Below are 72,089 nucleotides of genomic sequence, written 5' to 3'. Positions count from 1 at the left end.
AAAAGACATGCTGTGGAAGAGAGACAGAGGTTAATAACAGATATGATTCAATACAGAGAGGTCTGTTAATACATAGTGAGCGAGAAAGGTGACTGGAAAGGAAAAACTCAATGCATCATGGGAATCCCCCGGCAGCCTACGTCTATTGCAGCATAACTAAGGGAGGATTCAGGGTCACCTGGTCCAGCCCTAACTATATGCTTTAGCAAAAAGGAAAGTTTTAAGCCTAATCTTAAAAGTAGAGATAGTGTCTGTCTCCCGAATCCAAATGTTAAATTTTACAAATCATTACACACTGCTCTAGCCTACGTATACACCCTTTAAAAGTTAAAAGTATCTCTGGTGACATCGGCAATACAGGCCTTTATTTACTTGGTATTGGATCAACACCAAAATTTTTAGAATCACAAAGCACCAGTAGAAGCTACACATAAAAGTGAATGAGAGGGAAACTGGTTTAACAGTGAAGCTGCAAGGAGCAGAGGTAGTGAAGTTGGATCATTTTAAATATCTGGGGTTAACCATCCAAAGCAATGAACAGAACACAAGAGATGTGAAGAAGACAGTGCAGACAGGGTGGAGTGGATGTAAACGAGTGTCAGGGGTGATTTGTGACAGAAGAACAACAGCAAAACTGAAAGGGAAGATTTAGAAAATGGTAGTGAGACTTGGTGTGGTGGGTCAGCTAACCATGGGTCAGGGATGGTTTGGAGGCAGTAGCATTAACAAAAAGACAGACGGCTTAATTGGAGGTGCCACGTGTAAAAAATGTCATTGGGAATGACCAGAATTGACAAGACTACAGGATCTTGTCCATTCTGGTACATCAGAGCAATAGCTCAGGTTGAGCAGTTTGGAGAGAAAATTGGAGAGGCAAAGAGATGGTTTGAACATGTGCAGAGGAGGCATATGGATGGATAATGCATTTAATGGACAAAGGATGTTAAAGACGGAGAAGGAAGGAAGGAATGACCACAGAGAAGATTCATTTATGTGCAGGTTGGTGACAGACTGTTGGTGTTGCAGAGCTGTGTGACTACATGTGTGTTCATTACAGATATGATATAAATCAATTTGATTAAAAGTCTGAAAAACTACAAATCCATCAGTTCTCTTTAAAATTCTCTTAATTGTCTGCAATTATTTTATATTGCAGCTTCCCTGCAATGCAAGAAAAACGCTTTCAAATATGCATAATAAATACCTAGAATATACATATGCAAATACATAAAACCAACACTCTACAACAGAACAAAACCCCCTTTTGGATTTTTTGTGTTGCACTTGAAAGCCTTGGTCACAGTTGTTTGCTGGCATTATTGCATATGTAGCACAAGTTTGGGGAAGAATATTTAAAGGAATAATATAAATGTGATTTACTTAGCTTTGAGGGACACACTGCAGTGATTTTTATAATGTTGAAAATAATAACATGTTTTATTTTGGTAGTGGGATTTGTAATACTGTAATTGTGTTATAGTGTGTTATTATTTGTAATACCTGTCTTATTCTTGAAAATAAAAGAGACAAATGTTGTCAGAACAATTGCATAATTTTCTCAGATGGGTGGCTCAGAGTGGAGAGCATAGCACTAAAACTTTGTTATGTAACTCTTCACTAAGCCCTCATCGTATGTGTTTAAAGGTGAGTGCTACAGCACAAGCCAGTGCAAAGTCACAGAGAAAGGAAAAAATGTTTTCACTGTTTTAAGTAATCATGGCCCCAATGGTTACATTTGTGTTATGGGTACATAAATTGTAATTTTCCTCCTTAAGCAGTCATGACATTGCAGTAATCTGTACATATCACAATTTATAGTATTTGTAACTTCAACACACCTGCCTTATTTACTATTACAATACAGTTCCAATAGTGGAGAGTAGGTTTGTAGTGGCAACCATACCATCGAAGCAACGTTTAAAGTAATATGTATTCTCTTAAATGCTCCCATTGATATCATATGCTACTGGGAAGCAAACAAATGAAATGCTTGTAAAACTGATTTCTGAAAAATAATTGTTTTCTCACATCCATGCATTGATGTACATCCAGGATGAATGTGGGGAATCCAGGATAGTTTGTGATGTGTTATCAAGGAATTTTATTTCAGATACTCTGTCTAATTCAATGATATTTATTTTCGGTTTCCTATTGGTAGACTGTTCTCAAATATTATGAATTTTGTTTTACTCAGGTTCAATGTTTATTTATTATAGTCAAACCTTCAGATTATTTAATCTATTTTCTAGGGATGCACCGATACCACTTTTTTGGAAACGAGTACGAGTACGAGTACGAGTACTTGCATTTCGGGGCCTGGGGGCGGGCACTCGGCGCCTGTGATTAACCCCTTACATGCCGCTCAAACATAGACAGGTCTCAGACCGTGGTATCGGTCCCCGGTATCGGGGGACTTTTAACGAGTACGAGTACTTTAGAAAATGTAGTATCGAGGCCGATACCCGATACCGGTATTGGTATCGGTGCATCCCTACCATTTTCTAGTTCATTCAGAAGTTGTTCCGAGTTATTTCCACAGCACAGTAAGTTGTTATAATCTGCAAATAATATTATTTTCTAAGACTTTGAAATTGCACATATGTCATTAATGTAGCCTACAATATGAAAAGCAGTGGCCCCAAAACTGATCCTTGGGGAACCCCACACGCAACGGGTTTCAGTTTTGATCAGTTGTTTACAGTTTTTAAGGTACAGGTATCTGGAGCAAGTAGGGTATCTTGCCCAGGCGTACTTTAGTGTGTTGACTCGAGCAGGCAGGTATGAAACCACCAAACCTTCCACTTACACTTCTACCTCCTGAGCCACAGCTACCCCAAGTACACATGCACACACAGCACTATAAAAAGTATTTGCCCCCATCCTGATTGTTTTTTCACACTTAGACAATTATACAAATTACTTTTTCACACAGGGAAACAAAATCATGATATAAAACCAGCATTTTATGATCACATGGCTTATTTTTCACTAATGTTGAAATTTGTTTGATGATCTGAAACACGTAAGTGTGACAAATATGTGCTAGGATAAGAAATCAGGAAGGGACAACTATGTTTTCATAGCACTGTACAAACAAACACACACACACACACACACACACACACATGTAGGGTTAATAGGCTGCCAGTGCTGTCTGCATGTGCTTGTGGGCATGGTGGTTGAGGTGTGAATGTGTGTCAGATGGTCTGGCAATGTAGTGGTGCCCACAACTACAGGGAGCAACCCACACACACACACACACATACATGCATACACACATTTGTAAGCAAACACACACACCTTGTCACAGCCACACAGAATCCTGTTTGCTCAATCTGCAAGATATGCTTCCATGAATATAAACATACACACATGCTAGGGTTGGAGTCACAAGCCTGTTTACCTGCCTGCTACTCCTGTTCACCTACCACTGTAGTTTGTTTAGGGTTGAATTTATCTACAATGGAAAGTGTCAGCTGTAGGTACTTGTTAATGAATGGAAGTTAAATATTTTGTTCCTGTTTCTCTTGCACAAATTCTTCCATTAGTAGTTTTGGTATTGCGTGACGATCGGAGTACTCTCCCTACTAGTCAAGAATTCAAAAAAAATATTTGGGTTCAAAAATTACTTGATGCTATTGGATAGACGATATAAAGGCTTTATTCCAAAGATACTCACATCATCTGCTGTTTTTGTTGTTGCTGTTTTCTGTTTGTTTTTTTTCTCTGCAGCATATACACTTTAAAAACACGTCAGAGCTCAATGTGAAAACAATCATGCTCTATATCTGTACTGATATGGACTGTGTAAAGTGTTAGGAATGAAATGGAATGAAATGAAGCAACACTGAAAAATTAGAAAGATCAAAAAGGGCAAATTTCGAGGCCCCAAACCACAGCTCAATTCATGTCCAAGCCATTCACCTTTGTCAAAATCGCTGTCAAACCTAAGATGAGGATGTGGGCCCAGCTATTGAAATAGTACTCAGTAGTTCGTATGGCCCCCACATGCTTGTATGTGTGCCTGACTATGCTCCTAATGAGACCACAATGTTGTCCACGATGATTGCCTCCCAGATCTGGACCAGGGCAACACTGTGCTCCTAGACAATCTGAGGTGCAACCTGGCAGTGTTGGGTGGACCAAAACATAATGTCCCAGAAGTATTCTATTGGATTTAGGTCAGGTGAGTGCAGATTTGGTAAAGGAATCGATGCCACTGATACAAAGGTATCAATTCCTTCATCCTCTGGGAGCTGCCTGAATACTGACATGAGGTCAGGCCTTCTCAGTGGATCAACCCAATATCTAATATTACAATAAACAACAATCTACAACAAATAACAGTGTAACACGTGCCGCTGGTGCCTAACAGGTGTGTTCACCTGTCACAGAATGAGGAGTTATTATACAGCTTTAAAGAAAAATGGTAGGAATGATTTTCTGAAGATTTATTTTATGGCGTTGAGGTTCAAGAACAAGAGAGAAAGAGTTTGGCTGCCTCAGAAGTGTGGAGTGGAGCGGTTGTCTATGATGGAGAGCAGTTTGTTCATTGACTTCCTGTACCTCACTGACTCAAACACCTCAAAATTCTGACCATTAACGCTGGCATCTCTGACTCTCATGCTGCCACCCTAGCAGACAACAGCTATATGTATATATGTATCTATCTATCTATCTATCTATCTATCTATCTATATTACAACCCTCGACCTTCCAATCATGGGGCAACAACTCTACCTACTGAACTATCCCTATTGAATGGACTGCAGGTGTGTGAGTGAAAGGCAGGAAAAGTAAGGGAGGGTTTCACATCACATTTTTTTGTTGGGAAAAGTACTTTTTACATTATACATGCTTCCCTTAGACAATATTATTAAAAAACACTGCATACATTTTTATAAAGCGAAATGAAGTAATCGGTTAAAGTTCAAGTATGTCTTAAAGACAAGTAGGCCTGGATGAACTGTAATGTTCTACATTCAGATGTTTCTGTTGCTTTTATATTTGGCCCTACAAATCTTAAAAGTATTGTGACTAACCAGGTAATTACTTTGGATTGAATTAACTTGGCCTCCAGTAACAATGAAGAATCTTAGAGTCATTTTTGACCAGGACATATCCATCAACATGTACATTAAACAAATACTTGGGAGTGATTTCTTTCATCTTCACAAAAGAAACATCCTCTCGGAGAGATACTGTTCTTATATTTATTACTTTGAAGGTAGCTAAACTCTTGTAACTCTCTATTATTGTTTTAAAAGCTCTCTGAAAAGCCTTCATATGACCCCAAATCCAACAATTAGGGTACTGACAGAGACAAGGAAGAAGTATAATGGGAGGCTCTTGTGCAGTCTGCTCACAGTTTGGGTTGTATGATTGGGCCTTGGACGTCCCTTTCTGATAAATCTTGCATGTATAGTTAGGCTTCACTATCAAAGCTCAGGCTGCTGATTGACTTTCCATAATGCACTGAGCCTTTCTCTTCACTTCCTTATTATCAGTTCATGTGTTTATGTGACCCAACTGCATACCATTAACCTTCTTGCTATTGTACGCTTTGCTATGTGCTCTCGTTTTTTTCTCTTCTCTTTGTTTAAAAAAGCATATTCAATATTAAAAAGGCTCAAGGACAAAATACTACTGAGGAGTTTCTATCAGTTTGCTTGTTTATGACTCTGGAAGAGTTTTTGTTTCTACACCAAAAACCTTTATCATTGATTTTTTAAGATTCTGTCAGCTTCATCTTACATCTCTAGTTGAAAAAGCTGAGAAGGTAGAGTGGGTCATCTACTAATCAGAAGACTGGTGTTTTGATCTGGGCTTATCAAGTCTGTGTCCTCGGGCATGATACTCAACCTCAAGTTGCCCCTGATGCATCCATTGGAGTTGCACACACGAGTCTTTAAAAGGCGTAGAATTAAGATGGACATCACTGAATACCATCTTTTTCTGAAAAAATAGAGTTACATGGTAGTGTGGGGGTTAGCACTACTCAAAGCCAGGGTTGGGGTTTTCTGTATATGTTTCCCTGTGTTTGCACGTGTTCTCTCTGGGTACTTTGGCTTCCTGTAGGATCCTAGAAAGTTGTATGAGTTAGAATGTTAGACTGGCAACTTGTCCAGGTTGCATTCTGCCTCTAGTCCTACGACAGCTGAGACAGACTCCAGCCTCCCTGTAACTTGGAATTAGATAAATGGAAGAAAAAGGATGATAAGCATAGCTATCTCTAGGGATGAGATGCCATGATGGCACCGGTTCCGTCATAAACGGTAGTAACCAGACCGTAAAGCAGCGCACATTTCGGTGCTTTTTTTTCCCTGAGCTGTGACACACTTTAGATTCTAGCCAATCATTTTACGTTTCCGAGGATAGTAGGCGGGTCCAGGTAAGTACGTTCTTTTAGAGCAGAGCTACAGATTAAAAATGCCCAAGGCGAAGCGGTCAAAGTCTGGCTGTACTTCACAGCAAAAGATGCAAACTCAGCAGCTGCAACAAGTGCTTTAAGCTGATACTGTGATACTGTCAAAGGAGGTAACACCTCAAATCTGATGAAACACCTGGCGACGCATAGCGTTTTTTTTAAAAGCTGAGAAATGCGCCGTATTTGATAGCTTGCTGCGAGACCTCACACCGAGCACATCTACTGCGGGTGTGGTGCCTGTTATCGGACCGGAGTTAGCAACATCCCCCAAAAACCCGAAGAGGAGAGTCCTGGCCCCTAGCCCTGCCAGTGTAGCAGAAATGATGAGGATGATGATGCAGCAGCAGCCGTTCTTCTCTGCGTGAGTAGCTTAATGTTGTTCGTGTGTAATTTACATTGAGTAGGCTAACCACGTTATTACATTAATGCATGTAAGGTGAACTAGCAAACACCATCATAGCTACATGCAGCTGTCTTCTTGTTTGATGGCAGATACTCCCTTCACCCTGGACAAAAAGGCTAAAATGACCAAAGAAAAAGTGGAAAACAGCTAAACATGAGAGGTTTTTGGACAAAGTTTGTGTTTTTTCCATTGTTTAAGCTGCTTCCAGCCAAGAGTGATACCATATATGCCCCATAGCTGCAGAAAAGGCTAACATTGTTATCTTTTTACAAAAAAACAGCTGAACATGAGAGGTTTTTGGACAAAGTTTGTGTTTTCCATTCTTTAAGCACCGGCACCGTTTCAAAAGTACCGGTTTGGCACCGGTATCGGATAAAACCTAAACGATACCCATCCCTAGTTATCTCTTTATGCCCACTCTGACATGTTTTCTTAGGTGAGATCATGCTGATTAATTTTTGAGTTTTTTATTTCCCACAAATGATAGTGTGCTCAATTTAAAATCTTTGAGATCACACATGACTTGATTTGTGACTGGTTATGTTCTGAGCTCTTATGTTGTGTCCACCAGTTAATGTATGTTGCTCCACTGTCTCATTTTTATTCTCTCTCAGTCCCGGCGTCTTTCATTCTTTCTCGTGCCATCTCTCTGTTCCTCTCCTCCCCCTCTGTCTTTGCGCTCCCTCTCTCAGCGGTAAGCCCTCTAATCTCTCCTGTTGAATCGCCTGGCAGACACATACCCTCTGTCTGCGGAGCCAGTAGGGAAGCTTCCTGTGCAGGTGCACCACAGAGCATGCACGATAGGTGCAGAGAGCATAGCAGCTTTTGGGTTACAGAGCAGGCTGGGCTTCGCATGACGGGTATGTTAAGTGTGGGTATGGTAAGTAGAAATGACATGGCAGGTATCTTGGATAAGATAGGCATAGGAGACTCTGGGTATAGTGAGGATCGTAATAGTGGGGGGGGGGGGGGGGTGGTTATGAGTATATGTCAGGCAGAGAGCATGTGGAAACCTCAGCATGTATGTCAGCCATGGTGACCACACTGGGACTGGCAGATGGTGGGCACAGTGAATACAGATCATGGCAGACATTTTGTGTACAGTGAGCGTGGCAGGAATAGTAGCATTGTTAGTAGTCACAGTGCGACCCCATGCAGCGTGGCAGGACCAGGGGCCAAGGTTGTTGGTCGCATCTGGACTCAGGCCCAGGCTTTCTGAGATCCAAAGAGACATTTCCTTTTTCCTCATTTTGCTGAGTGGTTAGTAATTTTTGATAGTTGGTAGCTTTCCCCCACGTTACTGGCATCTCTTAATCAATGTTAATTGGCTTGGAATTAGCATATGTTAATTAATGATATTTACTTCAAATTAAAGGTATGAGTGGTCCCAGAGGGTTTCCTGTTCATCTAATTAGAACCAATTAGCTGCAATTAACACGTGTAAATGAGACAGCACTGAGTCCAAAACAAACAGTGTGTATGTACAGGCTGCTGCCCAGCTTCCCCTGTGTTGCTGAATATGCATGGGCCTGTGCTTGCTTTTGTGTCTTTTTTCTTGTGTAAAGTGCTGTTAGAAAGTATTTGACCTCTTCCTGATTACTTTTTTTTTTTTTTTGCATGTTTATCGCACTTATATGTCTCAGATCTTCAAACAAATTTTACTATCAGACAAAGAAAGCCCAAATAAATATAAAATGGTGTCCTCAAATGATAACTTCATTTATTAAGAGGTATCCAAAACTACATGTGTGAAAAGTAATTGCCCTCTAAACCAAATAACTGGTTGTGCTACTATTTGAAGCAAAAACTGCAATCAAGCATTTGCGATAACTGGCAATGAGTCTTTGACATTACTGTGACAGAAATTTGTTGCACATTTCTTAACATTAGGGAAACCTCCGGCAGACCCAGGCTCAGGGAGGGGCGGGGCCATCTGCTGCGACCGGTTGGGGTGAGAGAAGGAAGACAGGATAAAAGACATGCTGTGGAAGAGAGACAGAGATTAATAACAGATACGATTCAATACAGAGAGGTCTGTTAATACATAGTGAGTGAGAAAGGTGACTGGAAAGGAAAAACTCAATGCATCATGGGAATCCCCCGGCAGCCTACATCTATTGCAGCATAACTAAGGGAGGATTCAGGGTCACCTGGTCCAGCCCTAACTATATGCTTTAGCAAAAAGGAAAGTTTTAAGCCTAATCTTAAAAGTAGAGATAGTGTCTGTCTCCCGAATCCAAACTGGAAGCTGGTTCCACAGAAGAGGGGCCTGAAAACTGAAGGCTCTCCCTCCCATTCTACTTATAAATACTCTAGGAACAACAAGTAGGCCTGCAGAGCGGGAGCGAAGTGCTCTAATAGGGTAATATGGTACTACAAGGTCATTAAGATAAGATGGGGCCTGATTATTTAAGACCTTGTATGTGAGGAGCAGGATTTTGAATTCAAAACTACTACCGTTTATGTCAGAACCGGTGCCATCATGGCACCAGATACCGGTACCCATCCCTATTTAACATATTTGTGTAAGTTCAGCCACACTGGGTGATTTTTAAGCCTGAATGGCCTGTTTAAGGTTGTGCCAACTGGATTTGACTTGGCCACTTCAAAACCTTCATTTATTTATTTTTAGATTTCCTGGTGTGTTTCCAACTTTTTCTGCTATATAAGTACTTTTGAACTTCAGGGAAAGAACTGGAACCCTCCTTAAGGATGTTCTTGTAAAGAACAGAATTTATAACAAGTTGTCTACTTCCTGAAGCAGCAAAGCACCCCAAACCCTTACACTACCACCACAGTGTTTGACTGTCTGCATGCTCGCTTTTACGAAATGCTGTGTTAGTTTTACAACAGATGTAACTGCAAACATTTCAAATTCCATTTTTGCATCACCACTTCACAGAATATTTTCCCCAAATTTGGGGAGTGGGATTATCGAGAATGTTTTGGCAAATGTGACACAAGCTTTTATGTGCTCTCCCTCTCTCTCCCTCATCGATGCCATTTTCTTCTCAGTCTGTTTATTCTTTTTGAATCATGAATAATAACCCTAACTGAGGCTCACAGTTCTTTATTTGTTGTTCTAGATTCTTTTGCGACCTACGCAATGACTCACAAATATGTAGCTACATTATATCAGGTGTCTTATCGTATATTTTATAACACACCAGAAGTAACATCCCTTCCCAGCACAAACAAATAACCATTCAGGACCCTTTCACTCCCAGTTTCCCTGCTCACATCCTCAGTGCCTCTCCTATTTTTAGAGCTCTATTGCCAAACTAATTTGCTTTACAGACCTTTCTATCAAGTGAAGAAAATCCCGGAGGTGTATTAATTGAAATTCAGTCGACGGCACATCTTGTTTTGGTCTAAGAAACCACCAGCCGTGCTGAGTGTGGAGAGTAATCTCACACAGGGAAAATTGCCAGGAAATGAGAAGATGTAAACAAGGGAGAAGGTAGAAAATAAACAGAAGTCATTCAAGCATCTATTGCATCTCACAGTACTCTATTAAAAGTATACTGCCTTTTTATATATAATTTTGGCAAATACCATCTTGCTTGGCTAATAAAAAGGGCTAGATTTTTTAAAGCGAGAAATCACAAATGCAGTCTCTTTCTGTGGTCAAATTATGTCGCCAACTTTTTAAATCAGCTGTAAATACATATTCAGAGAATAAACTGGGATGCTTAAGTCAAGCTGCTATATTGTTCAAGTTGGTTAATGGGTGGGCCACAAGCTTAACGCCACAGACAACTAGCTTATAGGCTTATCCTAATTATTGTCTTTCATCAGTCGTTAAAGAATTTGTGACGTATAGAATACATATCTGGCTGGTGTTGTTGTTTCTAGGGAAATTATTTCACCTCTCAAACAGTCCCTGGCCTGATTGCAGTACAGGAACTTTACAGTTCTCATTGAGCCACTAATATAAACCCCTGTGCTCATACTCTCAGTGCCTGCCCACAATATGCAGCAATTTAGGTGTCATTATTTGGATCTAATGACACTCACGCATACAGGGATCCAGACACCAACCCTGAGATTGGTCATCAACCTCTTCTTCTACCTAAGCTATTGTCACGGTTGCATTTTTAGTGGGAGAAGTGTTTCATTACTCATCCAGAGTGCTTTCTTTAGTCTCACCTGACTGCAAGTTTCCCCAGCCTGAGATGCAAAGTCGCTATACAATGAGACCCAAAAGGTTCCCATTGTATAGCGACTAAAACTAGCACCACTGACTAACCCTTATAAAGTTTGTATCTGTCTTGTGTGAAACTTGTATGAAAAGCATACAAGAGTAAAAACAGATATAAGATCCCTTGAAAAATTATATAATGAAACTTGTATGTTTTGGATACTTACTAAAACAATATATGAAAGTAATGAGAAAGTGGCCACTTTCATGAGTTAAGTCATATAAGTTTTTACTATTTCTTTTGCATATGTGAACAGTGGGCTGTGAGCTCAAGTTCACGATTTATAATATGTAAATTGTGATTACCATGTGACCAGTGGCCATGACCACCATTCACAGAGAGAATGGCTACAATTACAGCAAGCTAAGATGGTGAAAAAAGTTCTCTGTGGTCTCCTCCACAGTTCAGAGATGGTTGTTCTCTTTTCACATAAATGTCCTCCTTGACTTCCTGTTCAAATCAGCCTTCCTTCCTCTCCAGAATGTGCACATCCCCATTGCTAAAACAGTGGCCACTGGCCTATTTTACACATGTTGGTATGGGATATTGTATTTGTTTTAAATGTTATATACCTATGTGGTATGTGACTTTTGTTGCCATGATGCCAGGTCTCTCTTGGAAATGAGATTTTTAATCTCAATGAGATTTTTTACCTGGATAAATAAAGGATTAATAAATACGGATTTAAATGAACTGTAGAGTCCTAGCTTGAAGAGTTAGCTCTTCTGGGATATGCTCTCCATTTAGCCAGAAGTTGCTTGGTTTTCCCAATCTATAATTCTCAGCATTACTCTGTTTAACCCAGTCCTTGGAAGGCTACACAATTTTGGGGTTTGAAAGCAACAAAGACCCATCGCTTTTAAAAAGTGCATCATAGCTGTTCCAATACTTTTGACATGTCACTTAAGCAGTGGTTGTTCTTTGTCTCTCCTGGATCACCTGGAACATTCTTTAGTCACCTTCCCAGCTTTGACAAATGTCCAGCTGGATAAGTATATTTACTCGGGGTGATGTTTTGGTGTCCTTCTGCCTCCCTGGTTGTCGTGTTTGCTCTGAACACACGGTGTTTATATATCTTACATAACCCATACAGACTTCGTAAAGTCTGGGTATAATCTGTGGGCTCCAGTCAGTAGTGATGTCCTGTTCTAACTGCTTCAGACAATCTGTCACCCTTTCCCTGTAACTACTACAAGTGTCTTGTTTCAGGGTATAATAGGTATTTTTGTCAATGAGCAGTGACAACGTTTTCTTATGATTGTCTGGTTTAGCAAAACCTACCGTGGTCTGCCAGAAGGATGGTGACGTTGTTCCCCTTACTGAGTGATGTGAGCGCCTTCCTCTCCTCAATGCTGATATTGTATATTAATGATCGTGAATCCAACATCAAAGCGCATTGTTAATCACTATTGCTATTTTCCGTTGTTATGCAACTGCTTTGTTTATGAGGTTAGTGAAATCTACGTTGACTTGAGACTGAAAAAGTTACCTTAATGAATGATGGCACATTTCTTCCTCTGAAACTCAGGTCGTCTGCTATAATCAGATGAACTGAGTCAACTTTCTGGGATTTCCTTACCTGGATGACTTGCCTGCCTCTAGACAAACTGTAAAGGTCAAGGTTTGAGTTAAAATAAAAATACAAGAAAATGGAAAATCTGTGGGGAAAAAGGTGTGTTTGTTTGTGTGTGTCAAATATTTTTGCTTTGTTCTGGTTCCCTTGAAAACACATCAGATCTCAATTGGGGTAAAAGAGTCATGCTGTATATCTATACTGATATTGACTCTGTAATGTGTTTGGTATGTGCTTGAATGCATATTTAACAGTGATGGGGTACAAAGATGATGTTCTGGGGGTTCTCCTCTAAGATTTGAAATAGGACATCACTGAGCTCCTGGACAGTCTGAGGTGCAACCTGGGAGCATTAGATGGACTCGGGGTGAACCTGATCTCATCAGGGTGCAAGGGCTGAACCTGCCAGTTCTGGTATTCAATGGCAATTGAATTAACTGTCTGTCCTATATTTACTATCTGCACAGTGCTGAGTAGAGGGCCTATTTGAGCACCTTCATGAAGTCTGTCTGATATCATCTTCACACCAGAGGCCTGCTGGAGGGCATTTTGTAGAGCTCTCCCAGTGCTCAACCTGTTCCTCCTTGTACAAAGGAGCAGATACTGGTCCTGCTGATGGGCTAAGGGCCTTCTATGGCCCTGTTCTCCTCTATCTCCTGGATTCTCCTCCATGCTTGTGTGAGAGAGAGAAAGGGAGACACAGTGAAGGAGTTGGACCTGCTCAACCTCTATAGATAGTTAGATAGCATTCACCAAGAACAACTCATATTAAGAGTATGTTAACTGTAACTCCAATGTCACATACTTTGCTGTTGCAGAGAGGAATGTGTTTTCAGTTGGAATTGAATGTGTCACAAATTTAAATTCATGTTTTTCTACAGGGATGAGTTCAGCCACTGTTTTCTCCTTCCTCACTTCGCTTGTATCTGGATTCCAGGTTTGTCTGGATGAGTAAAATCTACAAAGAACTTCAAAATAGCATTGTCTGCTGTCTGGGCTCAGCTCCTAAAGAGACCTGAAGCACTGGCTAGAGTGTTCTGGCAGACATAACACACATCCTTTCATTCCACCTGGGTATTATAACTTCTCCCCCATATCCATCCTTTTTGAAAAACCCCAGACTTCAATTATCCATCCAGCATTGGCAAGGTATCAATAAAGAACCCAGCAGTGACATCCGCAACTTTCAGTGCTGTTCTTTAATCATGAATAGATGCAGATTATATTTCTTTTTGTGTCCTTTCTTCTCCACCGTCAACCTCACCTAAACCCCCACCACTACCCATCGAGGTAAAAGAAGGTGTCTTGGTGAAATCCCTCCCAGCTCAGAGCAGTGCCTAATCTTGAGTCACTGGTTGTGTGGATGCAGTATTGACAGCTGCTTCTGTGTACGTGTGTGTGTGGCAGACTCCCCTCTTAGTCTCCAGGTTTAGAGGCAGGAGATGGCGAGGTGCTTCAGCATACTTACCACTCTAACAATCAGGGAGGTGGAGGGTGTGGGGGTAACATTGCAAAAGGTTTTGCTGCTCAAAATATAGCATCCACTGCCTTTGTTGGGTGATAAGGGAAGGTGGAGGGTGGGAGGGTGGAGGGATACGTGCACACAAGGAGTGATCTTGGGAGCTGAACAAATCTGAGAATGGCATTATGGGCTGGTAAACACAGATGCCATAAGAGGCTGCAGGATTTGCTGTTTTCCCATTTTCTTTCTGTTTTTTTCTTTTTCTCTTTTTTTTTGGGGGGGGGGGGAGCAAGGCACAATGATGAGATGTGCTAGTGGAGAGATGGAATAAGACAGATGAAATCTATGGAAAGGAAAGAAAAACAGGAAAGGAAAAGATTTGAGCAAAAAATATAAAGACTTGAGGTATAATTTCCACATTTTTTTATTTTATGAGGTCGGCCACTGTCACTGTCACTGCCCTGTCTCATAATGTAAATATATATATATATATGTGTCTGTGGTAGTCTAGTAACTACAGTTGTACTGAGAAATCATTATTGTTTAGTGCTGATTGACACAATATGAATTCATAGACTGACTGCAGTTGAAAAGCTTATTGACGGAAAGAATTCCAACTGGAAAACTCGTGAATCTGTGTTTTCCAGTAGTGTTGCACCTGAATAGTAAAAATATTACTTTCCAAAAGTAATATCTTCTTTACAGACTATATGATCTGAGATGATCAAAAATGTGAAGAGAATTATAACTGAGAAGAAAAGAGAGCCACCGTGCTTTGACCGTGCGCAAAGTAGAATGCAGCCATCATTACTTTACATATACATGTACATGCATGGACACGCTTGGTCCTTTGGGTGCCACCAAAATAGTTTCAATCAACTGAGACTGCAAGACATCAAAATTGTATTCTGTTGTTCTTACTCATTTCTCCTGCAAATAACCTTAAATATAAGAACTCACTGTTTACCTGTGTACAACACGTTGAGTTAACCTTTGCCTGTCTGATGAGTTTCTAATTAAATGAAAAAAAGAAAAGGACACACACACACAGACATTAGCCAATGGATATCTCATACCTGTCAACAAATACATTCAGAGACAGAATATTAACCGAGATGCATCCAATCAACACAGTGCTAAAAGGTGATTGATCTGTAGCACTCACACAACAAACAAACTACAAATGGATACAAAAAACATCAGCTACCAACTCCTTTCCCTACAGCTTTGACATGTCTGAAAAATACTATTTAAAATATATATATATATATATTATTTGCTTCATTTGTGCATTGCCGTGTTTTTGCTGTTTGTATACATTTTCAAGAAGCAGGAAAAAACCATCATCAGAAGTCATCAGGATCAACTGGCATGAGCTCGGTCCAGTTGCAGTCACGTCCTGCTCACATTATTGCATCCTTTGATTCTGGCAGAAAGAATCATTGAACAAAATGATCAGAAAGTTTGAAAAAGGTGATTCAGTTGTTTGATTGCTGTTTCTGTTTAAAAGGTACAAAGTGTGGATCTGAAGCTACGAGTTGATGTCTCTGTGCAGCGGCAGGCTTTAATTTGCTGGGAGTTGTCATCTTGCTTTGCTCTGTTCTGAACTCGGATTTCCTTTGAAGCCGGTCTTAGAATTAACTTCCTGTTCTTCTGCACAGATTCTCATCCACAGCAACTAACCGAGTCTTAAAGCACATACTTGTACACATAGGAAGGGATACAGGACAGCTGCAATCCTGCCAGTATTCAGTGTTTTGGCTTGAGGGAAAGGAGAACTTTCACCCTGCCATCGGCTGCTCAGTGGAGATAAAAGATTCCAAGTGTTTTTACCTGCGTTTGTCTCTGCCGCTCTGTATCTGGGAATTACACCAGGGAGCTGGTCGATAACGCCACTACAATCAGGCTTGCCACAGTGAGTAGCGTGTTCTCCTTTCAGAGCTGTCAAAGAGGAAAGACAATGCAGCACACCTGTAGTCTCCACTGAGAGCTTCCTCTGTTTTATTGTCAGCACAGCACGCTGGGATTGCGGCTGTGGCTCACCCCTCTGGATACTCCCTTATATTGTACAGAAAAGACTAGATAGAAAGACATGTACTGCATGCTTGCTCATGTATTGGATGCAATCATGCAAAATGGAAGTCGTGCTGCTGTAGCGAAGGACTGATTTCCAGTGTAATATTAAATAAAATAATCATTTAGACTGCATACGCGAGCTTTCTTTGGCAAACAGAATCTGTATATATGCAGCAGCTAACTTATTATTTTTCTCCCTAAAAATTTACTTTTTTCTTCCAACGAGAAGAAAACTGAACGAGATTTTGAAACGTGATTTCTGGTGTTTATTTTGAAACTGGAGAACAGAGATGTTCCTGATCATTCAGGAGTCCTCCTGGTAACAGTGTTGGAATTACAGACATTACAGACATTTCATGTGTGCAGATTTTTCCAAGGCTGAACTTAAGCCTAACGTTTTTGTACGTCATTAAAAGCGAAACCATATACACAAAAAGCTTAAAATAGTCACAAAGTTTCCCTATTATTTCATCCACTACATCAGCGGTTCTCAACCCCCGGGCCTCGGACCGGTACCGGTCCGTGAGAGTTGAGGCTCAGGTGTGAAATGTATAGTTTTCAGGGTTTTTATCGGTTTTCAGCGTTATTTTGTTATCGTTTTTATCGTTTACTCTGTTTTCCTTGGTCTTTTCACGTGTGTTATGAATAAATCTTCTTTTTTTCGGTACCGGTACTAGTTTTATTTTGTTGTATTTATCCGTGACACCTTAAAGGCTGGTCCATGAAAATATTGTCGGGCATAAACCAGTCCGTGGCGCAAAAAAAGTTGGAGACCGCTGCACTACATCACTGAAGGTAGACTGAATAAACACTCCTGTGTCAATTTCCCTTTTTTTCTTTTTTTAATTCGAAGCTCACTACTGTAGTCTCAAGTTGTCCTTTCATTGGCTAAAGCCTCACTGTCACTGTCAGTATCTCACATCATGTGTGTCATGAAACATGCGCAGGAAGTGATGGGTTAGGATCATCAGTATCTTTATTAACAAACATGTTACCAGAAACACAGAAAGGCAGAAAATGAAACAAGAGTTCTGCTGTGATTTAAAAGTCAGGAGTGTCTAACTGATCCACCTGGATTGTTTTCTGGTCGGTGGATCAGAAATAAGTGATATGAGTTTGCTGCTGATCAGTTTTGAACTGACAGTTTATGCAGTATTAAAGTTAAACCCAGAAGACAAGCCCTGACTCGAGGAAGGAGCAAATTCATATATATATATTATTTATTTAAGTAACCTTAACTTTAATAATCCTCTCAAACCAATTAAAACCTACAGATCTATAATGACATGGGACATGAAGGGCAGGGACAAGGATTTCTCCTAGGATTACAAAATTTAAACGGAGCAATGCGAAACAAAAATAAATTAAGCTCATCTAAATTGTCCCTCCGACCAGGGGATCGCATCACTCATCTGAAAGACAGAAAAAGGAGGAGGCCAAGGATGTCTTTCTCCACCCAGCTGTGACTGTGATGCACTTGTGTTATTTGCAAACTGAGAAACGATACAAAACAAAGAGAGTGGACATATTTCTGATTCTGTGTTGTTCAGGTATTTTGCTGGATGCAGCTCTCTTCTACACAAAATTAGTTTTTTCTTAAAAACAGACGAATCTTTTCCAGGTGTAAATATGTCTGCTGTGACTCTGTGGTTAAATGTCCTGTCCTCGTGTGCAGCACTGAGAGGCTTCAGTTGGATTATTTACCTTTTCATTTATTCAGTCAGTCAGTCAGACTCAGCTGTAGTTTCATTGCTGTAAAGGGATTCATTGTTTTGTGTCTCAGTATATAATCTGAGTGAATCACGGAGTCTTCAGTGGTCCATAAATTGCATCTCCTGGAATTTCCCCCTTTCCCCCAAAGAATAGGTGAGCTTAAAACACATTTCACGGTCCTCAACAGAAATGCAAACTACATGCAGGACAGCAAATGTGTGTAGAAGAACATGGTCAATATGACACATAAAGTATTTTATTGATGTTTGTTGCTACATGTTCCCAGTAAATACACAAATGTTGCCCTTGCCGTTCCTTAAAAACCTGCATTTTGAATAACAAACAGAGAACGCCAGTAAACAACATCTTTTTCTCTTTGTTGCTTCAAAACTATTGACGATTGCACGCAAGTTCTCTACTTAAATGAGTTTGCACTCATTCTGTCTGCAGATTCATTTTGTTTTCTCTTCCTGTGTTGCCTTCAAAACCTCCCTTTATTCCCCCTGTGCTGTCTTTTTATGCAACTTTTAAATTGATTTCATCTTTTCTTTCCAGCACTATAATCATCCCAAAAAGCTTGCAACTTGTGAACTTGGGGAACACTAAATCCCCTCCCCGTCCTCTTTCACAGACACACACATGCACATCTAGACACACACACACACTCGGTGGCGGGGATCTTAGGCATTCACGGGCTGATGATTCCAATAATCCAAGTTCAAATACAATTCCTGGATCACAGGATTTAAATGACATTATATAGAAATTAGATTTCACATCTAGAGCAACTGAACCTCCCTCGATCCCATCTCTTTCTAATTACACTACTTTCCCCCCTGAATCTTCACCAGACTCTTTCTTCTGCTCCTCTTTTTGTTCATTCTGCTTGAATACAGCCTGGGATATTCTTTAGCTGCACAATGCATCTATTACAATACAAAGTAACCCAGGAGCTGCTATATATTCCCAGTGATGGCTCCCCGGTGAATTTGGAGCTTGTGCGATTCATGGTGGGCTGTAGTGTTACAGAAAGCCAAGGCGAGCCTATCGAGTCGCCTACCTGTAACTGACACAGTGATATTTACAAGCGAAGGGACAGTTTGACTAATTTTATTTAAAATTGTCTTTGGAAAGCGTTTGAAACTGGAATCACAAATCTGCTGTCAATAGGTTCTTCTCTGAGATGAGTTGTAGATGACAATTTTCATTTCTGATGTTATGTTTGCACACATCGGGCCGTCTCATCAACATATGAATGACATCAAAGTTTGCTACATGTCTGTTTGTATATTTTATGTGTCTGTAGAGCCGGAAGGCCTCAAAAAGCTCTGCTCACTAAACTAGCTTGATAGATGGATACACATAGAGCATGGGATGTCTCCACGGTTTCTGGAGGAATTTAAAAACAATAAAAACATTTTTAAAAGGCATTAAAAATTTTATTTTACCTGTTTTTAAATGATAAACAGAAGAAATAAAATCATCGCAGTCAGACTCAGTGAGCGTTTCCTTACAGTGTATAAAAACCTTTACAGCTCATTTCACAGCGTTTGCACTTTTAAAGGTACATTTGATTGAACTCATTAACCAGACGTGAGTGTGAGGGCCCAAAACTTGACACCATATGAACAGAGTGAAGGTTACATTGTGATGGTTTACAGTGGTTTACCAAAACCAAAAGAAGTGCTGATTCTGAGATGATCAGGTGAGCACTAATTTTTCATGTAATCTACATTTAACTGCATTTTTCCAAATGTGTTCATGATCTTATGCATATCATAATGTAAAAGAAATGTTAACAGTATTGAAAGTTACTAACAGCAAGAAGCCATTTAAACCCACCGGTCATCTTCTGAGATCTCTACACTCGGGAATCAGGAATGAAAAGTCTTGAACAGTCAGACAATAAAGACTTTTGAAGGTTTACAGTAAGCCAGCGAGCCTGTACCTCAACCCAACAGAAAACCTGAAAATGGCTGTGTAGTAATTTCCCTCATCCAGGTTGGCTGAGTGTAATGGTTATGCCAAAAGGGATATAAATAAAATATAAATTTCCAAGCAAGAATGTGCATCTTAGGATGATTTCCAAAATGAGCTCCAGATGAGAGAAGAAAATGAGCTTTAACCCTCTGAGGCTCAAATTAAACTTTTTGTTGCTAATGGACAACCAAGTCCTGCAGTGGTACTTCTGAGTTAAAAAACTCATAAAATATGTATGTGGGGTAATCAGGTTGTTAGGTTGCAAATCTGCAACACCTGCCCAGAGAGGGTTAAAAGTATTTTAATCCACTGCCTATAGCATCAGAGCTCTAGTTTGTGTGTTATAAGACATATGAAATGTAAACATTCCCTATTGGAGGGATTGGAAATAAAAGATTTTTTGTTTTCCTGTTATTTGTTGTTGTTTGTTTAGTTTTTGTTTTTTCTCTAATAAGAACCGTTTGAAACAATCCAGTTCAAAGTTGTTTTAAAGATCTTTACCACACTACTCTTTCAAAGACCCAGTCCAAGCACTTAATGCATAAAATACCAAGACTTAATCAGGACTATGTAAAATCACAGTTTAAAAAACAAGATAAGGGGACTAATTTGTTCTGGGCACACTGATATATCACTCACTAACATACTCACACCAAGTGGTTTAACTATTTTTAGATCATGTTTCCACTGAAACAGGTTAAATTCTAGCCTGACTTTGATGACCAGAGATCAAAAATGAATTTAATGATACTATGCTACATATGGGTGTCATGGAGGGGCTAACATTGGGTTAGCATCTTTTGAAGGCTCTCCCGGTGTCTGTGTGGCCTTCCCTCCCACAGTCCAAAGACGTGCTTGTTAGGTTAATTGATGGTTCCAAACTGGGTGTAGGCGTAAGCGGAAATCTGTCTCTATGTGTTCGGCCTGCTGTTAACTGGTGACGAGTCCAGGGTAGACCCCACCTCTTGCCCCATGACAGCTCCAGCCCCACTGTGAGTCTGGATAAGCAGAAGAAAATGGATGGATGGACATATTATATGGAAGTATTTGGCAGAAATAAAGAGTTTTATCTCATGTTTATAGAAGTACATTCTGATCTATTTATATAATGCTAACATCAAGAAAAAAAATATATAATTATGTAAAGAAATAGTTGTGCTGGATTAAATTTTTATTGAGCTAATGAGGGAAAATTCTTAAATGAAATCACAAGAATACAAAGATATGTGCAAATGTTCCCTGTTACGACTTTTTCTGGTGTTTTCTGAAGCAGTTGAAGCAAAATTGAAATCTTCTATCAGAGCAGCATCGCAGATCGAACATATGCATTATGTTAAGTTCTTGGTGAACGTGTAAAAATGGCTGCATGTTTTAAATCTGTGCTTTGAATTTGCAGTTTACTGTGACGGTACAACTGTGAACTGTTTTAATGGTAATAATGGAGCATGTCACCAAGCTCACTGGATAGTTTCTCTTATATCTTCTGAATATCAATAAAACTGTAAATAATGTTTCTATTAATGAATTTTATGCAAAAATGAAGATTTTACATCCGGCAGCGTTTTTTCCTGAATTCCCATGTCCATGTAGCTGGCTTGGTGAGTGGAAAAAAACCTTGGAGAAATTACGTAAAAACAAAAAAGTTAACCTTTTTTTCTCTGGCTACATTTTTTTGTGCCTACGATGGCCTGAATAAATTGTCCCACGAATAGTTTACCTTTAGGAATTGTAACCAACCACTTGAGTGTTTGCTGTAACAGGAATGTGGAACTGTGTATGTCTGTGTGACCAGGCGAGATGGGTGTAGATAAAAGGATCCTGCCAAGTCCTGATTAGATCTGCTCCTACGTTTGTCTTCCAGTATCAAGAATTACATGATTTATTAGAGTGTGTTGGGGCTGTTGTCGGAGGGTGTGAACTTTCCCACACCTACACCCCACAAGGGAGCGCATTCCCGCAAACTCCATGCAAATGAAGTTACTAGCTCTCTCTCTCTCTCATGGGTCCCTGCAGATTAACTCTCTCCTCCCCAGCTGAGGCACCTCAGGGTGACTCAGATAATTTTCTCCATTAATGAGCTCCATGATTGCAAATAAGCAACAACGAAACAACAGATCGATGAACTGCCAAGCGTGAGATTAATTTGTTTAATACAAGGCAATTTATTATATGTGGTGGGTTTGAGTGGATGGTGGAGAATGCTACATTCTCTCTAAAATTCAAATAAGTGAATGTACAAACTACAAATGTTCTCATTTAAACAGTCATTTTAAATAAAGGGGCTTAGAATTGTAGATATACAGTATGAGCCTGGACTCATTGACATTATCACAACATAAATAAACTGGGCTGTTCAATAACAAAGACTGTCGATACACAAATTATTCTGTTTATTTGGTGAACTATGTCTGTTAAAATACTAAACAAAGTAAAGCAAAGAGCAGACGAGTTGTTCATTAGTATCTTAAAGTATAATCTAGCATATAATCTATCGTACTCACACACTGCTATTACTGTACGTAGTTTAATATAAAGTAGTTTATAGTTATCAGGAATATCCATAATGATATAGTTTTGAAACTCTTAACAGAACTGTGTTTTTTGTTTATTAATGTAAAGTAATAACTTCGTTTGTACTTCTTCAAGACATATTTTATACACTAAAAACTAAATGATGTTATGCTTCATCCACGTCAGAGTCCACTTGTTGGGTGCTCAGTGCCCCTTTTCCTGTTAAATTCCATTTCCATATTTCTCTTTTGACTTGTCCTGCAGGTATGTTGAAGTCTCCAGCCTGTTTTAGAAACAAACCATCACAGTGATTGCTAACTGTCCTTATAACTGGCTCATGTAGTTAAGTGTATGTCTTAATAGTGGATTAGTTCTAATGCACAACTTAACTTAGCTAATTTATAACTATCAATATACAACTAAAATACACAAGCTATATTTTGTGACGCTATAGCGTTAGACTGTAAAAAAAAAAAAAAAAGATGGAAATAGCGAGTAGGTCTGAAAATTGAACTGCAGATGTACCTTAAACGCTTTCCTGATGGCTTTGCAAACTCAACTGCAACATTCAGATAATGTTATATAATACAACACTTAATAACATTAAGTTATTAATGTTATTAATAACATTAAGTTATTAAGTTCACAGTTAGAAAAGAAGACAAATCAGTGTAATTCCATTGGCTACACTTTTGTTAACCAATGAGTATTAGAGGTGGGAATCACCATACATCCCACGATACGATATTATCACAATACTTAACGCACGATACGATATTATTGCAATTTTTAAAAATATTTTGCGATATTCAGATTCTGTACATAAAGGTGAACTTTATCAATATTCATTTTCTCTAATATCAAAGTCTCACACTCAGTCTTTCTCTCATTTCAGTTTTATTGTTGACAAACTGAACGGTTTGTATTACAGTCTAGTCCAACTTAACTGAATCAACCATCTGGTACAATTATAGTTATTCTGAACTATGCAGTTTATGAAAACTATGCAGCCCCTTCAGCAACTGAAGAATTTGAAAGTAAATTAAAACAAAATATAATTTTACATTAAATAAAAAAGTTTTAAACTTGATTAAAATAAAACATGTCTTAAATTAAAATAAGTAAACTGTCATGTTTATTACTGCTAAAAACAAGTTAAACACATTTGGACAGTGAAGGAATGTCAGGATTCTTGCTCAGAAAAAGGATCAACATGCTCTGAAGTCAGAGCACAAAAACCTTTTTTGTAACAAAATATCGATTTCTGCTGTCCCTGTATCGATACATTATTAGCAAACAAAATATCACCATGCTACACAGTATCCATTTTTTCCCCCACTCCTAATGAGTATGCACTGTCTCTTCAGGTCTACCTGTATGTCACGATCAACACAGCAACGAGGAAAGCTTGAGGCTTGAGGCTTCATGGCCAACGTTACAGTGGCTTGATGATAGTTCCTAAAAACTCATATCTTTGCAGAATTGGACTGTGAAATCCATCCAGGCGACAGTGGGAATGAAAAACTCCCTTTCAACAGGAAGAAACCTCCAGCAAAAAGCTTATCATCACCTCATAAGGCTGACTTTAAAGCACGACATCACTTGAAACTTGCAAAACAAATTTGCTATGAGCACGTTGTGTTTATGGTGATAGTGATGTTGTGGTTTCAGGTACCTTGTTTCTGTTTGAATGTGATGTGTAGGCTGCAAAGGTGGCAGCATTCATCTCTGATTTATTTGTAAATAAATACCAAAGTTAGCACCTATCCCCACACGCCCCACGAAGTTTCACGTTTGATATGGGTTCACCTGACACTATCAGCAAATAAATGAGTGCCCGATGACAAGGATTGTGTGCGATGTTCAATCGCTGGCAGACTTTCTATTCTTCCTCCTCACTCAGGGCTCAGCTGGACATTCTCAGAGGGGGTCAAGGTGAGTACTGTTCCTCAAAACTGTTGCTAACCATCAGTCTGCCAGCTGGGCTCATTTACAGCCCACCCTCCTCCACCATGCCACGTCCAACCTCACACCCTTCACCTTCAGTGCCACTCTTCTACTGTTCGCATGCTCTCGTTCTCGCTGCCTTCTCTGTATTCACCTCTATCTCTCTTTTTTCCATGGTTGGGTGTGAAAGCGCCAGCAGCACGCTCCAGTGGAGACAAATCAGACCTTCCCAACTGTGTCATCATAAAACATCCTTTAGGAAGGTTGCGACCTCCTCACCCTTTCAACTCATCTGTAGACACAGTGAGTCAGGAGAGGAGGGGTGCCTTCCATGCAGCGGCATAACTAGCCCATCCCCATTATCATAGAAGAAGAATCAGGAAGTGATGGGACTGGTGACAGAGTGCAACAAAATGCATTATATGATTAAACGCTCTCCAGTAAATGCAGCGCAGGAGAAATAAGTGTGGGGAAAATGCCAATAAATATAAGATGACTGTTAACAGTCACTTTGCTCCTGTATGCAGTAATTATGTTGGAGTAAATAAACCGAGTGCTACACAAACATAAAGCACCTTCAAGAATAAACGAGCACCTCAAAAGCATATTTTAGATGATCTACATTTTGCAGGCACTGTAAGGCCACTCTGGGGCAAAGGTGACATCACTGCTGCTGCATACAGTTCAAACTGACTCCGTTTATGTTAGTTGTGTTTTGTTTTCTCAGCAGTGGCATCAGCGATAGAGGGTGCTAAGTTAGCCTCATGTTGACATCACAATCTGTTTGCACTCTGTCAAATATGTCAAGCATAACATTATGCAATTTGAGGGGACACAGCTGATTGAAGCAGTATGTCTAATTTTTCATAAACATCTTTTGCACAACACTGAAATAAGAAAAAGGTCTGTAGACTGAAGTTAGTCTAGGTTTGCCCAAAGACTAAAGGAAGCAAATCATCTCTGAACACTTGGTGTTTGGGGTCGATTTATCCTGTAATCAGGACAACATGTTTGTAGTCTAACAGAGTGTTACATGGTGGGTTTGATATTTTAGAAACGGCAACACATCCGAAGAAATACTGCGACTGTGATTCTTGGCAGCATGGTGAGGTTGTCAATCCTGATACTACTGCTGTTTTTTCATACTACTGTGTGAAAAAACAGCTCAGTACTCAAATACGGCCATGGATATGAGGTAGATAAAGAGTTTGAAGTGTACAGAATAAAGCACTGTTTGAATGTGTGGTTAAAATGCGACTTGAACCTTGTGCTCACTGACTTGCAATCTGTAGCGCTTTGAGTGGCCTGTAAGACTAGAAAAGCAGTGTATAAAGGCAGGTACAGAACATTATAGCACTCTGAATATGTGGATGTGTGTATGTGCGCCTCAGCGACAAGTTTTCAAATATGTATGAGCTGTTTTTCAGTCAGTTTGGCCAAATTTGGGTATTTATGTGGTTTTCATGTAAAATAGGTGTACCTAACCTGCAGACACAAATAATGAGCTATGCCTAATACGCAGCCCCCCCTCCCAGTAAACAGTCTGTACATTATTGTAGTTGGCACATGTTTTTGTACTGAGAGACTAGCTGTTGCCTTTGGATTTCGCCTTGACGACTCGAGACTTAAGTAGAACATGTGAGATTACCATGTTTGACTTAAAAAATAAAGATTTCATTCTTGTAAAAATAAAAAGCTCAAAGCAGACTTAAAGAACTCTCTTTCTGTCTCTCTGTCATTATCTAAACAGCAGTTTCTCAGTGCTGTGCTAACAGCGTCTGATGTGACATCCTTCACAAAAACACCAGTTTGTAGAAGCCATCTTGATATTTAGCGGGTTCTTATTTTTCAAATATAAAAACATATTTACTGCATGATTTTGTTTAAGGTGTTGGGGAGTTTCTTTACTTTAGCTTCAGAGATATCGTGGTTTAGTACTTTATGTCCCAACAATTGCTTCTCAAGCTGCCCTTTAAGCGGCTATCTTAGTCGTACGCTGTATCGCTCCTGCAAAGATTACACTCCGACACTTGGAAAGCATATACCAGCAGTCACTTATACACTCATACAGCTTCAAGCTGATCCAGCATCAGACCTCCTATTGCTTTAACCTGATGGAGCCATCAGCCAGAAGCCAGACAGGGACCAGTTGTTCTCATGGTCTCTGCTGCAGAGCTCTGACACAGGGAGAGACAAACAATTTGGCCTTCCTCCCACAGTCACAGCTCTGGGAACTAGCAGGGAAGGCAACTATGGGTTTGTGTGTGTATGTGTGACAGAAAGACAGAAAGAAAGAGATGTATTTCAGTGTGGTAACAAAAGAGACAAGTCATATCCACGAACCTACATTTAAGTGTAGAAAATGTGACGTACCTGTATAGGGAGATCTATTTACAGCCAAATAGTTTGCTTCATGAATATCAAGGCGCTTTGCTTTAAACAATAAGGATAGGTATATTCTTTGCATGTAGACAGCCTCTCCTTTGTCTTTCCTAGAATTAAAGATGTGCAAATGCAGACTGTTTGGTCAGCTCTGAATTTTACCGCACGCCTGGTAAGACAGCAAGGCTTTTTGACACAGGGCTAGGACAGAGGGAAATAGGGTCGTGTGTTGAAATGGTTAATGTGAATCTTAATAGAGGCGGCAATGTCATTATCTCCAAATCCGCTGAGCCCTCTCGACCGGGGGTGGGGGGCGGGGGTGGGGGGGGGTCACACCATAGTCGGCCACTTTACATCCCGAGCGTGTCAGGCCGAGAGACCGGGGGCATGACTGCCAATCCCATCCGGAGGATTTGTGTCGTCTTCCACCAAATTCAGTGAGCGCATGCAGACTCATAAAGGTGGTTTGAATTAAGGAATTTGTCTGGGAGACATGGCCAAAGTCAACGAGCTAGTTTTGCCTTTCGGCTGCAAGAAGACAGGATGGAGGGAGCGGGGAGGGTGGGGTGGGGTAGAGGCCTGTTCAAGGCACTTGGATCTTACTGCGTCCAGTGAAAACAGGCCCAAGTAAAACGAAGCCCGCCTGCTTTTAAATGAGACGAACGTTGTCAGATTTACACACTGCCGTGGTTTCCACCAACCCCTGATAATCCTTTCCCAGAAATTTCCCAGAATAAATTGTCCTATTAAAATGAAATGTTGCCCATATAAGTTTAATAAATTGAAAACGCTTGTTTGAATCCTTGGTAATTTGGACAGAACCCCAAGCATGTAGCAAAGGCTGCAGCAAAATAAGATTATTTGCTATGTATTATAATGTATGCAGCAGTTTTAATGCGACCAAACAGTGTCATCAAGCCCCCCCCCCCTCCATGAAATGTGTGCTTATTTATATGCAGTTATTCAGGTATGCAGTAAATTCCAATTACTTCTTAAGATTTCTATTTAGCATGAGGGCGAAATATGACAGGGAAGCTCTGTGTTTTGAGCAGCATTGTAAATCTCGTTAACTCTTTGCAGCATATAGCTGCAATTCTGCATTCATGGCAGGGACTGCACAGTGCATATGATTTTAACAGCAGGCTAAAGTCCTGCATGGGTTTCTTTTTTATTTTATTTTGGTGGGTTTTTGTTTGTTTGTTTGTGGGTTTTGTTTTGGTCTTTTTGCTGTTGTTGTTGTTTTTTTTATAGTTAAATTATAATACAAGACCCCCGTCTTGTATTATAATTTAACTATTTGCATTTAGAAACTACATAGAAATGTTGATTTTCATGAAGTAATATTTGATCTATCACAGGATGCTTTGACTTCCCTGCAAAACAAAACTAATACGAAGGTCTTGAATAGACTTTTTAATGAATAACTGATTTTTGATACAATCGGTTAAAATAAACAATTATGATCTGGAAACTGCTTTTGTGTTTCTATTTTGCACTTTGGGAGATTTTGGGGACATTTTCCAAATGTGTGTGGAGGATGTCATCCTGATGTGTGCGATGTGTCCTGATTAGTAATACACAAAAGAGAACTTTATAATCTATGAATGTGCTTTTATTTTTTAAGTAATTTAAAAGCATTTCAATACTTTAAGCTTTTTCTTTCATCTATAAAAATATCTCAGAAAAACAAAAATAGATAGCAATATCATGCAATAAATTCTCCTTAAATAAATGTTTACTTTAATAAATCATGTATTCTTCGTATTATTTGTGCTTGCAGTTAAATAAATTATCTAATCTTTGGCAATGTACATTTAATTTAGTGCATTTAACGGCATACATGTCCTCTTCGGTGTGAGCCATTAAAGTAATTTGAAATAATAATTAAATAAACAAATGTATTTAAAATGTGTTTTACCCACAATACTATAGAGAAAAAATGGTTTAGTTTGAATAGGTGAGTGGGTGTCTGTGGGGATGTTTGCTTAGAGCAACATAAGGTCTGGGACCAGCTGTGGATTTTATTAAAAAGTCCAAGAATTCGCATCAGATTTCTCATGCTGCTAATTTTACTGTGTCGTGTGAGCTCTGATTGTACAGTAGTGAGGAGGGTGTGTGTGGAAGGCTTTGCCCCCAGGAAGACAAGGACCAGCCCTGGATCGCTGAGGAAAGGCCCTCGCCGGCAAACTCGTGCAAAAATCTAAGAGAACGTGTCTCTCTGCTGATCTGCGATTGGGCTTTTCTTCAGTGATGTCAACACGAGTTTTTGATGGAAGAGAAAAATTCAAAATGGAACCTGGATGTACTTTGTCTAACCACATTCATTTAATTTGAATCCGTAATTGCAATGACTTTCAGACAAATTGCATATAGATTCAATATTTAATGTGCAGATCTGCACATTTGCATTCTGAGAAGCGTCTCTCATTTATTGGTTTATTTTGCACTTAAATGCCTCGTGCTGTCTGATTTTATCATGATGGTGAATTTCTGGAGTAAGTCATTTATAAGTGTGTCTTTAACTTCTGCTTCTGTGTTGAGCTATGTTAGGAACTGCAGCATAAGTGGATGGCAGATGCTACTACCACCTCTGTGCTTAGTCCCCCGTGCTGGGCCCCCAGGGGCCCTAAATCCCTGCTGCCCTTCCCTGCAGCCCCCCTTCTGACATGTAGCATGCCGAGCCGAACGGCGCTTTGCCTATGCATTAGCCATCCATTTCCAGCGGCTGACACCTCTCCAACATAAAACCGTAAGGCGGAGGTAAAATATCTCTCTCCTGGCGAAAATAAAGCTTTGTCTGCCTGCTGATCTATTGGATATAAAAATAAAGCCGCGGCTTTGAAGCAAGCTTTACCTTATGCGCGCCTCTGGTTTTGGCGTACACAAAAGCTCCAATGAAAATGGATAGCGCGTGACTGACCGCCGTGCGTCCAACACAGAAGCATCACTCACTGCACTTCTTATTCCTCCTTCTCCTCCCCATGCCTCTCGAACAGCCCATTTTTTTTATTACATGGACGTTGTTGAGGGCTGAGCTGTTTGTTATCGATCAGTGAATGTCGATAATTATGCAGGGATTTAAAGTCCAATCGGATTTGGAAATTTGTACGCCTCCATATTAAAGAATAAACAGGAGCCGCTTGATTCCTGTTTGATTTTGATTTTTTTTTTTCACTGAGGGGTAAATTTAAAGGTACAAAAATACCCGACTGTTATTCCTCAATATGGGTGTGTATATCCTTTTCGATGAAGACGATTTGGTGGGAAAACAGCAGGGATTTTCCTACATTTCTCCTGCATTTGCACCTTCTATTCAGGCCTGTGGATACAAGCTATAGTTTTTTCCCTGTAAAAATAATTACTATAATAAAGGAGACCACGGAATTTTAACTTCTGTGTCATCACCGACATACAGGCTACGCAAAAGTAGCAAAACAGCAATCGCATTTACTTTTAAATGAGCGAAATTTTTGTTTAGTCCTAGGATTTTTCTCAGAATTCCATTTAAAGACAATTCTGCGTTTGTTTCTGATCTGTCAAAGTTCAAATTGCGTCATCCGCCATAGGGCATAAATCACGTGAGCCCGTTGTCACTTGCAGCAACTGAGAAAGAAAAAGTTTGGTCGTTAAAGAAAAATACATCATTAAAAAAATGAAATCACTCTTCAAAACTCATTCATGGCATTTATTGTTTTCCACTTCTTTGATGATTTGGGGATAAACCTGCTGTTGAAGTGTTTGGTATTAAAAAAATGTGTTTTTATTATTTACATCTGTGAGTTTTAAAGGAAAACGTGAGTTTTAGCCGTGAAAGAAAGAGAAAAAACCTTAATTTCAACATGTGAAAGCCTCTCTGCTATGCTTTATAGTTTAATGTAGATTTATCAGCAGCATCCGGTACTCCCTCACTCCATGCTTACGGGCATTTTTTTTTTTTTTTTTTTTTTTTTGTATTTCAGAGCGCAGAAATCTGCTGCCGTGGCTGCAACAGCGGCAGCAGCTATCTGGCGCTCTGCAGCCATGCAGCTCGTCCCCTGAGCATTGGCCAGCGGGCGATAATATCTCAAAGGGAGTGGTTATCGCCACACATTATATTATAATCATTAGTGATCCCAGCCCTTTCACCTCGACTGCAGAATAAGCGCAGAGTACCATTAATCTAAACTAGTGGAACTGCTTTAGAGCCTGCTTCCCAGTGGCTTCATGCAGAACCATTTCTCACAGAGTCTGACTGCAGAATTTTCATCTCAGAAAAAAGACAGTTGTAGGCTGTTATTATTATTGTTATTATTATTATTATTAGTAGTAGTAGTAGTATTTAATTGGCTGTGAAGGTGAAGTTAAACCCACCTGGTTTAGACATGGGAAGGAGTACTTGTCATCGTTTTCTTTTTTTTCTCCAGACCGTTTCTCTACAATTACATGACTGTTATTTTTCATGCGGGCTTTAAAATTCGATCACATATGACTTGAGGCATAGAAACATTACACTTCTAAAGAAAATGAATATTCCGAGCGTTTATGTATTTCTCATATACATTAGTTATAATCTTGCCTAACTACACTGACATAAAAAAAATCAATATGCTAATCTTTAATTCTTGTTCTATTTATCCAGGACTGTTGTCTGTCAAACGGAAATTACAAATAGAAAAAAATAAATAACGAAAAAATAACATTTGCAAATTAACCAGTTGTACTATAATAGATGTGATGCTGAGGTGTAGATGATGGATGTTATATTCTGACAACCATAAATTGGAATTATATAAATAATAACTGCAATACTGTAAACTCGCTCTTTACCCGGATTAAATTCGCCCCCTAGAGGACCGAGCCGGACTCTGGTGGCGGCCTTGTTTCTGGCTGACCCGGGTTCCAGACAGCGTTACTGTTCTGGACTCCCAAGACCCAGTTCACTGACTCCTAAGATCACACACAAAAACAGGGGATGTAGATGGGTTTGGATGTGGAATCGTGTGTGTGTGTGTGTGTGTGTGTGTGTGTGTGTGTGTGTGTGTGTGTGTGTGTGTGTGTGTGTGTGTGTGTGTGTGTGTTTGGGGAGGGGAGGGTGGGGTTCGGAGATGAGAAGGGACAGCTGTAGGGAGATGATCTATAAATCCCATTGGATTTCTCTCAGCACATGCCCGGGCCGGAGTTTAGAAGTCTGGAAAAATGTTTGCTTAGAGTTGCGCTATTGGCTCAATCTCAATAATCCACATCGAGTCAACCTCGGCATATGTTTCGGGGTGGGGGAGGGCGGGGGCAGGGAGACATGGCTTCTTCTTTCATGTTAGCCATTGGGCCTTTTCTGCTGTACGACCAGCGCGTGGTGGTTTGCGTGGATGGATGGATGGATGGATGAATTTTGGTCCTGGCAGTGTGTGATAATGCCAGAAGAATGACTGACAGACTGGGCAGGACAAGGACAGGGAGGTGCCCATCCCCTTCTCCTCCCATACAGACTCGGTTCTTGAACGTGACGCTAAAGTTGTGGGCGCTGAAACAATTTGCGCAACCAATAAACGGCTCTCACGCATTTTGGACACTGTTAAAATGCGTTTGTGGGCTTGTAAGCAAAATACATTATCTGGTTTTGGTGAAGGAATTTTGTTTTGTGTTTCCTTGCCTGTTTTTTTCTTCTTCTTCTTTTTTTTATAGCAGAAACACGTTTTACTATTTCAACAAAAACAAAAACTTCACTTGGACTCTATCATTACATTTATTTAACAGACATTTTTGTCTTAAGCTACTTGGCAAAAAATGTCTTATTTCTCGTGGACTTCCACTTCAAGTGCAATTTTCCAAAGATGAAAAACTACACAAATGATCTTAAGACAGACAGTTTGAACGGAAATGAAGTTTTTTTTATTATTATTATAAAATAAACGCATTCATACGGTATCAGTGCATCTAATTATAAATTATGCACGTCAGCGTCTGATTGCAAGTTATTTTGTATAATAATAATAATAATAATAATAATAATAATAATAATCCTGCAGAGAGCCAGCACACAGAAGAAGAGAGCAGCGAAATGTATCGAACCGTCCTCCCTGCTCCTCCCCGGTACACTCAGTTGATCAAAGCTCCAGTCGGGGGTGACATTTCTCTAGGTATTAACGGAGTCCACCGTCAATCTGCCCCCTTCTCGGCAGCCTGCCCCCGGCTGTAAGGAAGCATAACCAGACTTTCTCAGCCATGGCTACTCTGGAATCTTCCGGTGCCTCTGTCTTATATTTTACCCCTTTCCCACAATCCATCTAATCACCTGCTCGAGCTTCTGCATTTATCCTTTTTTTTCCCCCAAAGTCCTTCCTCTAGCCGTGCCCCTCATACATTGTTGTGGTGACATTGTGTCTCTAAACTGAGCCTGGAGGAGAGAGGGGAGACAAATAAACGTGTCATGATTAGAATTAATGATTGCATGCATCTTCACAGCCTCATTCATTACCTCAGATTAATTATCTCGCAGTGTACCAGTTCACTTGTCCGCACTTCATAAACCCCAAATCTCCTGGGCTGCTTTACAGCACTTATGGCCCTGATACAAGAACATCCCCTTTCTTAGCATGGCTAGCATGGCCTGTGGTGATCAGAATTACACTTAAAATGATTTAAGGTGAGCAAAATAAAAGTCTTCTTGGCGAGAAACAATAAAGTTAAATTACTGATTAATTTGGCTATTTGATTTTCACTCTGGCAACAGGCCTGCTGTCAGCAAATCCTTCTGAGAAAAAGGGTCAAAAAGGGAAGAAGAAGTTTTGTTTTCTTCGATTTGAGCGCAGTGGCTGTGCCACAAATTCCAATTTACAACTTGTGCCTGCATCAGAATGAAAATATGGGTGAGAATAAAAATCTATTGCTAGTACAGGATTACAGTGGTAAGGTTAAAACCATTTTTGCATTTAATAGTGTCTTTGCCCGGAGGGGAGTTGAGATATTTTTAAGCCTATAGCCTATGTTTTGATTTCCTTCTATTCGTGGATTAATCTGTCTCCATGAGATGAGCTGAATCTCTCTCTCCTTCTCTCTCTCTGGCTTATTTTAAATCAGGCAGAGATTATCCCTACTGACAGGCTATCAAAGCATCTTCAACACATGGAAATAACAACTTTTGTTGTTTACACGGTGCAAGTTTGTGTCGTGATAGCGCGTGCAGGGACTGCGAGATTTCTTTGGCTATTGTTGGATTTTGCAGGACGTTTTTAGTGGGGGAAAGACGAAGAAGAATGAACTCGGCTTTATAATCCAAAAGGACACGCAATACTTCCGTTGTTGATTTTGGAAAAGGGAGCGCTCAGTTGTCAGGCAGCTTATTGACCTCTCCGCCTCTCCCTGTCCTCCCTGATGGAAACAGAACATGAAAGATGCTTCGCAATAAGGAGGCAAGTGTGGAAACGGGTGAAACGAAACAAAGGAAAAGGAAAAGGAAATGAAACAAAAAAGAAAACGAGTGAAAAAGGTGCTGTGTGCGCGCGCGTATTTCCAAGCCTTATCTCTTTCTTCGAGCCAGTAACACATGTCCTGTTGAAGGGGCGCTCCCCAGACGCCGGCCCGGGAGGGAGGCAGCTGGACGTGAATGAGCGGGTGTTTTACATGAGAAGCAGCCCATATGTAAAAGGTGCTGGCGGGCTGTTGCTACAGAATGAATGGGTATCCCCGGGTCATCTGTTCTTCTCTAAAGTGCGCACTTACTTTAAGACGATTTTGTTTTAACAGCGACGACAAATGCGCCGTTTTCTTGCTGCAAATGAATTTATTAAATTATTGTCACACAACAGCCTCTGATTAATTACTCAATACTACTTTCAAATGCAAATATTGGCCAGATAGTGGGACGAAATCCATTAATTCAACGAGCATGCCCCCCTCCCCCAAAGCTAATTTAATTGAGCAAGAAAAAAAAAGTGTTAAATCCTCCAAGCTTGTAAATAATCAACAACACATAAAAGACGGCTAATAATCCAGCCGGCTTTTAGGCTCGTGGTGTTATTTACTAAAGGTGAACTTAAAGTGGATTGGACGTCCCTAATGAATCGTCCGTGATGTCTGGGTCGCGAGCTCCCGACTGGCGAAGAGAGCAAGCTGTCAACTTTAGAGCCTCTCCGTCTTTCACTTCCATGCTTCCTCTCAGTCACACCAAAGAGAAAGCGGCTGGTGTGTATGTGCTACTGCTAAGGACAGAAAAGCGTCACATCTCCTGAACCCAGTCATCGCTTAATAAGATCTCAGCAGTGTGCGGCTTCCCGCTGCGTAATCAAACATTTACCTAATGCATGGTGCGTTCAATTGCAAGGCTGGCAGCTAAGATTTTAACATACAGCTACTTTTTTTCTGTTTTAAAATGACGAAGCCTCCAGCTATTAAATAATAAAGCAATCACACATCAACAACTTTACAGCAATGAACAAGGGAACCACCGCCATGCAGTATGCGCTACCAGCCTCTTCATTCAGAAGACGCCACTATATAGTCTCTACCTGCTCAGATTTGTCCCTCATGTGTCTCCTCGTGGCCAAAAGACACTTTGCTCAGCAGCGGAAACGTTGTGTCTCCCTCCGCGCTGCTCGCCTCCGCCGCGGCTCCTTCCTCCAAACACATTCACTAACATATGACAGTTTGCAGGGAAATTCTTGACAATTGCTATCTTGAGTGTGTGGCATAAATAGCAGGCAGAGTCCTCGCTGGGTTATGATGGGGCGGCTTGATGGTTGCTTCCATGGCACAGCGCTGATTGGTCCGGCTGCGGCCTGACGTCAGGAGGCTGGAAATAAGGCTGGGTTGGAGCTTTAGGACCAAGACAGTGTACTAGAGATCGAGCGCATCCTTGCGTACGCACGGTACTGGAGACCGAGGGGCATCCCAGCACACTGATTACAACCGGAGCGACCGGCGAGTCCCAGCATCCTATCACAAACCAAACATCCAGGATCATCCAACAGAGAGGAAGGGAAACACTCTTTTTTCATCTTCTGGCTGTGTGATTTTGTTTCTCGCCGGGTTTTGAACAGTGGATAAGATGCCATGTTAAAGTACTCTGAATTATTTCTAGGCGTGCGTGTCTTCTTGTGTGACAGCTCTGCCCTAAAATCGTTTTATTAGAAGCCTCTGTCAGCACTGGCTGCCGTACGACGCTCTTCTCTTTGGCCGATGCGTCACCGGGACAACCAAACCGGCTCCCCTCTCCTCGCCTGAGCCGATCGGCAGCTTCCTGTGCTGAACACCTTGGTTGAATTTTGCCACGGATCCATAAAAGGACTGATTTATTTTTTTCAACCTTTTGACTTTTCCTCCAGTGAGGACGCGATCGCCAACCCTTCCTGGTTCTTTGCTTTTTGGGACGCTGAGTCTTTTTACGCATGCAGGGAGAAATCTGTGGTGACACCTGATCGACTGGCTTCTCTTGCGCACGTTTGACCCAGGAGCTCCAGGCGAATCGGGGAGGGAGAGAGCAGATACTCGGTCAATGCTCGGCCTGCGCTGTTGATTTGGTTTGTGTGTTTGCTTCGTTTGTGGGGGGTTGTTGCCCAGCCAAAGCCATGGTCCATTGCGCCGGCTGCGAGAGGCCTATCCTGGACCGCTTTCTGCTCAACGTGCTGGACAGAGCCTGGCACGTCAAGTGCGTGCAATGCTGCGAGTGCAAATGCAATTTGACAGAGAAATGTTTTTCTCGAGAAGGGAGACTATACTGCAAAAACGATTTCTTTAGGTAAGCTCGATGAAGATGGCAGAAACCCTTTGAAAAGTAATGTTTTTGTACTCCTTCGCTCTTTTACTTTTCTTTTGCATACGAATAAGACGCAGCAGGTAAGCAGGGACAAACCATGAAGGAAATTATATAAAGATATTTATATATTTTCAAAAGGAGGACCAAAGGTAGTTATGGCACACAGTGAGACGAGAAAACTATGTTAGAAACCCTACAAACATTACGTTAAACTGCAAACGACCTCAGTCTACCGCAAATTTAGTGGAAACACCTGTATCTTCCACGTTATTTACCATTTGAAAATATAGTCTATTAATTGTAGGTGACCACCAAAAAAAAGGAAAATATTTCTTCGTGGCTCAGACTGCTGTTACAGTTCAAATCTGCTCAATTATAAGTGAAGAAAACCTAAAAGATAACACAAACAAAAATGACAGAACATCCGGTAACAAAGAGAATTCCCCTTTTAAATTCTCTAAATAAACGAATAAAACGACCCGTCCCGTCTTTTGATTAGCAGTAAGTAATTGGAAGCTTGTTAACTTGGATTCTTATGCAAAAACAGCAACAAAAGAGGAGCAGCAACATTAAACGCGTGTGCGCTCACTCTCAGCAGGGGGAGGGTTTGTTAGGAAATCGAGGAAATCACACTTGAAGGGGTTTTTTTGTTGGTTTTTTTTTTTACAGCTTGTTGGCAGTCGTGGGAGCTTAGAGCATCAAACCGGCGCTAGAGAAACCGCTGCCCGGTGTGTTTGCTCAGTCTGGCTGAGGAGGACGTGATAAGTGGATTTGAATAGTAAACTAGTTGAAAAGATCAGGTCCGCAGACGATGCAATCACAGACGTGCAGTCAACAAGCACTGCATGCAACTCAGCAAACATTGTTTAACAGTGAAGTAGATGGCAGGGTGATCATTTATGAGCCAAAATCCAACCTAGTTTTTAAAGACACCTCAAATTGGTTTATTTACTGAAGCTCGACGCTTAAAATACGCGTTTGCAAAGACACACAAAAAACGTGTAAAATGTAAAATAGAGGTAAAAATGTAACAGATGAAATTTTTGTGCAAAGGTTCGCGTTTGTTTGTTTGCTGTTTCTTTAAAGAGGCAAAGCTACTGGTCAGCATTTTCTTTTACAAAAATAATTAAAAGTACAATTATAGCACAAATTATTATTATTATTATTATTATTATTATTATTATTATTATTATTATTATTATTATTATAGCATGTGATATAGAATTCTCCTAAAATTAAAAAAAAACTATCTCTGTATGAATCTTCATTATTTTGATCCGTTAAAATAATGATGGAATTAAAATGTCACATTTAACAATATTTATGACTCGATTTCATTCCTTAAATTACGTTGATATTTAATAGGATGGATTAATAATAAAATATGTATATCATACAAAGATATATATGAGAGAGAGCAAGACAGAAATAGATGATTTGTATCCTTAAGACACAATTGTGACTTCCGGATGTTTATTTTGAATGTTTATTTTTGTGTCCGTTATATAAGTCGGCCCCGTCACTTTGGTGTTTTTCCTTGCTAAATGTTTAGATCATTGTCTCTTTAAAGCAAATACATTACAATAGACAATAAATTAAAAATGCAGAATACCCTTAATAGCAGGAGTAACCACCTCCATCCCCCGCAGGCGGTTCGGCACCAAGTGTGGCGGTTGCTCGCAGGGCATCTCCCCTAACGACCTGGTCCGGAGGGCCCGGAGCAAAGTGTTTCACCTTAACTGCTTCACCTGCATGATGTGCAACAAGCAGCTCTCCACCGGCGAGGAGCTCTACATCATAGACGAGAACAAATTCGTTTGCAAAGACGATTACCTAAACAACACCAGTGTAAAAGACACCAACCTCCTCTCAGGTAGGCAGAGTCCTGCAAGTGTGTTCTGTGAGTGTGTGTACGCAGGGCGAGTTAAATAATAATAATAATAATGATAGATAGATAGATATTAATTTGTTTATTTATTTTTAAAGATGGACTTACAGTGGCTTCCTCATTTCCATGACAGCGCACACGATGGTTTAAAAGCGCGAAATGTTTTCTTTTCAGTTCAGATGATGCTTCTTTTGGCCTGATATGTAGCTGTGCTCAATCTGTTTTATTTTCATAATGTCAGATTTGGCTTTCTTTTTCTGTCCTTCTTCCTTTCTAATTAAGACTGTGCATCCTTTACTTGATATTTAAGCCTCCTTCGCACACATAAATTCTGCTGTTGGTAATTTTTCATTTTGTAAAACAAATGGCTGCATGTTACAAGTAAGGCCCGAATTCAGCACAAAACGGCATCACTGCAAAACGATAATTCCGAAATATAACTTCTAGTTAGCAGTGTTAGCGTGTGTTTGCAGTTTGTCAGTGGTGATAATCCTCGAGTTAAATGCACTTTTAGAGACTCTGGCGCTTCACTGCGATAACACTCCTGTGTGAATATTATTCTAATATTTAGATGTCGTTTCTGCAGTAACGGCATGCAGCGACCCGAGTTTATCACCAGACTCTCAAGACCAGCTACAGGATGACGTGGTCCTAAAGGACACAGAGATAGCCGCGCTGTCCGACAAGGAGACCGTTAACAACGAGAACGACGACCAGAACCTGGGAGGGAAGCGGCGCGGCCCACGGACCACCATCAAGGCCAAGCAGCTGGAGACACTGAAAGCAGCGTTTGCCGCCACTCCAAAACCCACCAGACACATCAGGGAGCAGCTGGCCCAGGAGACGGGCCTCAACATGAGGGTCATCCAGGTAAAGAAACAGCTGCACCCAAGCAGGAGCTCTGCTTCAGCCTAAATTCAGTCTATAAGTCTATATAGGCCATTATCTTTATTATCATTATTTTATCAAATGCGTGTTTCTAAATGTGTGGTCCATGCGGCCTCCTAATGCAATCCTTGATGTAGTATCATAACTTTCGTGGTCCCCGGTGATTTAAACACGATTCTGTAGTAAATCATCTAAATCGTGCAACGTGATGCTTTCAAATATTATGGAAATAGATTCAGGGGACACCCAGGGGTTGAGGAGGTGGGCTCGCGCCTTTTCCCGTTTTATAGGGTGTTACGCACCCATTAAAAGGTGTGATGTAACAGCTTATATTTTATGGAAAAATGTCCCAGCCAAGCTGCCAGACAGCAATGACCGAGCAGGCCCTCATCCCATCAGGGAGGCTCCACCTCCCCAAGCCTCCCCTCTCATATCCTTCACCCCTCTTTAAACGAGGCCTCTTCCCTTCAAACTGCGCGGTCACATCGAATTCATTAAGCCAAAGATTGGCCGATGGACGAGGTTGATTTGGAAATGGGTAATTTATATGGGTATTTTTGATTCTTGGCGCACACGACGGGGCAAAGACGCCAACTGGCGCCGAGGTGCTGGGAGCGCTGGGAGCGCTAGGAGTCCTGGCACAGCGCTGCCATCACGTTTTGCGACCACATTTAGCCACGCTGTGAGCATTTTCAGCCAAGTGGAAAGGCACAAATCTGTTTCAAGGGTCTTCAGATTGTATCCTCACAACAAGCGTGCGTAACAGAAGGCCAAGTTAAACAACAAACGACACATACAACCAACTGTATGTTGTTGTTATTATTATTATTATTATTATTATTATTATTATTATTATTATTATTATTATTATTGATAATCCCAACTGATATTATTATAAATTATGGTTTATTTTCAAAGTCTATTGTGTGACACAAGAATTGGAAATACCTGATAATAAAATGTCTTAAATAAATTATATTTACGCGCCAAAATCACACAAACGTAGCCCTAAATTTATTGCAAAGTAGTCAAAGTAGTAGTGTCATTTTTTAAACTATGGGAATACATTTTTGTTTGTTTGCTTGTTTGTTTAAAAAAAAGGCAAAATGCTTTAACGTAGAGTAATACCGAAAACGTGGAAGCGGGGAGATAGTGCTATTTAATGTGTGTGCGCTTGAGCGAGGAAAGGGGAGAGCATAATTAAAGGAAGCCGGCCTATAGATTAGGAAATGATAACCTCCAAGAGTCCGGTAATATATTGGTAACAACCCGCCTATTAAGTATTAATTGGAGATTTTAAACCCCTGCTGCTGCAGCCTTCAGTCGGAGTAAATGGAGGGTTAAAAGATCATTAGGGAGGTTAGATGGGACTGTCGCTCCTTAAACGATAATTGGGCGCAGTCCTCTTCGCCGCAGAGCCTTGCGAATTTAACGCACTGGCTCAACACGCTTGCCGCATACAGCGCGGTTATTGACTCTAATAAGAAGAGAGCGGAGTAGGTGCCAAGGTAAACATGATACCTAATTACACTTTCCTTTCAATGAGGACACATTTAAATGCCGACGTTTGTTTGCATGTTCAGGAAAAACAAGCAAACCATTGTTTGTTTAGATATTTATTCATAGAATAGCAGCTCTAACCCCTCCCCGGCCGCCCCCTTCCATAATCTCCATTTCTGCCTCTCCTCTCGCCTTTCGCCACAGAATATTGACGTGCAGTCGAAATGGCGTCAGCAGTCTATTGCATGTTTTCTGGGCCACATGATGTGATACACACGTACGCGTGTGTGTGGTTGCGTTTGTTCAGGTCTGGTTCCAGAACCGACGTTCCAAAGAGAGGCGGATGAAGCAGCTGAGCGCACTGGGCGCCCGGAGGCACGCGTTTTTCCGGAGCCCGAGGCGAATGAGGGCGCTGGGTGACCGGTTGGAGCCTGGGGAGCTCATCCCCAACGGACCCTTCTCCTACTATGGAGGTATGCTTGCTTAATATTTTCTTTCTTTTTTTGACACGTTAAATTTCAACCTGGTTCTGACTGATAATGTGTTAGCTAAACATTGAATTGTTAAAAATCTTTTTTGCATCATCTGTTATTTCCTATTAGCCGGTCATTCCTTCTTAATGTTTTGTCTTATATGCCATTATCCTATTCCCGGGGAATTATTTAGGTCTATGCCACTTTTTAAAGACGACCAGTGAGTAGAGAGCACACTGGGTCTGTCCACATTTAACCGTCTTCGTTGTTTTCACACAATATTAAATGTCAAATGAGTGCATAATGTTAAAAAATAAAATGTATGAACAAGCAGTGAAATGATGTAGTTTTCCTACTTACTGTTATTTTGGATGTATTCAAAAACAAACAAAAGAGGCTTTACACGTTTTAGTTTGGGTCATCTCATCCACAGGCTTTAAGAAATGGCTTAGTATGGAATTCACTTCAAGTGAAGTTAGTTTACACCTGAGTGATTTCATACCAACGCGGCAATATTTCATCAAATGCTTTGAAATATCTGTTAATTTTCAGAGAATTCCATTTGTGTCTGGGCCTTTGTCCTTCCTGCTGAAGCAAAAAGTCTAATAATATTCTGCTGAGCTGAAAAAATTGGTCTCAGTAGGTAGAATCGCTGATGAAATGGCCCCCATTTTAATTAATTTTGTGGCCACGTTGTTCTCCCCACCCAATTGCAGTTTTGATTTAAGTGTAACGTGCTCTGTGACTAATGTAGCACAGCGAAGGTCTCTTTTTCTCTAATACAAATCAAGCTATGTATATATATTCAATGAATTCCTCAACATCCCTGGAATTACTTCTGCAAACCCATTGTTCTCAGTCTGAGCTAATGGTGATATTTTTTTTCTACTTCTCTTGCATCTGCAGATTATCAAAGTGAATACTATGGTCCGGCAGGGAACTATGACTTTTTCCCTCAGGGGCCACCATCATCACAGGCCCAGACCCCAGTTGATCTCCCCTTTGTGCCATCCTCAGGCCCCACAGGCAACCCCCTTGGAGGTATGGACCACCCGCTCCCGGGCCACCATCCCTCCACTGAGGTGCAACGTTTCTCCGATATCATGTCCCACCACCCGGGGGATTCTCCCAGCCCAGAACCCGGCATCCCAGGGCCCCTGCACAGCATCTCGTCAGAAGTGTTCGGCCCTAGTCCTCCTTTTACCTCACTGTCACTGAACGGGAGCGGATACAATAACCATCTGTCTCACCCGCCCTCAGAAATGAACGAGGGCACTGTGTGGTAGCTTTGCGAGGGAGCGGACTTTGCTGGCCAGAGATTCGGTAATGAAGGGTCGTGAGATCTGGAAGTGTTGGGGGACTGAGTCCAGAACAGGGACACGGATAATGACTGGGTTAGGGCAGTACCATAAACGATTTTTTCTCCTTTTTTTTTTTGGTGATTTCATATTTATTTATTTATTTATTTTTCCATTTGTTGTTCTTTTTGACAGGAGAGCATATTTAGCATAAAAATGATGCCCCGAAACACTGCAGTATTACGTTCGGGTGTTTTGATTGCTTCTTTCAACTCTTACCCCTACCCAGCCTGCATCCAAAAACTGGACTGAGACATCTCGTTACCCCTCCTGATTCCGGTCAGTGGCACGGCAGAGCGACCAATCCCCCGGTCCCCCTAACACTTAAAAAAAAGGAAGAAAAAAAACCTTTTCAAAATCTCCTGTAATATGTCCTAAACATGAAAACATCCTTAGCTACTGTCAAAGACTTCAATAGCTTTACAGAGAGAGAATAAAGGGGCTAAGGGTTGGTTGTGTGCTGACCTGGCACAGTAGGAAGGCTGAGCGGCATTCAGACTATGTGCGAGGAACTACACGCGTCCCTTGTATTTATTCAGAAGCTCCTCAGACCTCTTGCCTCTCAAGGCTCTGCCATATTGACACTTAACCTTTTTCACAATATGTTTCTGGAGGCCAGAAGAAATGACAGTTTTCTCCTCTGCCTGGACTATTTGTTTGTTTCGGTTTCAGAATTTCAACCAAATCTGAAGAAGGCTGCCTTCAAAAGGCAAACCAGTAAAAGACTCCCTATGGATTGCAAGCCCTTTATTAAAAATGGAAGTGAACTTGAAATGGTGAGATGAAGTCTACCTTCTAAAAATCTTCTACTGGGGTTCTAAATGGGACTTAGAACAGTCAACTGTTTACGTAATATATTCAATTCAGGAGTCCAGAAGTCTCGAAAACCACGTTTTAGAACCTCTCGATCCATATAAAAATGTTCCAAGCAACCAACCAAACTTTTGTATTGATTTCATTTATATTGTACGGAGATAAAAACACATTTGCTGGGGTTGTGGTTCACTGTGCTAGTTTGTACGAGATGTTGTTTACAAAAAAAGGTTTAAAAAAATAAAAACACGAGTAAAGTAGACATTTGACAAATAAAAAAAAAAATAGCACAAATATTGTTAAAGTGCTTTGCACCATCATCGCAGAACGTGTTGAGACAAAATGTAAGTGTTAAAAGGAGTAATCGAATTCTTAATTTTTTTAGTCTGCTGACGATACATTCATAAAACTGTTAATATACTTAGGTTTTATTTTTGTGTCTTTAAAGAAGAAAAATCCAAACTATTAAAAACTGATGATCAAATATGCAGCAAGCAGCTGCTACATCTCTTTGAATATCAAGCCCTCATGGTATGTCTTTTATTGTTCCAATAAACCTAAGCTTATGTGACCTCCAGTGCATATTAGACCATTCACTGTATAAATACCACATGTTGACAAATGTGTTTGTAATAAACTAGAAAATATACGTCATTTTTTTTTGGGAGCAGCTATCTTAAAGTATACCGGACATTACAGTGCATTGTGTTTCACACAGTATTGAAGGTACATTACAGCTTTTGTCCAGTTTCTTGAACTGTGGAATAATTGTCCTTAATTGCAGACACTGATGCTGATTGGTTAATTCTGAATAACTGGACTCGAAAATGATGAAAAGACACAGAAAGAAACAAAAGCAGAAGTCTAAATGAGAAGAGTGATGCAGTGTAGGTTTGTGATGATCATCCTTACCTGTCATCACAGGGTTTTCTTCTCGTCCCTGTTGCAGTGTTGCAACACCCCCTAAACTCTTAGACAAACAGAACAACAACAAAAAAACTTTTTTGCTGATTTGACTTTTTCTCCCAGCAACTTAGGAATTCAGTGGACCAGTTTGCTGCAGCGAACACAAGGGGGAGTGAATACACTCCTCATGCTGATGCGGTTTCTCCTTCCAGCTGCTTTGGCCTCACATTCTTCCATTCAGTTACTCGAGGTCGTCAGCTAATCACGAGCAGTTAGCTGTGCTACTGTGAAGGACAATGATGAAATTGCTGTGGCCGTGGCTCTCGTGTTTGTTATGCTTTTCTTAGCGGGCTCCGGTATTATTATTCCCTGTAGGTTTCTGTTCTTTCAGTGCAGTCTGGCGGCTGGGAAGGACATCTCCCAACTTATTTCGGCGAACATAGCTGCAGTAATAATCAAGAAGCCCAAACACCGAGGCGTGATGTTTTTGCAGGAAAAATGGAAAAATTTTCATACTCGTACGGAAGCGAGTCAGGCGGTGGGATTGTGGTGTGAATCTGGGGAAACCTTTATCTCCCTAACCCCAGCCTGTGCAGTTAGGACTGTATGCAATCCCAGTTTTCCTCCCTGCCTCCAGACTGTAATCCACCATGAATTAATCATGGTCTTGAGAGTTAACCAAGCTTGGGGAGGTGGAGGTAAAGGGTGTGTGGAAGGATATAGGTCTCTGTTGAGCCCCTGCGCTTAGAACTCCCCCTCCCCCCAGTCCACCCACCCACCGTAGTAGCTCCACGCACCGGCGACTGACCGCCCCCAGGGCCACAGCTCTTTAAATTCAAATCTCCTATTGATCGCTCATCAGCTGTTGGTGCAAACTGACCTTGTAGGCTAATACTGGAAAAATAAAATAAGCCTTAACAGCAGTGAATGGGTTTTAAATGACATTTTAAATCTCTGAGTCAGGACATTTGAATAGCCTACACACCCACTGGGAGCCAAAATAAGTGCACTTTTTGTGCATGTGTGTGATGAGAGAGGATGATGGGAAGGAGGTGGGTGACAGTAGTGACTGTGTGTGTGTGTGTGTGCTGGGGGGCTTTAATACTTAAAGGATGGCATGGGGGTACAAAATGGTTCACTTTAGAGTACAACAGGGGATCTGGCCCAGCAGACAAACACTGAGATTCTCTGAGGGTTTTTTTGTTTTTTGTTTTTTTTGGAGGGGGGGTGGGGGTGCACTCTCCATATGAGAAGCATTTGGCTGCTAGTTTTAAATGTAGAGTGGCTCAGCTGGAAGTGTATCCTCTCCTTGGAGCGAATGTAGCATAAGCACACAAACACATGGCACCGGGCCTCGTTTCTTCTCAAACAAATGACACATGTTGGGGGAAGCCAGCTCCTTGGCCAGAAATGAGAAAACGCTGTTAATCAATGGAGCGGGTTGCTTGATCGCTGAGCCTCATTTCCCTGGCTCAGTACTCAGCCAGTGGGTGATACACAGTCGTGTAGCAAAATCTGATAAGCTGACCTCTGCTGATGAGCTGTTTGTTTTGCCACCTCACTGGTCTTTACACTTCCTCCTCTTATCAAAGACAGAAGGATGTGTTTAAGTCAGACCATTTTTTTTCTACTGTTTTAGTAATGTTGGGCAGCATAGTCTACAAACACCTATTTTACAAAGAGGTATAAATCAGGAGGGAGTTAACCTGTACCCCAACCCATTTTTATCTTTTCCTGCATTAAACACCTAGTGCCTTTTATCTGTTTTCAGAATAAGAGAAAAGATGCTCCGCAGAAACTGATTGGTTAAAAGAATTGTTGGGAATAAGAATTATCAGACCTTTTAGCAATTACGAGTCATTTTAGACGTTATCAGTGGCTGAGAAGAAAAAGAAGAGAGAGCCATCTCAGGAAAATGTTGATTTTCAGCACACGGCTGACCAGGAAATCAAAGACGTGAACTAAAAACTCATATGGTCCTAATTTTTATTGGCAACATTTTGTTTGGTTCCGTGTGAAAAAAGTTGCTTCATAAATATTTTATTGTTGCTTTAAAACACTCATGCACACCTATATCCCCCACTTTATCAGTGAACAAAGAGAAGGTTCTTCCTAATATTTAAATTTAGCATTTTTAATCATTCTGCTATAAATGTTACCTTAGAAGTGCTGAATTATGTATGGCCTGAAAATGTCACTTTTGTTTTTCTAAATATTCTGGTCCTGCTTTGAGGCACCTTACTTACAGATAGTGATGAGTATATATTCATCCGCACCAAAGTATAGAATTTAAACAGTGTGAACAATAAATAGAAGATTTATAACACATTTATAAGACATGACATGAGGCGAAAGTATTGAACGAGACCTCACAAATAAACAAACTCACACTACAAGCCATCATAATCTACAATCCAAATTATTACTGCACTGTGTATCACCATGATATAGGTTAATATAAAGGTAGTTATTGATAAATTGAAATTACCGCCTCACAAATATAAAAACATATGGATACATTATACTGACAAGAATGACCGTTTTATTGTTACTACTTACAGTTAAGTTCATAAGTATTTGGACAACAACACAGTTACATTTTAAGATTTTGTTTCTCTTCATCACACTCGTCAGTTTTAATTCAAAAATAATTCCTCCTTTTTATAAGGCCAAAAACATTTGGGCAATCTAAAATAATTTTAAATATGAAGATTGTTTTTAAAACTTAAATGAAAATGATTAGCAGTTAGTGATCGTCCTTCCTGATTCTCTGATTGTTTGCATATTTTTACACTTGTTTCAAAGTATATTAATATCAAACAAAGAAAACCCAAATAAACAAACAGTTTTTAAATGATTTTATTTATTAAGGAGAATAAAAAGCTCTCTAGTCCTATATGAATGATTGAGACCCGATAATGGCAATGATAATATAAATAACAGGACTTTATATAAAGGCACCTTTCGAACCCCCCACGTTTACCTTACATTAGTAGAGTAAAATATCCCAAACCTGAAAATCCTTTGCAGTCAGTTACTACCTGAAGTCTAGAACACCAGGATATCCAAAATGCAGCGTTTCCTTCCTCCAGAAACTACGTCAACTTTTGCCCAGGCTGACTTTGACTCTTATTTCAGGATATCTGGCCAAACTTATTAAAGAACAAAATGTGACTATCCAGAGTTGGGACCAGGAAGTCTTACAGACCTCTCTGCAGCTTTTCTCCTCCTATCATCCCCCAAAACCCTAACCCCAAAGGCACTGCGTATGTTTCCATACAATCGAAAGACAAACCAAAAAATAACCAAATAAAAAATGATTTTAAAAATTAACAAAGAATAATTTAACACCCACAACTGTACCTAAGGGTAAATCAATTAAATGGGGGCTATTAAACAGGTCTCTCTCTCCTTTTAGAAAATTATATAATAATTGATCACCATATTGATTTATTCTGCTTCACAGAAACCTGGTTACCCCTGAGTTATATTGTGTCCTCAAAGCACAGGTCGAGGAGGAGGAGTGGCAGCAATCTTCCACTCCAGCTTATTAATCAAACAAAGACCTAGAGCATTAAAGTTTACCTATAACCATAACTACCAATGACTTTATGACTTTCTTCACATATAAAATTTTAACCATTTGACAAAAAAGTCATTCACAGCCATCCCACAGCAGTGCCACTGAGTAACTCTAATAACCGCTGATATTTACTTAGATTGGACGACCCTTTACTGTGTTCGTTTGTAGTTTTCCAGCCCTTTTTATCTGTGAACTTGTCTATGTTTAGCACATAGTTGTGACTGAAAATTATTTTTCTGTTTAAAATGTTAAAAATCTATATTCCTCCAACTATTGCAATTGGTTCTTTTAACATCTGTCATTAAACCAACAGAGTAATGACACCGAAACACAATTGTGGCTGTTGGAAGGTGTGAACTAAATGACGCCCAAACATGCAGGATATGATTAGTGCCCTGTTTTCCATACAAAGCCACGACCTTACAGTTAAAACGTTTAGGTTTTTGCCTGGTACATTAATAAAACATGGCCAAATGTATCAAATAAAATGAACAATTTAGCTATTTCTTACTGTAACTGCAAAATAAATCACATTATACATTTCAGAGTTCTGTCCGTAGTGCTCGCCTCTGACAAAAATCTCAGTAAATGTGACTTGTGAATGTTTTACTTATAATTGGTAGCCCATTGCTGTACGATTTACATAAGGAAATTGCCCATGTAACAAACAATGTGTTCACCCAAAGAAGAAAGTATACTCGTCTAGCAAAGTGGAAAGTACTAATTTCCCCCTGGAGAATGTCCTGATGGTATGTGAGGTCTGCAGGTTGGCCTGATTAGCACGTGCATGGAGTGTGTCTACACCATCTGACCCACTGAGTGATATTCATTTGTCATTCACATATTGGAGACCAACTGCTGTGTTTGTTGCTCAGGGCAAGGGTTTTCTCAATGAGTTGTTTGTGTATGACTGCACTGGCAATCTCTCATCATATTACAAGGAATCCACACTTCAGTGCAAAATCTGTTTATAATTTCTTGTTGTTGAACTTGTGCATTTCCTTGCATGAACAGTGTATTTTTGAATGCATATTTTATATAAAATTACTGTTTTATCAGTATGGTTTACAAGGCCATGCTGAGCCTTGTAAATTAGTTGAAATAATCTTAGACTAAAATCAGACGAAACAGATTCTCACTCTCAGCCTTCACACTGTGACACTTGGTCAGGGTTATAGGTGTTATTTTTAACAGAATCTATTAGTGTCAGTTTGGCTGTCCAGTAAACTTCATGAAAACATGCTCTGCTAGTATTAAAGGAAGCCTGTTGCAAACGGGCAAAGAAACATAACATGTGGTTATTTTTGTCACAGGTTGTATTTTGACACAGAAAATCATATTTTTTTAAATTTAAGGCGATAGCTATGTTACCTGAACCCAACCAAGCAGCAACTAAAAATAAAAATTCAAAATAGCAAAATTATTTTTTTAAATGATTATGTTGTCAACAGCAATAGGAAACATAGTTTTAAAGATCCCTGTATAGCATATTATTACTTTGACCTTCAGATCAGGATTTTGCCCATGAAGGAGAGGTCAAAGTTCAGATGTGACATAATATTGTAAATCTTTCTATATGCTATATGTAAATACACACCGCACTTCATAACTTCTAAGTTATAAATGCTTTTTGTCAATTTTCAACCAATAAGTCATCAGGCTGTCCTTGAAGAGCCACATTTTAATGGATTGCTAACTTGACCCCACAGTACAGCCATATAAATGGTCTGTATTTGTATAGTGCTTTACTTGGTCCTAGACACAATCATCCACCCATTCACACACACATTCACACACTGGTGATGGCAGCTACATTGTAGCCACAGCCGCCCTGGGGCGCACTGACAGAGGCGAGGCTGCTGGACACTGGCGCCATCGGCCCTTCTGGCCATCACCAGTAGGCGGTAGGTGAAGTGTCTTGCCCAAGGACACAACGTGTCCGAGACACGTGTCCGAGACTGTCGGAGCCGGGGCTCGAACCGGCAACCTTCCGATTACAAGACGAACGCCCAACTCTTGAGCCACGATCGCCCCCATATAAGATCGTATGATATTTTATCAGAATTTATAGATGGACAAAAAGGCCAAAACATAACACACACACACACACACACACACACACACATATATATAGATATAGATATATATGCACAAATGCACTCATTTAGAATTGTTTACTGTGTATTTCCCCTGATAAGCAAATAGATTTTTGTTATTTTCTGCTAGCTTAGCATTTTTTGCGCTTGTATTATCTGGTTGTGTTTGAGCAAGTGGCTGCATGCACCAGCGTAGAAAGCCCTAATCACCCAAACACACTGTAACTTAAGCTCCAGGTGCTTGCTGCCATGTTACTGTACCCAACACACATGGCCATGTTGCTAATTAAAGCAATCCTATGCTTATCCTGAGGGGGAAATACCTGGATTACCAGGATATTTGCAACTCAAACCTGAGACATGCCTAATCAATTTAAGGCCATTAGACAATTAATTCACTTTGGTAAAGGGTGGATATTGCAAATGCACTAATCTGGCTCCTAAGTTGTCACTGTGAGCGTTGATGAGCATTATGTTCATATTTACTGAGTTCATAATGAGTATTCAGAGATGAGAATGAGCAAGTGACACAAGAAAGGAATAAACGCATCATCCAGTTGAGCATTAAGTTATATTACGCTACAGTTATGAAAAAGACATCTGGATTTCCATTGAAAAGCAATAAACCTCTCCAACACCAGATATGCATTTTAATGTTCAAGTGAGCTTCAGCTAGAATGTGATTTCTCAGTCCTGATCTCACACCCTGTTATCATTTAACCTGTATCTACATCATATTTATTTTATTTATTTATTATTTTAAACTGCTATAATGTGAAATTTGTCTATCATAAAGGTTGTCCAGTAAAACTTCAGATTTAATCTTTTTATATTAGTGGGAAAATCAAGTAAAGTCCCCAGCTCTAACTCTGTTTACCTAGCTAACTTTGGTGGGTGAGGAAACTTTCTAATGTTAGCAAGCTAAGATGTTCTCTAATCCATTCAGCTGTTGGGAATCATATTGTTACTTATTAGTGCAACCTTATGACCATAAAATTAGTATCATGAACAGAACGTATACAAGAGGATCGCCATTTATATGACATCATTTACTCAGTCACAGGAAGCCGTTGCGTAACATCATCAATAAAACTCATGAGCCTGTCCTTGTCAGCATAGAACAGTAGACACTGTGTCTAGTTATTGCCAGTGCAATAGATGTGAGAACACACAATTCAATTCCTGGATTCGTCTATAATGTTAGACTTGTGAATTTGTATGAGGGGAAATACAGTGTTATCTCCATCAGCTGCATATGGCAGAGAAAATTAGCTTATTCTGAAAAACACTAAACTGCTGTGGAAGCTACGCTATATTTGTTAAGTTATAACTAAAGAAGATAAGATAAGATAATTCATTATTATTTATTTATTAGTCCCACAGGTGGGAAATTTGTTTTGTTACAGCAAAAGTGCAAAGTTATGTAGCAGAAATTAGAAAACACTGGAATGCAATAAAATAGAATAGAATAAAATAAAATACTATATACAACTGAGTAGGAAAATACAAAAATACAACTTCGTCAGAAGAAGAATTGCACATATAGCAGTCTTATTGCACATGTGTGGGTTTGTGTGTTTGATCAGCTGCAAAAGAACCTGGAATATCTGGAAGAACAAAAAAAACTTTTATTGTAATTTTATTTTAATGGAGCGGGACAGAACAGTAACTAATATATAACTAGAAGAAAATGATGACTTAGTGCTTGGTGGAGAAACACTTGCTGGCAAATACAGTGGTAAGATGTTTCTTTGCACACATCTCAGGAGAAATTCTGGCCAACTTCTCTTTACAGAAACTCTCTAAACTCTTTAGGTTTCTTGACTGCCTCTTTTCATGCCAAAATTTCAGCTACCTCCACAGACTTTCTATAGGACTGAGGTCTGGAAACTGACTGGTCACTCCATGACCTTAACGTGTTTCTTCCTTAGCCACTCCTTTCTTGCCTTGTGGTTTGTTTTTTGGTCATTTTCATGCTGAAAGACGCATCCACGACCCAGCTTTCTTTCCTGTACCCAGAAAAACAGCTTGAAAGTCTGTTTCTACCATTCTGCTTGACTGTGGAGGTGGTGTTTGTAGGTCATACTCAGCATTGCTATTCCTTCAAGTGAATTTTATTTATAGAGCGCCAAATCACAACGACAGACACTTCAAGACGCTTAACATGCCGGCTTGAGTTGATGCCAAAGAGCTTGATTTTGGTTTGAGCTGACTACAGCACTTTCTCCCAAGCCTTCTCTGAAACATTTAGATGTTCACTGGAAACGTCAGTCAAGAAACTGATTCTTTATACACATATCGAGTTGGTATCAGGCATACCTGTTTTTGACTGACTGATTGTTTTCATGGGCACGCATCCAATCTGTGGGAGCCAGACTTTTGGCTGGGTTGGCTTGCTGAGATTTGGCAGGGGATCAAATGCTTATTTCACTCAGTGGTATGCAAATCAATTTATAATTCTTATGTAACGGGGTTTTGTTTGTTTGTTTGCTTTTTGTTTTGGTTTCTGTGTGGTGGGGGTTATTCTGTCTTTTTTTACTTAAAATAAGCTACTATTAAAAAAAATCATCAGTAGCCAATAAGCTCATATACGTCACTGCCTCAGTAATCCTAGAAGCAATTAGGTATAAGATCAAGGATTCATGCAGAGAAGCCCTCCCATGGAGGTGGAACCATCATGGACAACCAAGCCCCTGCCAAGGATGTACCATTTAGAAGTTGAGGAAGTGGCAGACATCAAGAAGTCTATTGGCTAGAAGAGTTTAATGATGGTGCATGAGGCTGCCACAGATGAAAAGACTGCAGATCTTTTCAGACTGTGCTCCAAAGACTACCACCACGTAATAGCAGGAACTAAAATACAAGCTTTGACCGTGTTCCCTGGAAGGAACAAACAAGTGGCTGGGATATTGTACAGGAACATCTGTACAGGAACATCTGTGCTGCATATGGACTAGAATCCCCACTTCCTGATGAGTGACACCACTGAAGGTGGTTGAGAACAACAGGACTAAGGTCTATAGACAACCAGCTGCTGGCCAGCCAAGGAGGCACAGTGGTGGCTGACAAGGAGCAGAAGATAAAATAGAGAAGTACCAAAAGCTCAAGGAGCAACAGGGGCAGATGTGGAAGGTAAAGTCCAAAATGATCCCAGTGGTAAAAGGAACATTAACCCTGAAACTAGAAAAGTTGCCCCAGCAAATTCCAAGTTCAATGTCAAAGGTCTCTGTCAGAAGAGTGCAGTCCTAGGAGCAGCTGAGATCCTGCAGGACCCTCATAACTGAAAAAGCTGCGTACATATACAATATATGCATACATATACATATAGAATATGTACAGAGAAAAACCCAACAATCATATGACCCCCTATGAGCAAGCACTTTGGCGACAGTGGGAAGGAAAACTCCCTTTTAACAGGAAGAAACCTCCAGCAGAACCAGGCTCAGGGAGGGGCGGGGCCATCTGCTGTGATTGGTTGGGGTGAGAGAAGGAAGACAAGATTAAAGACATGCTGTGGAAGAGAGACAGAGATTAATAACAGATATGATTCAACACAGAGAGGTCTGTTAATACATAGTGAGTGAGAAAGGTGACTGGAAAGGAAAAACTCAATGCATCATGGGAATCCCCCGGCAGTCTACATCTATTGCAGCATAACTAAGGGAGGATTCAGGGTCACCTGGTCCAGCCCTAACTATATGCTTTAGCCAAAAGGAAAGTTTGAAGCCTAATCTTGAAAGTAGAGATAGTGTCTGTCTCCTGAATCCAAACTGGAAGCTGGTTCCACAGAAGAGGGGCCTGAAAACTGAAGGCTCTGCCTCCCATTCTACTTTTAAATACTCTAGGAACAACAAGTAGGCCTGCAGAGCGAGAGCGAAGTGCTCTAATAGGGTGATATGGTACTACAAGGTCATTAAGATAAGATGGGGCCTGATTATTTAAGACCTTGTATGTGAGGAGCAGGATTTTGAATTCTGGATTTAACAGGAAGCCAAAACAGGAGAAATCTGCTCTCTCTTTCTAGTCCCTGTCAGGACTTTTGCTGCAGCATCATCATCATCATCATACACGTATTTCCTTGTATGTTTGTAGATGTTTCAGCAAATCACTGCAACCATCTATTAAATTTTTTTCTGTTTATCCAAATGAAAGTTTAAGGCTGAATCAAGACTTTTGCACAGTACTGTATGGCAGGTATTTGACAGACATGTAATACTGGCTTAATATTTACTGCCCATCTCTATTCTGTACTATTGTACACCAAATATGTATTGTACTTAGTATATTACATTGTATTTTACCTATCCAACATTGTTTCTACAATGAACTATGTTCTTAACTTCCATTAAATTCCAGTCTGATGTTTATCCATACTGTCTGTATTTTACAGAACGGCAGAGTGGGAAAAACAGACTAATATATTAGCAGTGCATTGTCTTTAACCTCAGAAAAACTGGCTTGAATATTTCCAGGAAAAAAAAATAATTCCAATTAAAACTGGTCTGTGCAGTGCAGCCAAGCAGCTCTGTTATTCAATTGCATTAGAATGAACGATGCAGCGGCATGCAACGATGCAGTTAACAGGAATTAAAACCATAGGCAAGATGACGGATTACATGAGAACCGAGGTGTGTGTGTGCGTGTGTGTGTGTGTGTGTGTGTGTGCATCCATGAACACGCTCTTTCTCTTGTTTGCTGTTTTGTCAAAGTTGTATATACTGAATATTGAAACGCGTGTACTTGAATATTAAATCAAAATGCTTGAACACTGAAACATGATTTCAGGTCTATGTTGTGGCATGATTTCAGTGTACTTGTCAGTATTTGCCAGCTGTAGTTATTGCATGATGTATGGCTCTGTTCTTGATGTATGCATGACAGTTGGCAGTCATTAATCATAGTTAGAAGATAGGACATGGTGTAGGGTCCATTCTCTCACTCGCGGTGAGTCTCATATAAGTTAATGTGTGTTCTTGAGGTCCGAGGCACTGCAGGAGTGAACTGCACAAATACATTTCATATCATTCAACTGTACAAGAATGCGGCTGTGAAGTTTGCAATCACATAGACAATCTCGCAAATGCTGTTTTGGCACTTTGTGTGTATGTGTGTTAAATTCACTGCAGGACAACTTTACTTTTCCTTTCCAAACTTCCCTTTGTTGTTCTGCTCAGCATCATGTTTCTTGTAGATGTGTGGGTGTGACAGTCAGAATCAGACTCAGCAAGTGTGTCTGCAGTGGTAAAACACCATTGTTGTGACACACCCACCTTCACAGAGTCGACTAACCATGCATTTAATTAGAAACAAAAGCTGGAAATAATTAATTAGACAGCAGTTTTTTTTTTACCCTTGCCAGAGTTCATAATGGAGCAGATAGGCTGCAGAAATTTTACAGAAAATAATTCACTAAACATTAAAAGGGAAGAAAGGCCTAAAAACAAATGGTTGAACAGTGTTGAGTGTTGAACAGTGCTTGGAAATAGTATACATTGATACAACAGATCATCTTGTCATTATGTATGTGTCATGGTCCTGGGTCATGTAACTACGGAGCCCCGCAGGGGACATGGGAGAAAAAAAAATTAAGACGGACTTTTGCAAAACTTTTGCGAATTGCGAATGCGGCTAAAACTTTTGCGAGATCTCGCAAAACTTTTGCGAGATCTCGCAAAACAAACTCGGGATCTCGCAAAACAAACTCGGGATCTCGCAAAACTTTTGCGAGATCTCGCAAAAGTTTTAGCAGCATTCTTCCCATTAGCTCGAAGCTAACGGGAGGTCTCGACCTCCCGTTAGATCCCGCAAAAGTTTTGTGAGATCCTGAGTTTGTTTTGCGAGATCCCGAGTTTGCTTTGCAAGACCTCGCAAAAGTTTTGCGAGATCCCGAGTTTGTTTTGCGAGATCTTGCAAAACAAACTCGGGATCTCGCAAAACAAACTCGGGATCTCGCAAAAGTTTTGCGAGATCTCGCAAAAGTTTTAGCCGCATTCTTCCCATTAGCTCGAAGCTAACGGGAGGTCGAGACCTCCCGTTAGCTTCGAGCTAATGTTTCTCGTTTTATTTTGAAGGATCCTTGTGTTTTTTGTTTATTGTATTTAGCTTCACGTCCCCTGTCCTGTCATTATGTTAATTGTTGTCAGCTGTTTTCCCCATGTGATTCCGCTTCCCCCGATCATTCCTTATGTGTACTTAATCCGTGTGTTTCTGCTCAGTCGGGGTCAGATCGTCTGTTATCCTCACCTCATCTTTTCATAGTTTCCGTTATTGTGTCACTGTTTCATAGCCTGCCTACTTACTCTGTGTTCATAGTTTCTTCATAGTTCTTTCACAGAGTGTCATAGTCTTTTTAGGTTGCACAGTGTTCTTGGTCTCCTTAGTTTTCCCAGTTTCAGTGTTCTCTAGTGTTTTTGTCATGCCATCAGCCACAATAAAGGCTCGCTTTATTTTTGGAAACCTAGTTCTGTCTCCACCGTGTCTGCATCTGGGTCTACCTCTTCTTCACACCGGCGCACCCCGCCGTGACAGTATGCAAAAGATACAAACTACAAACTACTGAAAAATGGATAATTCAGTGTGTACCTTTACCAGATACTATACGGTGGGACAGTTGGCTGTTGGAGTCCGCTACTTTAGCAGTTTGAATGTGAGACTGCTTCACCATAACTTTTGTCTACATTCGACCAGCGTTAGAGGCACGGCTGGTACATGTGACTCAATGGATTTTAAGTTATAGCAAATTCACCTTTTTCATCTTATTTTGATGTTTGTGAACATGAAGGTTTATGATTCCAGGAAGCTGAGGGTGCTGCAGTTCCATTCACACTCTGATGATTGCTAAAATGTCTATTTGTTTTGGTTTTTGTTTGTTTGTTTGTTTGTTTGTTTGTTTTACATTAAGGACTACACTCTTGGAATCTATTTGTATCTTTCAAGTAACTGTTTCAGACTTAGTGCCATAATTTTTGTGCATACGCCAACAAAATCTCCATAAACATTTAAAGCCAAGAATCAGCATTTTACCTGAGGGGAGACTGTGCTATTCAGTAAGCTGTGGAGGTTTGTCCAGTGCCGCATGTCAGTGGGGGGATCTGCGGGTTTCTCTGTGAATTTCACATGCCCGTGGCAGCGTGCTTGGTGCTCAGATTTGAAGTTTAATTTTCCGCTGTAGAAAGAAGTTTTCTTCTGTGAGAAGAAAGAGAATGTACAGTGGATGCTAATGTTTGTGTCACTTTTTATGGAATCAAACGGAAAGTAATGTCCGTACTTCCAAGCTTTAAAGGCTGCAGGGTCATACTCTCTCTGTTGTTGATCAACACACCTCTGTTTTCACAGACATCGCACACGCTTACGTCATTGTCATGAGACACTCTCACAAACAAACAAGCATCTGCAAGCGCACTTACAGGAAAATAACAGTAATCTAATTACTTTTTTGCAATAGTAATCCCTTACTTTACTCATTACTTGAAAAAAGTAATCAGATTACTGCACGTTACAGCCTATCTCAAAATTTGGTACGTGTTCTAGTAGGGCTGGGCGATATGACCCAAAATTCATATCTCGATATTTTTTAAAGCCATAAGTTAAGAACAAAAAGAGAGCTCTTAGTCAAAGCTGTGTCCCAGATGTCACACAGGCATTTTTATTTACATCCAGCATAGATTTACATGAAGAAATTACTCAAAAATAAATGATCAGCATTTATTAAATAATAATGCTCCATAAATAAAAGAAAACAATGTTGTTTTTGTGCATAACAAAAAGCTCATAATTGTGGAATCAAAATGTAAACTATCAGACGCTGAGCATAATAACAAAGACAGATTTCACAGCTGCTCTGTTCCCAACTTCTACTGTGTGACTGACAGCATTGAGTTTGAAATCCTCTTCGTAACCACGTCTCTTAACAGGTGCCATTTATGGTCCTTATACACACACAATACGGTAATATTACGTTGAAGCACAGTACGTATCACTCCGCGAGGCTCCAGACTACGGTAGCCGTAATGCGCCGACAATCCATCAAGCGCTGCAGCTCCGTAGCTTACCAAAGTCGTACTAAAACATTTTTTGACAGATTGCTGAGCGCCGTGTACCACCTAAAATCGGTTCGCGGTCAGTAAGCACAACCAGAATTCATACATAAGGCGCGCTGTCAACTTTTTGAGAAAATGAAAGGACTTTAGGCCGTGCAGCCCCTGTGGGCTGCATGTCGTTAGCGTGATTAGCTCGTTAGCGCGGTTAGCTCGTTAGCGTGGTTAGCTCGCTAACACATTGACGCGGTCCAGCCCCACAACTCGCTAACGGAGATTTGCTGTGTCCATCTTGTCGCTGCCTGCAGGTGAAGCTATGGGGGAGGAGGGGGAGTTGTGTTCAGTGAAGGAGAGGCGAGGCCGAGTAACGATGCGTAGAGACAAAAGTGGACGAAAGAGAGGCAAACTTGTGGCTCCACAAGTATAATTATAACGTAACATAGACTATATCGATATAAAGGATATTGTCACATCTTATATCTCGTATGAAAATATATCGATATTTTTAAAAAACTCGATATATCGCCCAGCCCTATGTTCTAGCGCATGCATGTGATTCATGGTTGATGTTCCTCATCACTCAGCTCTCTATAATTGCCTCTGTCTCCCACTTTTAGTATGTTAGCCCAAAGGGTCATATGTTTGCTTAGTTATTAAATTTCACCCTCAAAGTGAAATGTTATTAATAGGAAATAGTTAATTCATGTAATGTTATATCTTTTCTAAAATATATATTCCATCGCTATAATCTTCAAAAGACCAAAGAATGCAGTGGGTGACCCTGTTACACCACAATCAGTGTAGGTCTTGAGTTGTTGCGTTCATTCTAACCTGTTGCCGTTCTGTCATATCATACTGCAAATTTCAAAGTGAGATCAGGGGACAATCTGACATAAGTTCATTTCAGTAACAAGATAAGGACAAACAAAGAGGGTTCAAGAGAAACGACACACTTACACTCCAATTAGTGATTTTAAAGCCCTGTGCTAGATCAAATGCCGAAAACAGAGCTCTTCCTTAATGAGTAATTGAACCATAGTATCCAATGGGCCTCTTCCGTCACTGTCATGTTCAATGAGTGCCTAAGTTACATTTAAATTGCCCTCCAGATCCACAGACATTGATAAAGGGTTTCTGCGAGGTAAAAAGCATGCTGGCTAATTCCTTCAGGCTGGGCTGAGGCAGACCAGTTGCTGTCCATCACTTCCTTGTTATTTGCATTGGCCCCAATCAGTTCAGAGTGGTGATCAATGCAGAGTCAAAGTGAGCTTTCTTCTTGCATTAGATACTGCACTCCATCACGCTGTGTGTTAGAGCCCAGCGATATTTTAAAGCGAAATAACTGTTAGTAAAAAGGGGGAAAGCTGACGTGTCATAGTACTAAGAAACCTGTGTTTTCAGAAAAGGACACAGCTTTGACATAAGGGTTACCTTGTGTTCAGGCAGACATTAGCATCAGCATAATCTACTGAGGATGCATCAATCAGAACTGAAGTATTGGTCTGATACTGACCAGAAACACAGAAATACATATCTGGGAGAAAAGAATGTTATGATTGACAAATTTGTGCGATAATGTAGAGCTATGTGTAAAAGAAACTCTTGACAGGACTCTGTGCAGTCCTGTGAAAAAAGTAAACAAACCCCGTGATTTAATAGTTTGTAGAATCAGATTTTCCCGCAATAACGTGATATAATAATTTTTAGTATGGCTACCACTTTATCAGCATTTCACATTATTGTAGAGGAATACTGACCCATTCTTCTTCTCCCGTTCAGTTCAATGAGATGTGCAGCCATTAACAGTTAACATCCATCTTAAGGCTACGCCACAGCATTTAATGTTTAAACAGCTTGATTCTTTCTTGAGAATGACCTCATTTCAACCAAAATTTAGCTTTTGAAAAAAATGCTTTAGTTTTTAGTCGAGAATAGACGGGTATAAAAAGGACTTCAACCAAAAAAACCCACCTTTCCTATTGGTCGAAAAATGTACCATGTCGACCAATCAAAAAATGATATTGCAACATGGTATTTAGTTGTTTAGGAAGGGGGAAGTTTTAGGAGTGACGGCGGTGTTTTGAGATGTGAGAGATTTGCAACGTTCTTGTGTAGTTAGTGTGTAGTGTAGTCAATAGTGTTGTTGTGTGTGTCAGAACAATGAGGCGACTGCTGAATGTTACAGGAGTTACAGCAGTGATACATCTGCTGTTGTCAGGCCTGCAGGTATCAGGCTGTTGTTCTCCTTCATCTCATAGTGGACAGAAATTATTTTTTGGAGTGGCACAAATAATTTGTGTGGCATCAGATTTGATGCAGAACAGCTGATTGTTCTGTAAATAGTTTGAAATGTTTATTTAAAAATGCCTTGGCTGCATTTAAAAAAAGTAGCTGCAAAAAACTTTGTTGTTTGACAAACTGAGTTACTTTTTTGAAGAAGTAACTATATAATTAATTTCCCAACATTGGTCATTATATCCTGTATTTTGCAGACAGAGAGTTACAGGACTCTCTCCCAGACCACAGACTCATGATACAAGTCAGAGCTTTATAAAAGAAAAAGAAAAAGAAAGAAAGTTGTGTTTTCAAAATTGAAGTTCAAATTATTTTTTACTTCTAATAGTGTTAACATACTACACAGGTCATGAACAGTTAATTAAAAGTAGTCACACATAAATGTAAATGCTGTAATTTGATTATTTTTATAAACCATGTAACCTGGGTGGATTCGATGCTGGTGTGATCACAGTGCACACGTCTGATGTCGCTCACAGTGGTCCAAGGGATCGCTCAGGGAGTTTGTGTGTTCGCTCAGACACATGAAAAATTAGAGGGAACATCTGTGGCTGCAAAACAAGCCCCAATCCTCACCTCTCACCAATGTGCTTAACAGTTGGTACAGTAAATATTGCACCAATGTGCAGTGTTTGGGTTTCTCCGAATATACGTTATGCACATCTCCACTTTGGTCTTGATTGCTTAACTAAACTTGGAAAACTATTTTCACAGGTAACATCTAAAGCTCAGATATGTGTTCAGACAAATGTTTTTTCACAGACATAAAAACACAAGAAAAAATTGTCTTTCTAGACATTACTAGTCAACACTATATCTACCAATAATGAAATATTGCAACACTCAGTGTACTAAAATAGCATTTAAATCAAACTTTCTGACCTTTCTTTTAATATATAAATATACAAAATACAATACGTTTTTGCCCCTTTTCCTCCTTTTTGGGCATATTTCTCATACTTTCATGTTTCAGCTCATCAAATGGTTTTTTCCTATTAGACTCAAAATACCCACATTAACTCAAAATACATACAAAATACAATTCTGAAATGATGATTGCATTTATTAAGAAAAATAGCTATGCCCGCTTGTAAATTGTGAAAAAACTCACTATGACTAACTACATTCATCTGAAAAGCTGAGCTCCATTCCTCTATAGCCTACAGACTACTGCTACATCTGTTATTAATTACTCAAATATTAAAACAAATTCTTTGTCTAATACTCTAATTTGTTTGATGAGCTGTACCATTCAACTGTGAGAAATATATAAAAAGTGAATAAATCAGGAAGTGGGCAAATACTTTGTCACAGCACTGTGAATGTATGTATATTCATAGGACAAACATATCCTGGGAAGTCTTGATTGATTAGTAATTCATGAGTCTGGTAAATTGAAAAATGCTGTGGTGGGGGAAGGTTTGGGAAAAAATATCCTTTTGGGAAAGAATAATCCAGTTAAAACACAATTGGAGCTTTTTTGAGTCATAGCAGCTTTGCACAGTAGAGTTTGTGGAAAAGGAAATTAAGCTTTCAATTAAATAAACAGCATTCCTGCTAAAAATGAGGACATTTCTAATTTGTGTCATGTGCTGCCCAGCAAAGGTGTTTTGTATTTGTGCAAGCCACCATAAAAACAGAGCACTATGGGTAGCACATTCACAGTCTACTTACAGTCTGGGCTGTCCCTTCTACTTGCAGAGAGCTCTGTTGTCTGTGGGTGGCAGTATACAAAAATGGGATACAGACAGTCTGTGTTGTGTTGCTGTTGGTCTGTTACTCGGCCATGGAGAAGAGCGAAGTTATAAGATCCAAAGAGCTAAAGTGAAAGTGAGTGTCAAACACAGTGGAAAGTGCCCGTTGCAGCCACTGTCTGTGGTTTTCATACTGTGCTTTTTTAACTTTAAAGGGTTTTGTCTCAGTTCTCGTGCTGTTGTTCCCTTCATTATTCCAGCCCACTTGTCAACCAGTCAGGATTCAGCAGATGCATTCAATTCAATTCAATTCAATTCAATTCAATTTTATTTATATAGCGCCAAATCACAACAAAAGTCGCCTCAAGGCGCTTCATAGATACAGAGAAAAACCCAACAATCACATGACCCCCTATGATGAAGCACTTTGGCGACAGTGGGAAGGAAAAACTCCCTTTTAACAGGAAGAAACCTCCGGCAGAACCAGGCTCAGGGAGGGGCGGGGCCATCTACTGTGATTGGTTGGGGTGAGAGAAGGAAGACAGGATAACTAGTTCCTGACCCAGAGTGGGCACTCCACCCTTTTCCAGCTGAGGGCCATTGCCTCAGATTTGGAGGTGCTGATTCTCATTTCCACCGCTTCACGCTCGGCTGCAAACTGTTCCAGTGCGAGGTGGAGGCCATCACCCGATGAAGCCAACAGAACCACATTATCTGCGAAAAGCAGAGAGGAGATTCTGAGACCACCGAAGTGAAACTTGGCTACACCAAGAAATTCTGTTCATAAAAATTACAAACAGAATCAGTGACAAAGGGCGGCCCTGGCGGAGTCCATCAACCACTGGAAAAGAGTCTGACTTATTGCCGGCTATGCGGACCAAGCTCCTGCAACAGTTGTATTAGGATCGAATGACCTGTAGCAATGGGTCAGATGCTGATTCTCCCAAAGCACCTCCCACAGGACAATCAGAGAGACACGGTCGGAGTCTTCTCCAAGTCCACAAAGCGCATGGAGACTGCTTGGGCAAACTCCCATGCACCCTCAAGTATACTCAAGAGGATAAAGAGCTGGTCCAGTGTTCCACAGCCAGGACGGAAACCACATTGTTCCTCCTGTATCTGAGGTTTGACTAAGGGACAGACTCTCCTTTCCAGCACCCTGGCATAGACTTTCCCAGGGAGGCTGAGGAGTGTGATCCCCCTATAATTGGAATACACCCTCCGGACCCCCTTCTTAAAGATGGGAACCATGACTCTGGACTGATCTCCAAGCAGCACTGTAGAGGCGTATCAACCAAGACAACATCCAGAGCCTTCAGGAACTCAAGGCAAACCTCATCCACCCCAGGTTGCCCTGCCACCAAGGAGTTGTTTAACTGCCTCATTAACCTCACCCTCAGAGATAGTCATCCCCCTTGTCCCCAGACTCTGCTTCCTCCATAGAAGATATCCCAGTGGGATTAATTAGGTCCTCGAAGTATTCCTTTCACCACGCAACAATGTTCTCACCACCACGACAGGCACCAACCACCTTGCGGCCGCAGCTCAGTGCAGTAGCTTCGGGAATGGAGGTTCTGAACATAGTCCATTCAGACTCAATTCCCCAGTCTCCCTCGGAATGCTGTTGAAGCTGCGTCAGAGGTGTGAGTTGAAGATCTCGTGGATCTCGGCACCCTCACTATACGTTTAGGTGCGCCGGATATGTCCAGCATCGTTCCTCACCACCTGATCCGACTCACCACCAGATGGTGATCAGTTGACAGCTCAGCCCCTCTCTTCACCCGAGTGTCCAGAACATATGGCCCCAGGTTTGGTGATACAATTATAAAATCGATCATTGACCTGCGGCCTACAGCGTCCTGCTGCTACGTCACCCAGCAAATAATTCATTAAAAAAATTATTTCATATTTTTTGATTTTTTTGTTTGTTTTTGTCCTATCTGTGTGTGTGTGTGTGTGTGTGTGTGTGTGTGTGTGTGTGGTCACTCCACTTAGCAAGCAGCCAGTTCAGTTTAATGATTTTACATAAAATTTCTCATAAATTGAAGATGAAAATGTTTTGCAAACCTGGCAGCTTTCAGGTCCTTTGCCCATTTGTCACTCCTTTTGTGTAACAGCATAAGAATTAATTAGGCTGTGTTCCAGCTGAAGTTTAGAATGTTACAGTAATTTATGAGGAGATGAGATTCCTTGGACACATTCTTAGACCTGTGTCAATTTATTATTTTCTATTGATACTCTGGTGTATGCGCGGATACAGTATGGATGGTATTACTCTGTACTGATAGAGCTAAAGCAAGATTCATTTGCAGTACCTGGGTTTTGTGGTGAGGCACACATTTTCACCATTGAGTACAAACAGAACTAAAACAGAAAACATTCAGAAGAACATTTAACTTATATAAACAAACATAAGAGTGCAGAATACAGTCTTTTTCAACAACCACACTCATGCATATCTATAAGGCTACACTACTATGTCCGTGAATGTGGGACATCGTATTTAAAGCTCTTTTAATCAAAGAGCTGAAACATGCTGAAACATGGGTGAACCTTTATCAGAAAATGGCAAAAGCACAAAAAGTATGAACAAAATAATTTCCTTTTTGTCAAAGTCACTAGTGTCTGAGAAACACACCAAGGTGTTAAGATGTGACCAGGAACCCATCATTTAGCTCCATGTCTAAAGTCCCAACACAGAAAATTCGGGTATACTTCACTGGCTGAAAACGTTGTGATCCTGCCTCCTCCTGTGGACTTTGTTGCTCTTTAAAACTCTCTCGTTGTCTAATATTTTCTATAGCTGGCACATCAAGGGGCACCTTGTACAGGTGACATTGTATTATACCTTGAAAGGTGTGGTGTTTTGTTTATTGCATTCATGGTGCAGAAAAAAAAGTCACCATAAATTCTGGGTTTAGAAATAAACAGTGATTTGACCTTAGCTTTAAGAACATCATCCACCAAATTAAATTTAAGGGGTTTTTGTAACTTCAAAACAATGAAGGTACGTACTACAAGAAAAGGCTTTTGTGTTTCTGTTCATGGAGTGAAACTATGGAACAGTCTGAATATGGAATTAAAGCAATGTCCAAACATAAAACTGTTCAAAAAGAGTTATAAAAATATGATATTTTCAAACTATAAAGAAAAGGAAAATATTTAAATTAAGTGAATGTCTCTATTTAAAAAACAAACAACAAAAAAAAAACTCATGATGTGATATTATAGTATATAGTATCAGAAATCTGTTCACTGTTTTTATTACAAATTATATCAGTAAGGAAGCTGACTAAATATTAACTGATAATTTATGGCAAAGGGGTGGGATTAAATAAGTGTTTACTTCTTCCCTTTCAACATGTAAATTAATCAGAACGTGTTTTTTTTGCATGTAATTTGTATAGTATTTTTTTTCTTTCTTATTTTCTTTTCTAAATGTACTTGTATATTGTTCACATGTTGAAATAAATTACCAATCAATCAATCAAACCAAATTAAATTTTTGTTTTTCACTTGATCTTGTGACCTTGCAACAGCTGAGTTTCTCTTATTGTTTCTTCTTAAAAATGATCACTCCTCCGAGTCTGAGTTTGCCTGGAAACGTTGTGATGAGGCCCTGAAGCTCTGGTAAAGTTCCTGATTGATAATAGGAAGCTGTCCAAATCCCTCATAGTGCCCCTGTGTTTCCCTGGTGCATTTGCAAGGTTGTCCATGCAGGTTCTCTTTGTTGGATTTTAATGCCGTGTAACAGCAAAACGCACACACATACGACCGCTCTCAGAGCTGCAGTAGGAGGCGTTTGGGATCAATTGTGGATAACTGGGTCTCCACGTGACATAATCTCACATTAGAACAGCCAGCTGTGTAGCAAGCATGCTCACTCCCTGTTTGTAGATGGAAAGACTGTATTTTGGGCTTGCCCCTCTCGTACATGTATTGATACCTGTTCACTCGACTGGCTTTAATCTGAAAGTAATGAAAAAACAGTTGGTAACACTTTCTCCTCGTGTTTCTATCACTCACTGTGCGTGAGAGAGAACTGACCTACGCCGCAATCTAATGTATCTTCCTGATGATGAACATGAGGGTTATGTGTATGTGACATCACCAACTCTATCTTTGTCATTATTTTTTCCTGATTACACGCACATCATACAGTCAATCGTAACTTGCTAACACCAATTTTGTAATCAATGCCCACAGAAAATGGGATTCCTCTAGCCACTGGCAATTAATACATTTGTGTCCTTTTTTTAACACTAGAGAGCTGAGTTTGAAATTACCAATGACTGGCTCCCAGTCATTTGCATATTTATTGCAGCTGAGGACGAGGTGGTGGTGGCGGCGGCGATGGTGGTGATGGTGGAGGGGGGGAACTGGGGCAAATGATTGATGTGGAGCTCGCCTCCTGCATTACAAACAGCCCATTATTGCGCAGCTAGAGGAAGAGAGAGAGCAAGAAAGAGAGAGAAGAGAAGAAGAAAGAGACAGTGAGCGTGACAGAAAGAGAGAGAGGGAGGATGAAGAGCGGTCTAGCATACAGTTGATTAAAGTTGAAGACACTGGGATCAGTCTGCACTGGAGGTTTTTGTCCACCCGCCACACCTCTTTCTCCTTCCCTCCCTTTCCTTTTTTGTTTTTTCCCCGCACCTCACGTCCTCTCACTACGTATTTTGCAGTGAAGATAGCCGGGGTGGGAGCATTAAAAGGCTGTTTTAATGGATGTTGACAAGGAGTGGACAAACAAAAGCCAAAGCCTGAGGATTTGCTTGAAAAGATTCAATCAGACATGTTTTCACTACGATTAATTGGTGGACTCAGAGGGGGAGGGATGGCAGGGATGTGGGGATGAAGGGATTGGTGAGGGAGGTGTGAATGAGTGTGATTGTTCTGAATGCCACCACCCCCCCCCACCCCACCCTTTCTCCTTTTCCTCTCACACCCCCATGCTTCCCTCTGTCATTTTGAGCGATAGTTTGGAAATGTCCTTTGAATTATGCTAAAGAGCAAACTCGTCCTGCCCTCCCACTACCTCCTCCTCCTCCCCGTGAATTATGAGTATTATTTCAGGGAGGTGGGATGTGGTGAGCCAGAGAACAGGACTATACCACTTTGATTGAATCGGACCTGCCTCTACTTGTGTCAGATACACACTCACGTGTACGCTGATAAGATTGCTGTTATGTGCATGTTTGGGCGATTAGTGTAGACAACCATGACATGGCTCACGAGGTCAAAGACGTCTTGAAGATCTAACCACGAAGCCCATGATGCCACACACGCTTTATCTATATCACTTTGATATTTTTGGCTTTCTTGTTTCATCATAGGCCACAATGGAATCCCAGTGTTTAGAATTTCCAGTTCCCAGTAAGACTTTTTGTCTAAAAAGATATTGATTCATTAGAACTTGGATATTATTTTAAGAATTCAGTATTAAAAATTCTGTATTTTTAACTTCTGGTTTTATTTTATTATCTCACTATTTCAAAATTGTAACTGTTTTCTTTCAGTTCATTTAAAATTCAGTTCAGTGTTATTTATACAGCACCTCAAGAGCTAACCGTTGCCTTAAGGCACTGTTGTAAGATAAAAAAAAAAAACCCTATAGTGATACAGAGAAAACTCCAACAATCAAACAAACCCCATGAGGAAGTACTTGAAAAACGTCCTTTTAGCAGGAGAAAAGCTCGAGCAGAACCAGGCTTAAGGGGCGGGGTGATGAGAGGGAGACAGGACAAAAGACACACTGTGGAAGAAAGATTATTTATGACGAATGATTAAATGTAAAGAGGTCTATAAATACAGAAAATAACATGGTATTGGCTAGCACCACATATAAAACACCGGGACATAATCACGAGCCAATTAGCATGTAAAACATCACCACAAGTGGAAATGACAGCAGCGACATCGGCAAATCTCAGAAGAAGACAAAATCACGCCTAAGACTGCAAGTCTGCTTCCTGGCCGTAGCTATAGATAGTTTGTGGTGTTTAATAAGTTTATAAATTTTGCTTCCACTGTGGTCATGAGTGTTTATAGCATTACGTTTCTCAGAATAGAGTTCCCAATAACCAGTGTTTTTGTCACGTCTGGGGCAGAAGTTGTGTGGTGTTTGGAGAGGGAGGACCCAAGTTAGCCAAAAACCAAGATAGCACCCCAGGAGATCAAAACAAAATGTCCATCACCCGCACACTGGGGCTTGTGAAACGGAGTCCCAAAACATAGTTCAGGGGGCCCGCCCGGGGCCCGATAACCCTAGAAGTCCGGGATGAAACAGTTTAGAGGGTTGGCCGCGTGGAAGGCAGCGGCGGCGACACAAATCTGAAAATTGGACGCGCAGAAATCAGCGGCAGAGACACAAATCCGGAGGCCAGGCGTGCGGAAGGCAGTGGCCGCGACACAAATCAAAAACCCGGCCGAGCAGAACGCAGCAGCGGCGACACCGTTCAGGGGGCCATTCAGGAGGCTGTCCACGACAGCAATGTTGTCCAGCCAGCAGCCTGGAAAGTGAGGTGCCAGAGGTGGCCAAACGGAAGCATTGCGGCTGCAGAACCAGACGAGGCAGGTTGCAGACGAGACAGGTTGCAGACGAGGCAGGTTGCAGACGAGGTAGGTTGCAGACAACGGCGGTGATGCAAGTGAGCTTTATTGATATTGCGTGACAGTAACACAAAGAGGTGGTGAGAATTACAAAATAAACTGAACTGGGAAATCTAGTAAGCTGACCTGAAAACATAACATGAAAGGGAGACACGAGAGACACGGAGAAACACTAAATAACACAGACAAACCGACAACAAGCAGAGGAATATATACTGGCATAAATAAATACACACAAAGAAATGACAAAAAATGACACACAGCTGAACCTAAAAGGCATGAAGAGACACAGACCTTCAAAGTAAAACAGGAAATGCACAGACTGTTTTACAACACAAACAGACACGAACAGAGCACAGGGGGGAGAACACAGGTAGGAATAATAAAACACTAAACACAAGAACCAAAACCCTAAGAACTAACAAAGACATCAAGAAATCAAAGATTATTGATACCAAACAGAAAACACTGGGTCACCAACCCAGGACCATGACAGTTTTCCCCCCAGTAGGTGTATCGGCTCGTAGGGAAAATCAATTTGAAATGTGCAGAGGTTGTTGGTGTATCTGGGTTACTGTTTGGGGCTATGTTTCCTCCTCAAAGACACAAGGCTGGCCTTATTTCCCAATTGCTCTGGACAATCTGCTAGCTAATGGTGGTTAAGCTAACTTCATGTGCACCAACTACAGGGGTCTGGCTAGCTAAAGGATTTTCAAAGCTGGTTAGGCAAATAGAATATATTTATCATTATTACTAAAGTATATGAAGTATCATTGTTATTAAAGAAGGCCAAGGAATAGCTAAATATTTGACACACTAAGTATAAAAGTGCACGATGGACAGATGAAGAAGCCATGTTGCCAAGTAATTCAACTAAGAGCTAAGCTAATAGCAACGCAAGCTAGCAAGTTTCTAAAGATACAATAAGTGAATAATAATAATAATAATAATTTGCAGGTGATTCAACGGAAAGTGTACTTGATTCAGATAAAGCACATAAAGGTTACACTTTGAAATATGTGATTATATAAAGTTTTGTGATTAAACAACATTCACAGTACCTGCCGTACTGTAGTAATCCAAAAGCAAGTCATCACTAGAGGAGTTTCTGTTTCAGGATTCATTTTTTCTTTCTAAGAAATAAAATTTAGAATGAAAATTTATACAGGATAAAATAATTTTATAGTTGATAATACAAAAGTTGTGTATGATACAAATAGGAGTATTACATTAAACAAATGCAGAATAAGAAATTTGTTTTTATTTGTTTTTCAATGTATCTAAAACAAAAACATCGTTATCTGGCGGTATCCACCTGAATGTCAGCATGTGACAAGTTAGAAGTGACAGTGTTTTGACCACAGACATTGTCCCTGTGAGGATGAATTCTGACTAAATGGAATGAACTGCAATCTAAAACCTTAGCTGACAGTGATGACCATGGTGATGCTCCATGAAATATCAAATTCAAACTTTAAATCCAAAGCTGACAAAATTCAGATAATGCCCAGTAGAAACATTTTTGTATTTTTTATTAATATTTCAGCATGCATGGGTAACCTAATCACATACTAAGTTTCACTTTCTGTATATACACCTGTAGTGCACTGATTCAGTATATTATGCAAATCCAGAGGTAACGAAGACTGCAGCAACATTAGCTTTGTGATGTTAAGCTCGGGGAGGTACGGCTCCCAGGCAACATCTGTGACTGCTCATCCCTCCTTCCAGTCTGTATCTCCGCCTCTCCAAACTTCAGATGATCCTCAGAAGTGTGGTGAGAAAGTCGGCTTTGCTTGGGTGGGGTGGGGGTGGGGGGGGGGGGATAAGAAGTGGGACAGTGAGAGTGCGTATACAGCAAATTGGGAGCGCCATCAAATTATACTGGCATTAAGGGGGTTTCACAGGGTGTAATCCACACACCAAAGCCTGCCCGCCACTCCCTCTGTACAACACTAAACTTTTGTCAATGTAAACGCAGCATTTCATGCTCTGCCATTAATCTGTCGGATTACAGGATGCAAGCCATTTGAGTAGGGTTTGGGTGGGGGTATAGGAAATAGGGTGAAGGGTGGATAAGTAATGAATTCTCCTGATATTAGCTTAATACTTGGTGTCAGGTGGCAGAAATAGGTGGTAGAAGGAGGTACCTGGTTATAGTCATGCATCTTTGTCACTGTCCTCTTTCTACAAACCCACAACTACTTAGACTTCAGTAAAAAAAGTCTGAAATGTTGCCCTCTCTCTTTCTCTGTTCCCTGTGATGGAATGGAGGGGGAAGGGTGATGTGCAGTTTATTTCAAGAGGGTACCCCACCTGGGGACAGCACTGGAGAACAAGCTTGTCACACTGAGGGAGATTTGCCCTCTCTCATCTGGACATGGAGGAGCTCACAGTGGGAGCTGAGGAGAATCCAGGCATGGTTTCCAATAGTTGGAGTGTTCTAGGAATACGTTGACACACACAGTGGTGCATCTTTCATTCTGGGCATAAGAATAAACGTTAGGGAGGCAGATAAGAGGCCTATGTGTTTTTAAGAATTAAGAGATGCTTTGCTTGTTATTTTGGCCACGTTCACATTCAGTTTAATTACCTGAAAATGTTATATAAAACTGTTTGGACTCTAATTACTGCTGTGGAACTGACCATGCCAAAAGTGGGGGGGTCACTAGACTGGGGCATAACACCAAATGTCATATTTTACACGAATACTAACTAGGGTTCAAAAAGTAAAAAACACTAGAAAAAACATATTAATGAAAGTAATAAAGATTTGTTTTAGCTTTTCTAGTGTTTTTCTGTAATGAGCTGTGGTCATAGTCACAATGCTGTAGAATCATTCAACCCTGGAAAAAGAACACTTCAAAGAAATAAGAGATGTATGTAACTTTTTTCATAATTGTAACTGTAACGTCTTGTTACAATTACTTGTAGTAACTTGTAGTTAAGAAAAAAACATACATAAAAGAAAAAAATAAAATGTTTCCACCTGATGAGCTGTTGAACTACAAAAAATGAAAGTTAGAAATAAAAATAACTGTAGAGAAGAAAATGTTAAGAGAAATAACAACATACTACACGTGTCTCATCATGTAAATTCTCCTCCATATCTCTCTGACCTGGTTAAGATCACCGCCCCATCTCGTTGTCTCAGATCTTCTTCTTCCCTTTCACTCTCCGTCCCTTCCCCCCGTCTTGCAACCACGGGGAGCCGGGCTTTCAGCTGCTCTGCTCCACGACTCTGGAATTCCCGACCTCCTGATTTAAGAAACATCTCTTCCATCTCTCTCTTTAAGTCCAAACTCAAAACCCACTTGTTCAAAATTGCTTATCCCACATAACCTTTCCACTCTCCTATTTTATTTGTTTATGTCTTACGCTTTTATGATTCTGTAAACTTCTTGCTTTTATGTTGCTTTTAAGTGTACATCGACCTTGAGTGTTTTGAAAGGCGCTTTCAAATAAAATGTATTATTATTATTATTATGTACAGTCTTATATAAAAATATTTCCCCCTTCCTAATTTCTTATTTCCTGCACATTT

General features: G+C 40.4%; 1 protein-coding gene and 1 long non-coding RNA gene across 3 annotated transcripts; one reads left to right on the top strand and one right to left on the bottom strand.

Annotated features, from left to right (window-relative positions):
- Positions 1–30,074: 30,074 nt before the first annotated feature.
- On the bottom strand, positions 30,075–35,366 carry LOC146504621 (uncharacterized). Its single transcript, XR_014868705.1, has 2 exons — positions 35,160–35,366; positions 30,075–33,049 (listed from the first exon to the last, which is right to left on the bottom strand). It is a non-coding gene; the product is annotated as an uncharacterized LOC146504621 (long non-coding RNA).
- Positions 35,367–35,478: 112 nt separating this feature from the next.
- lhx1a (LIM homeobox 1a) lies at positions 35,479–43,454 on the top strand. 2 transcript variants are annotated; one of them, XM_085130770.1, is made up of 5 exons: positions 35,479–36,388; positions 38,056–38,279; positions 38,866–39,164; positions 40,990–41,155; positions 42,062–43,454. In XM_085130770.1, the coding sequence occupies exons 1-5, from the start codon at positions 36,219–36,221 to the stop codon at positions 42,439–42,441; spliced, it is 1,239 nt and encodes a 412-aa protein (XP_084986896.1). In that variant the 5' UTR covers positions 35,479–36,218; the 3' UTR covers positions 42,442–43,454. The 2 variants fall into 2 exon arrangements, with proteins under 2 accessions (XP_084986896.1, XP_084986897.1); XM_085130771.1 differs by having other exon boundaries at positions 35,482–36,388; positions 38,881–39,164.
- The last annotated feature ends 28,635 nt before the right edge of the window (positions 43,455–72,089 follow it).

The sequence above is a fragment of the Neolamprologus multifasciatus genome, chromosome 14, assembly GCF_963576455.1.
Source record: "Neolamprologus multifasciatus chromosome 14, fNeoMul1.2, whole genome shotgun sequence".
NCBI lineage: Eukaryota > Metazoa > Chordata > Actinopteri > Cichliformes > Cichlidae > Neolamprologus > Neolamprologus multifasciatus.
This window is presented reverse-complemented; position numbering and strand designations above follow the sequence as displayed.

Excerpts from the sequence above, each read along its gene's own strand:
- lhx1a (XM_085130770.1), top strand. The coding sequence starts at position 36,219 with ATGGTCCATTGCGCCGGCTGCGAGAGGCCTATCCTGGACCGCTTTCTG. Across the intron at positions 38,280-38,865 it reads AGACACCAACCTCCTCTCAG|ATGTCGTTTCTGCAGTAACG; the intron begins GTAGGCAGAGTC and ends TCTAATATTTAG. Across the intron at positions 39,165-40,989 it reads TCAACATGAGGGTCATCCAG|GTCTGGTTCCAGAACCGACG; the intron begins GTAAAGAAACAG and ends GCGTTTGTTCAG.